General features: G+C 31.8%; 3 protein-coding genes across 3 annotated transcripts; 1 reads left to right on the plus strand and 2 right to left on the minus strand.

Moving 5' to 3' along the window:
• Nucleotides 1-20,308: 20,308 nt before the first annotated feature.
• LOC133190629 (uncharacterized) lies at nucleotides 20,309-26,863 on the minus strand. Its single transcript, XM_061326320.1, has 4 exons — nucleotides 26,762-26,863; nucleotides 24,211-24,577; nucleotides 21,946-22,080; nucleotides 20,309-20,433 (listed from the first exon to the last, which is right to left on the minus strand). Exons 2-4 carry the CDS (start codon nucleotides 24,566-24,568, stop codon nucleotides 20,309-20,311), a joined length of 618 nt encoding a protein of 205 aa, XP_061182304.1. The 5' UTR covers nucleotides 24,569-24,577; nucleotides 26,762-26,863.
• Nucleotides 26,864-38,739: 11,876 nt separating this feature from the next.
• On the plus strand, nucleotides 38,740-40,054 carry LOC133190787 (interleukin 17-like protein). Its single transcript, XM_061326475.1, has 2 exons — nucleotides 38,740-38,853; nucleotides 39,371-40,054. Exons 1-2 carry the CDS (start codon nucleotides 38,821-38,823, stop codon nucleotides 39,932-39,934), a joined length of 597 nt encoding a protein of 198 aa, XP_061182459.1. The 5' UTR covers nucleotides 38,740-38,820; the 3' UTR covers nucleotides 39,935-40,054.
• A 12,371-nt stretch (nucleotides 40,055-52,425) lies between these two features.
• Nucleotides 52,426-60,645, minus strand: LOC133190630 (receptor-type tyrosine-protein phosphatase kappa-like). Its single transcript, XM_061326321.1, has 11 exons — nucleotides 60,640-60,645; nucleotides 58,911-59,059; nucleotides 58,674-58,809; nucleotides 58,351-58,500; nucleotides 58,161-58,260; nucleotides 56,255-56,325; nucleotides 55,627-55,773; nucleotides 54,811-54,948; nucleotides 54,419-54,567; nucleotides 53,978-54,113; nucleotides 52,426-52,515 (listed from the first exon to the last, which is right to left on the minus strand). Exons 1-11 carry the CDS (start codon nucleotides 60,643-60,645, stop codon nucleotides 52,441-52,443), a joined length of 1,257 nt encoding a protein of 418 aa, XP_061182305.1. The 3' UTR covers nucleotides 52,426-52,440.
• Nucleotides 60,646-72,089: the final 11,444 nt, after the last annotated feature.

The following is a 72,089-nucleotide window of genomic DNA, read 5'->3' on the forward strand; positions in this document are numbered from 1 at the left end:
GTCACCATAAGGATATTAAAATATACATAAAGGTACAAACGTCTCTAAATTAAAAGTTTGTATTGTGTAAAAATAGATACATGTAATTGGGTTTTAATACCTTAGATATGTACGACAACTAAGTAAACTTAAAAATAATGTAAATTATTTGTCATTAGTAGGGTGCAAATAAAAGAAAATTTCGAGCTATAAAAATTGATAAAACTTGATTTAAATCAGAGTGTTTAAACAATTCCAGCACATGGAAAAAAGATCAGATTCGTATGACATTGAGATACCTATACCTCTAAGGAGAAATACCATTAAATAAACATCCCATCGGTATTCCCATTTCTATGCAAAAATTTAATTCTTTTATTCATATATTCAAAACGTGTATACAATTACTTGCAGCTGTAAGCTAAAATGATGATATTATAGATATAAATATGCACACAAGGATTTGTACAATGCAAGATACGTTGTGTAATTATATAGCTATACAATGTACAGGTGTATTTTAAATTCAAATGAAGTGTAGAGTCCTTGAAATTCTAGACACTTCCTTGTTCCGACGGAAGATAATGATTTTAGAGTTTACTTTGCGGATCTATAAAGTGACGTTTCATATCAGTGCATGTCTTACAACTTTAAAAGGATTAAGTCTACAAGATTCCCCATATTAAGCCATTTTGAAAATGTATGCATTCAATAGCTCATAAACATCTCTGTTGGCTAGTTACAGGGTAACATGTCATTAAAGAACTCACTAAAAGGGGGAAAAAAGTGTTTATTGTGTACAATGAAGCCAAAAAAATGGTACTAAGGTATTACAAAAGAGAGAGAGAGAAAAAAGAGAATTTGGAGGACGTACACATCTTATTAGGGCAAGTTTATAGTTCAAATAATTTGGAAATTGGATTTTTTGTTGAAGATTTGCACAAATACGGGTAATCATTGTTTGAATTTAAACTGTCAGTCAATCAAAGGAATCAACCATTCCACAAGGACATCTTTTATTGGTTATGAAACTCTGTGTCGTGTTTTAAAGTATTTTTTCTTACAAATACTTTCTTATATACATGTATTATAGCTGATTGACTTTTCTAATTCACTTACAGAAAAGATACGCAGCTAAAATATGCTGTCAAACTTATTTCTGTAAGGCTTTCGCCTCTGTCTTATTTGTTTATAGCAGCTTATAATTAAATTCTTTTGTGTTGGGTTATAAAAATAAAAGAGGAAAATATGCCATGTTTTAAATAAAGAGTGTTTTCACTTTTTTCCTGCCACACTAAAGTCAGATTTTATAAGCATGCATAAACATCTCTGTTGGCCAGTTACTGGGTAGCATGTCATCTTAACTTTTTTTCAAACAACAGAAATTTTAACTTTTATTACACTTTTACAGTGATTAAGTGTACTTTATCCATTGAATAAAATTGATATTTCATATTGTTATTTTAACAGTGTGATAACTCTCTTCACGGAAATGTTAAAACAAATGCACCCTAGAGAAAGTGAAAGTGAATAAAACCTTCCGACACTGACTATTTTAAAATAACCACAAAAATTTATCCAAATCCAGGTTTACAATTTTCAATCTCTCACAACCTCTGACATATGAGTTTACAGTCTATGTCACCGCAAAAGGGCTGGTAATACAGTAAGCGACAGGGGAAAAGAAAAAGAAAAAAAAATCAAGAAAATTAGTAAGCAGAAAAATCAATGATTTATAGTTGGAATTAACTTTACTCGAGACAGAGACATAAACACTCTATGCGTGAGACAAGATTAAAGAAATATTTTCACTCTTGCTTCGCACTCGCAAAAATATCAAATACATGCGTCTTCTCCCACTCGTAAAATAAATTCCATATCCTGTGAAATCACTTAATTTCGTGGGATAAAATGCTTATTGTGGGGATTTGATTTTGTGGTTTAAAAAACTTGAGTTGTATTTGAAGTTTTACATTTCGAGGAGGACATGAATTCGTGGGTCACTTCATTCCACGAAAACAATAAAATTTAACCTCCACGAAATTTTTAATTTAAAGTATCCTCTATATAGATATACATACTGTAGCTACCATTGAAGATCCAGGTAAATGGTCAAGTCCCTACTACGGAAACTGACAAAGTTTACAGATGACATTAACTAGCATTTAATTATTTCATTTTAGGTGGAAGTAGGATCACGTTTCTTTCTATGTGTCAGTTGTAGCTCATTATTACAGACTGGTTATGGCAAAGTATAAACTAGTTTTTCTAAGGTTCACTGAAGTTTAAGGTCCTAAATATACTTATCTTTATAACTTTTAAATAACTGTAAATTTTTAAATAAATATTTTTTAAGTTGGAAATCTACACTTGTTTTTCATCACAGGAATCGCGAGAAAAATTAACCTGTGAATGTATTTTTGCAATCATGTTCTTTTAAAATCTTGAAAATGCACAAATATAGATAGAGGAAATATTCAAACTGCAGAAGATGAAATGGTAAAAAAAGGTGATCGAGTTCAAAATCCAATAGACCTGAGAGCAGGGCAAACACAGACCTACGAAAATATCATAGATGGAACAGATGCCTTGAAGGAGGAAGCATCCCCTGTTGACCAGACAAAACCAACGTTAACTTTTGATGAGGAGAATGTAGAAAAAAATCAATATGAAAACAATGGCCAAAAATTGTATACGAGAACTTCAATCAGCATGCACCACAACGTCAGATTGAATTTGCAATAAAGGTCATTATAACAAACAATAAAGGTCATTATAACAAACATAGGATTTGCAAAAGAAATTGAATATAGGGCCTGACGCATTTTATCAAAAGTTTGACTGAATGAAGAAAAATATACGTTGATTTGGTCTTTAGTATGACGGAGAGTAAAAGAGCGCATGTATTTACTTGGAATGAAAGTAGAGAAGCCAATCAGATACGTGCACGTTGAATAGTACCGCGCGAAACACGACCGTATAATGTTATAAAAAGGCGTGAAGGAAGATATTCATTGGTTAACAGATTTAGGCCAAAATTGCATTAAACATGTACATGTATTGATTTATCTCTTACAAAATCAGCCATTCTATCTAACTATTCCCGAGGTTAAGTTTACGGTAATGTGGATATATGTGCCGTTTAAAAAACAAAGTGCAGATGAACTCTACATCTGCCAATTTGTTCAAGTATTTTTGAATTTATCAAATTCAACATGTATACATTAGAAAACTTAAAAATCAAATTTTAATAAAAAAATAAATAAATATAAACCCAATATACTATAAGGTCATTCATGTAATTGTTTTTTTTAAAGTGTTGATTATGTACATCATCAAAAATCGGATAATAAGGTATTACATGTATTAAAAATGGATAAGAGATCTAAACATTTGTACTTTGCAAACGGAAATCACCAATACTAGTGATAGAATATTGAAATAAAGAAGTACTCAAACGAGAACCATCTTTATAGGAAACTGTGTTGAAACTGAGTAATATACTTTGAAGGACTTGAGAGACAAAATGCGGCTGGTGCTCAGAAACAAGACAGCCATTTGGAACACATTATAAAATGGCGTTAAATTGAAAATTGCCCCTGAAGTCTATGTTTTAAAAATGTTTGATCTATAAGAATTAATAAATGATTCAGCTGTATGTAAACTTTCATATTGATGAAATTGTATGGTTATGTTTTCCTTTCATAAACTACATAACCTTTTTTTTAATGGAAACTGCAAAGTCGGATCATGTTCGCTGAAACACCCTGGTGACATGCCCATTATCATGTTTTTTCCTGATGCTTGAGGTAGATTGCGTTAGAAAATACAATCTTTGTAAGTGACTTCCAAACATGCCAGTCCTATTCAGCAATGTCTTCTCGCGCGGGCCACGGTCAAGAATTTAACGGGGAGGGGGGGGGGGGGCACTTGATCCTCAGATTTAAGATTCAACATACTCATTTACAAAATCAGCATTCCATATCAACATTAAGTGGTGGCCTTTCCATATGAGTGAAAAATTCTCGAGAGGGACGTTAAACAAACAAACAAACAATACCGATAAAGTTGTTAAAATATATTGTATTCTAAATTCCTAGGTCACCATAAGGATATTATAACATACAAAAAATTAATGTACATATGTCTTTAATTTAAAAGTTTGTATTGCAAAAAAAGAGATAACTGGTTTTTTTTTTCTCTCAGATATGTACTATAACTAACTTAAAATCAATTTATATCATTTGTCGTTCAGTAGGGTGCAAATTAAAAAAAAAGATTTCGTGCTTTAAAAACTAATAATGCTTGATTTAAACATTATTCCAGCACATGGAAAGGGGATCAGATTCGTGTGACATGGAGATACCCCTGTAAGGAGAAATACGATTAAGTAAATATTCCAACGGTATTCCCATTTCAGGACTAAAATTAAATTCTTTGATTCATAAATTCAAACGTGTAACAATTACTTACAGCTTTTAGGAAAAAAACGATGATTATTACAAATATATATAAGTACAAGGATGTGAACAATGCAAGGTACGTTGTGTAATAGCTATACAATGTACATGTGTTTTTTTTTAAATTCAAGGTAAATTGAAGTGTAGAGTCCCTGAAATTCGAGACACTTCCTTATTCCGACGGAAGATAATGATTTAAGAGTTTTACTTCGCGGATCTTTAAAGTGACGTTTCATATCAGCGTATTACTACTTCAAAAGGATTGTGTCTACAAGATTCCCAAAGTAAAGCCATTTTGAAAATGTATGCATAAAAAAAAAAATAAAAAAAATCAATGATTATCTTTGATCTTTAAATTCAAATCTGACGAAAAACATCGTGTATTAAGTCCTGGTCCTAATTTTGAACCTTATAAAATCAACATAGCTATAGATGTTTCAAAGAACTCACTAAAAGGGGAAAATAAACAAGAATTTAAGTGTTTATTTGTTCACAATTAAGCAAATAAATGGAACTAAGTTATTACAAACAAGAAAAAAAGAGAATTAGAACTTAAAAATCTTATTAGGGCTAGTTGATAGTTCAGATAATTTGGAAATTGGATTCTTTTTGAAGATTTACACACGTTTGAAATTTTCAGTCAATTAAAGGAAACTCAAACATTACTTCAGTAATTCCACAAAGACAAATATATTTTTTTGGTTATGAAACTCTGTCCCGTGTTTTTCAGCATTTTTTCTTACAAATGTACTTTCTCGATATCATATGTAGGTGGCCGACTTTTCTAATTAACTTACAGAAAAGATATTCAGCTAAGATAAATTGTCAAAACATTTCTTTAACGACTAACACCTCGGTTAATTTTTTTAAATAATACCTTATGTTTAAATTGATTGATTTTTTTAAATAAAAGAAAGGAATATATGCCATGTTTTAAATGAGAGTGTTTTCCTTTTTTTCCTGTCCACACTAAAGTCAGATTTTACAAAGCATGCATAAAGCTCTCTGTTGGCCAGATACAGGGTAATATATCGTCGTAATTTTTTTAACAACAGCAATATAGACTTTTATTACATTTTCACAGTGATGATCCGTATTTTATCCATTGAATAAAATTGATATATATTGTATAATAATCTAATTTTAATAATGTGAAAAAAAACAAGACTGCGTTGAAAACTCTATTCATGAAAATTGATAAAGAACATATTCACTAGATTCTAGAACATATTCTCTAGAGATAGTTAGAGTGAATAAAACATTCTGACAATGACTAAAAAGCTACAAAGTTTTATCCAAATCCATGTTTACCATGTTAAAATCCATGTTTACATTTTCAATCTCACACAACCACAGCCATATGATTTCACAGCTTACAGTCACTGTAAGAGGACATTAATATTGTCCTCTACAAAACTTTAGAATTTTTCAATTTAAATTTGTATATGACAATTAATTGTCATATATAAATTTAAATTGAAAATTTCTATTTTTTGTAGAGGACAGTACTAAGCGATAAGGTCAAAAGGATATGAAATTTATTTTACTCATAAGCAGAGACATAATAACATTTATATTTAATTCTCTCGTGAGATAATATTTAAAAAATACTTTCGCTTTTTCTTCGCAGTCTTGAAAATATCAAGTATTATGTCCCAATCGTAACAGAAATTCCATATCAAACCATAAAACATTGAATATTCTCTATATAGATATAGCTATCAATCCATGTTAATGATCAGGCCTCAACCACAGAAACGGACAAATGAAATTTTACAAATGAAATTTTACAAACTAGCATTTTTGTCAATCTTTTCCTCTGAATGATTCTGCTCCGTTTCATTTTTAACTCATTAAACTCAAACACACATTAGAATCGAAAATGGTCATTTATTAGCAAAATGTCAACTTTTTCATATACACAACATATGTACAATATGAAAAATAATAACAAAACATGCTGAATATCAAAGGTGAGTTTATGTCATTTTCTACAGTACACAAAAATAAAAAAAAAATCCTTAATATGCTTATCTTTATAATTTTTAAATGACTATAAATAGGTATAGAGAAAATATTCAGACAACAGATGATGAAATGGTAGAATAAAAACAGTGATCAATCTCCGAATCCAATAAAACTGAGAACAGGGCAAACACAGACCTACGAAAACATCAAAGGTGGATCAGGTGGCTTGGAGGAGTAAGCATCTCCTGTTGACCAAACAAAATTAGCATAAACACTTTGTTTTGATCAGATGAATGGAGTAATCCATAGAAAAAAAAATTAATCTGAAAATAATTGCGAAACAATTTGTATGAAAAACTTCAGTCAGCATACAACCCAATGACAGGTTGACTTTGCAAAGTCATTTAAACATGCACAACCAAAGAATTTGCGAAAGAAATTGAATAAAACTATTGAAAGATACATTTTATCAATAGTTTGACTGAATGAAGAAAAATATATGTTGATTTGGCTTCTACTTTGACGGGGTGTAAGACAATACAAGTATTTACTGGATATGGAAGTAAACAAACCAACCAGATTCGTGCACGTTAAACAGAACCGCGAGGAACACGACCGTATAATGTTATAAAAAGGCATAAAAAAGACGTTTATTGGTCAACAGATTTAGGTCAAAATTGCATTAAACATGTACATGTATTGATTTTTCTCTGACAGCATTCTATCTAACAATTCTCAAGGTTAAGTTTACGGATATGTGGATATATGTGTCATTTAAAAATCCAATGGTGAAGATAAGCTCTTCTCTGCCAATTTATTAAAAGTATTTTCGATATTATCGAATTCAGAATATATACCTTTGAAAAATTCAGAAATCTAATTGAAATGAAAAAAAAAACTACTAGTAAATGATATCCAATGTTACCAAACATAAATCTGTAAAAAAAAAAAAAAAAAAAAAAAAAAAAAAGGTTATTTGATATATACTCAGTTCTGAAGAGAATATAATTCAGTGCTGGTGAGAGATATCCAAATTTAAACGAGCTTTTTCATCTTAAAAAAAATCATATAAGTAAAAAAAAAAGTGATGGTAAAAATTAAAAAAAATTAAAGTAATATATTTTTTCATGTGTCATAAGAATTGGAATATTTATTAAAGCGCGGAAAATCTCTATGATTTTCAACAGACTAAATAAAATGTGTACGAATTTTTGGTAAAGATAACGAAGAATTCAGATTAGTAAATTCATCCTGCAGTCTCCTTAACAGGCAGTGGGTAGAGCCAGGGTTGAATTAAAATTGACAAACTTTCAATTCCTTTCATCTGCGGTACGTTAGAAAGATATTCATTTTGTAATAATGAAATGCATGTTTATTGTTAGGCGCATTTAAAATCTGGTATATAGAATCATGAAAAGAAGAATTACTAGTATTTAAGATGTTTTCCTGGGGAATGATAGCACATTAAGCATTATGAATTCGCCACGATATCAAACTTCGCCTAGAAGATAAAATAATTCTAAAATTAGACGTACTATCCATGTTAATGTGTAATACTAAAAAAGAAAGTACAAAGCAATGTGTAAACACGGAATTTTAAATGCAGGTAAAATGAACTAAGTGGGGTCCAAAATTCTTACAATTTCCTTGTTCCGACTAAAATATTGATAAAAAATTTATCTTTGCGGAATAATTATGACTTACACCACTTTTTTTTATTGCTAAATTAAAAAAAAAATCAAATTTTAAAATGATACCGAAGGTTTCAAATTAATACCTGCGCATTAAAGTGAGCAGTTATTAATCAATATTTATTAAGCGTCACTATGGACCATTACAAAAAATTCCCCGCTAAACACCTCTAACTTGCAGAATATATTATAAACCAGTATCATAATCTTTCAATATTGTGGTTTTCAACAAATAAAAAAGGGAAATACATTGTAAAATGTTAAAGGGATAATTTCTATATTTTGCATAACTGTATATGCATTTAACTTCAAGTTTAAAATTTGCGTACATGAAATTAAAAATACAAATAAATAGGATAGTTTTTTTGTACAATGCGTAATAATAATGGAATTTGTTTTCATTTATTTGGTTTCAATTACTCTATAATTGCAGTATTGTTATAAAAAGTTTTACACAATTCATTGTATCAATACTTCATTTGAAACCTACGTAAAAAGAAACAAATGCTTGTTCCCATACATCATTCCCGGAAGATACTAAAGGATTCTTGTTTTCCAAATAATGTAGTAAAACAAAATCCCATAAACTACAACTTGGTTGAGTTAAACGCTTACTCTGATAAAGGTTTATAAAACTACTGTGTCAGAAAAACTTTTGTTTGGGTCTCGTTTACTCCTGATTCATGTTTGAAAATAGGATATATATCTTTAAAAATATACCAAGATTACACCAAAATTATCTCTCTCTCTTTTCAGGGATCAGTACATTAAATGGCTTGACTTTGTGTCTTATTACACAGAAAAATACATGGGTTCAGAAATGAAATCCTGAACCTAGAACTGCAGAAAGAAAACACAAAGGAAGTCAAATGTATTGATTGTTAGATTCAGTGATTTCATAACTTTTCTCTTTTTTTTTCGGTCAAGCGGGTGCAATTTTTGAGTGGGCGATGTGTCGGTTTTTCTTTCATTTTAACTCCTGTTCATGTTTTTTCTCTTAATGTATTATCTATAAAGGGGATAATGTGAAAGGGAATTTGGTTTTAGTTTAGAACATTCATATCATGTTCAATAAAAAAAACTTGTGAAATATTGTGAAATAGGTATATTTGTGTGACAATTCAGAGAGGGAAATATTATCTGGTATGTTCTGAACCTCAAATGGGCATACAGCTAGGAGTTTCCTTACTAGTATAATACCCAATTTTAATGATTAAATTAGAGTTATTTTTCTCATCTTAATATTGTTAGGGAATGAAATATTTGTTAAATATCGAGAATAATTGAATGAGAGCAATTTAAAAAAAAATGGAGAACCGCATTCTGAATGGATTTTTTTTCGATGATACATGTAAGAAATAAACATTTGTAAACCCCCTTTTTCAAATTAAAAGATAAGAATTATTAATTTGTGCTTTATGAAAGTAATCAAAATCCTCTATCAGGATTAAATTTACACCTTTAAAAATATTTTACGCTGAAATAAATTGATTGACTGCATAAAAGATACTATCCATACCTACTGAATACCACTTTATATACTGGATATTAGTCATAAAATATTGTTTTCGTATTCTCCACTTTATACTCCAATGCCTTGTGATAAAATATAAACAAAATAATACGTGTTTATAAACATTGAAAATAGAAAGAATACCAAATAAAAAAAATTCATAAAAGTTCAGAATCTCCCTTCAAAACATCAGTGTATTGAAATGTTCTAAGTTTTGACTTTATTTGCGTGAGTGTAAAAAAAAAAAGAACATTACTGCTAATATTCTTCTTCTTTTTTATGTATTCACACCAACCCAGGTGAATTCAAAAATTGAGAACATGACAGTAAAATCAAACATTTTTTATGAAATGGAGCTTTTTCAAAAAGAAATACTTTTTGCAAAGTCCTGTTAATTTTTCATTTTTCAAATAAGGAAGTCAAAATCTTTGATTTATTTTATTTTATTTTTTTATTTTTTTTTTATCAGCTGGAAGATATTGAACTTATATTTTGATATAATCACAATCAGTACATTGTAATTAATTCACTCAATGGCCGTAAGTGCCGAGTATAGGACAAAATTTGCAGCTCTCCACCGACAAGTGGTGGCGTCTCCATATGAGTGAAAAATTCTCGAGAGGGACGTTAAACCGCATACAAACAAACATACTGAAGGTTAAGGAATGGAGGATTAATGGGAATCAAACAACTTGGAAAAGGATTTTGACATTATCAGTAATAAATTTAAAATTTCTGAAGCAATACTAATTCATCTTTATCATGAAATACTTATAAATCACTATTGAAGCAGGTACTCCAAAGTTGAAAAAATATATACAAGTATAATAATTTTTTTTCGATAATCAGTACATTTTTTTTTCGATATTGTACACTGTCATTACGCGGTAATACCGTAACATGCTTAACAATCGCGTCATATTAAACAGTCAGATAGTGAGTTATTCTGAATTTTTGTATCATGCAGAGCATGTCTTAGCATTGAAATACATGTAGCATAGAAATTACTTATATTAAATATTAATTGTTTGCAATGCATTCAAGTTCAGAAGTGTCGATGAAACGTCTTACCATAAACATTCAAATTATAATAATTGTTTGGTTGATGTCTGGTAAAAAAATTAAATATTTTTTGAATTTTTGATCATGTTACAAGAAAATCTTGATTTATGCTGTTAAAACAATTAGAAAAATTAAACACATAAACCAAGACCTTAATTAGGAACTTTATGTCATTTACCAAGTTTTTATTTAAGATAATTAAAGATTGCGGTTCTCTCTTAAACATCTCTCGCAAGGTAAACGTTCCAAAAGTTGTATAATTGCTCTTTCGGTCAAGGTCTATTCAAACTATACATTTTACATTCCTTTTTGGAGTTGTTTTCTTTTTTAAAAAAATCTTAATAAATGCTTATTAAATCATGATATAAGTGATGTATGAATAAATAAATTGAAATAAAATTTTTAAAAAATGAAGGAAAATAGCTTCTACTTTCTGTTAGAGTTTTCTTATATAATATTGTATGTATGTTTTATAAGTTACGAAACGTATTTAATTTAATTTCCTCATGATTATGACAAAGCCTGAATGTTTTATTCAACACAATGAAACTCAACGTCAATTGTTCTAGAGTAAAAAAAAAAAAAGAAATATTTGATCATGATTCGTTGTAGTTTTATTTATTTACTTACTTATTTGACAGGTTGTCCTTAAGTTGCCTATAAAACTGAGATTAATATTTATTGTTGTTATTATTTCAGGACCCATTACTCCACCTTGTCCAAGGGAATGTCCCATACGAACCGACTAACTTTGACATCATCAACTATGTTTCACGTCATCTGGCTACTGGGTCATAAAACTTAGTCGAGCTCGCTTTTGATCTCAGATTTACAAAAAGAATTTATGGTGAAAAAGTAAGACTGAAATCGAAAATGAGTTAATCCAGCATTTTTGGCCCCAGGACCTGGTTCTGATATAAATAATAAAAAAAAAATATCTTAGCATATTTAGGATCTATATAGTGGATTGTTGATTTATCAATTTTAACGATTGTATTTTTATTTCTTTATTTCACTCATGATGCAAGATTTAATAACATTTTCACTCTTGCTTCACACTCAATAAAATATGAAATATCCTATCCCTCGTGAAATAAATTCCATATTCAATCACAAAGCATTGAATATGCTCCATACAGATACATATAGATATAGCTACCAATGGAAATCCATGTTAATTTTCAAGCCTCGACAACAGAAACGGACAAATTCTACAAATGACATCAACTACAATATATAGTTTCTTTCAATGATGTAAGTTATGGCACATTACCAACTGATTACGGAAAAGTATAAACCAGGAAATTTTTTTTTGATATAATGCAGCATGAAATCTTTAATATACTAATCTTATAACTTTAGATATAATTTAAATTGAATAGTTGAATAGTCGTCTGCGTGGCACAGTGGTTAGAGTGTGTGGGGTTGACTGGTCCTTCGGATGAGACCGTATAAACTGAGGTCCCATGTCGCAGTAGTTGCTGGCACGAAAAAGATCCCTCACTTCTCAAAGGCAGGGAGTGCTGAGTTGCAGCATTCCATTGGCAAGTGGTAGCGTCTAATATGAGTGAGAAATTCTCGCAGGGATGTTAAACAAACAAAACAAACAAACAAAAATGAATATTTGGTAAAAAAAAAAAAGAAATCAGACTTAACTGTTTTTAAAACAAGAATCGATAGGGGGTATTAAAGTTTTGATGTATTTCTACATCTTGTCGCCCGCGTGGCGCAATGGTTAGAGTGTTTGCTCTAGAGTAGCAGTGTAAGGAGTTGATCCTTCGGTCGCGGGTTTGAATGCCTCCACTAGACGTGGAGGCTGGTCCTTCGGATGAAGCTGTATAAACCGAGGTCCCTTGTCGCAGTAGGTGCTGGCTCAAAAAAGATTTGTTCTCACTGCTCAATGGTCCTGAGTGTCAAGTATAGGTCAAAATTTGCAGCCCTCCACCGGCAAGTGGTGGCGTCTCCATATGAGTGGAAAAATTCTCGAGAGCGAAGCTAAACAACAAACAAACCATCCGTCTTTTTAAAAACTGGAAAAACAAACATGAGAAAATGATTAAATAACAAACAGTGATTAAGCTAAAAAAAACAACAACAACGAAACAGTAAGATTGAGAGCAAACAGGGACTTTGAAAATTGTCAAAGATGGATTAGGTGCTGAAGACAATCTCCTGTTGGCAAGACAAACCCATCTTTAACACTTTTCTTGATCAGGTAAACGGAATAATCCGTAGATAAATCAGTATGAAAACAATTGCCAAGCAATTTGTATATATAAAAGAATTACAACATACGACCGACGACAGACTGAATTTGCACTAACTTTGCTCCTTCATTAACCGACTTGTTTTAATATTCCTATGAAGCAGAATTTATTCAAAACCTTCTACAAGAGTAGAAAACACTTGCTGTGGCCTTCAACTCGACATTCAGATATATCGCCGTTTTATCGATTAACAATAGTTAGTTCATATATATATATATATATATATATATATATATATATATATATATATATATATATATATATATATATATATATATATATATATATATATATATATATATATATATATATAGTCCAGTTAACTTGAAATAAAAGGCATCACAGAGTTGCAACGTCTTTTTTCATAATTGGATGTTTTACTGACTATTGATAACTAACAACTAAATTGTATTACAAAAAGATGACTTAAATGTTTTCCATCGTTAGATTTCCTTTTTTATGTAGCAATTTTCCGCTATCACCCGTATATGCTATTTATGTTTTCCAACTTATTCGATACTCTAAAAGAGCGTGCTCCGAGTACGATAATTTTTACCCGAGGCAGACTACTGACGGATAAGTTGATGTTTCAGGGATTTCAACAACCTCGTTTAAAGTCATCATTTCTAAATTCTATGGTCCTTATTATGGCTATATTAAAAATGAAACCTATCATTGAGTCGTTTTCGGCTGACATGTCTCATACCAATAGTTAGGCCTTGTACCAATAGATAGGCCTTAGTTTTTGTACTAAACTAAATTTGACCACGGAATGTTCCATCTGCTTTATCAATAAATTGGACTCACGGCGGATGTGACCGGTCAATAGGGATGCTTACTCCTCCTAGGCACCTGATCCCACCTCTGGAATTTCCGCGCTTCTGTATTTAATGCCCTTTGCAGAGATTTGTTTGTAGATTTTTTTTTTTAGATTAATCGCTGTTCGTTATCGTCACCTTTTTCATACGGAAGAAGAGAAACCAATCAGATTCGTGCACGTTAAATAGTACCGCGCGGAACACAACCGCATAATGTTTAAAAAAGCATAAACAAAGAGGTTCATTGGTTCAAAGATTTAGGGCCAAATTGCATTAAATACATGTATTGATTTATCTCTAACAAAATCAGCTTTCTATCTAACTATTCCCAAGGTTAAGTTTATCATTTTGTTGATATACATGTATGTGCCATTTAAAAATTATTAGTTTGAATGCTCTGATGAAGATGAACTGTATGTCTGCCAATTAAAATTCACCATGTATACCCTTAGAAACTTTAAATATTCTAATTCAAATGAAAATACAAATGCAAATTATAGTCAACATACAGGTTACAGAGAAAAAAAAATAAAGAATAAGGGTTATTCGATATGCAGTGAATCAAGTGTATATCAATGATTGATAAATATTACGATAAACTGATTTCCAGTCATATAAGGGATTAATTAACCGAGCTTTTTCATCTTGAAAAAGAATCATAAAAGCAGAAAAGATGATGAATATTTAAGAAAAAAATTTAAAGAAATGTTTTTTCATGGTGTCATCAGAAAAAGAACAATTTTTATGCGCAAAACATATCTTCCATTTTCAACATACTAAATAGAATGTAAACATGTAGTACACATAATTTTAGTCCAAGACAACGAATAGATAATGGGTAGAACCAAGGTGAATTGAAATTAATTTTTTTAATTCCATCCCATCTGAGGTACGTTAGAAATTTTTTCATTCTGAGAATAATATCCGGAAATAATGAAATGCTTGGGATAGGTGCTCAAGGCATTTCATGAAAAGAAACATTATTTAAAATGTTTTCTTGTTGAATAATAACACGGTAAGCATTTTGAATTCGTCATGATATCAGACCATATCAAGGCTTAACACTTCAAAAAATATTGTTTTTTGTCAATTCATACAGACGGAATTTGAAATTCAGGTAGAAGAACTTTATAGGGAGCTATTTTCCATTTCCTTGTTTCGATGAAAAATAATGATAAAGAATTTGCCTTTATGAACCAAATTTTTTATTACTAAATATAAAACGACTTCAACAATAAATAAACAAGATAAGTCCTTTATTAGATCAAATTGTAGGTTATACGCCTGCATTAAAAGTGAACTGTTATTAATCAATCTATATTAAAGGTCACTATTAGCCATAACAAGAAATTCCCCTTTTGAACCCCTAAAAAGTGCAGAAAATATTACATATCAAAATTATTAACTTTCAATATTGTGGTTTTAAACAAAGTAAGAATAATGAAGTGGCATTATAAATGATTCAAGGAATTATTTACGTTGTATTTCACATAACTGATAGAACGAACGATTCTATCGTTTGTATGCATTTAACGCCAAGCTTCATGGCTGTATTATCTAACTACTAGAGTATATTGTAATATTAAAAAAAATTAAAAAATATTTACAAATAAATAGGTTAGAATGTTTTTTGACAGTGAGTCACAAAAAAGTAATTGCAAATTTACAAAACTTTTTATTCACTATTACGTTTTAAACGTATTCGGAAAGAAGAAGATGCGTATTCCCACAGATCACTCCAGGAAAAAAATTCCAGAAGCATAATTGTTTTCAAGATGATGTGGAAAAACAAAATCCTATTTACTACAACTGGGTAAATTAGTAAAAGCATAGACTGATTAAGTTTAATTGTATGAAATTATTATAGGTGGAAAAAAAATTGTATGGATTTTGTTTTCTTCAAGAATGAAATCCTCAATCAAAAACTGCAGAATGAAACACAAGAGGAAGTCAAATGCATCGACTGTTAAATTCAATATCCTCATGACCTTTCTTATTTTCGGTCGAGCGGGTGCAAATTATGAGTGGGTGAATTTTTCTGTCATTTTAAACTCCTTTCATGTTTTTTTCTCTCCCAGTCTATAAAGAGGATAAATATTTAGCTTTAGACATTAATAATATGATCTTTAATAAAATCATGAAATAGGTAAAACTGTGTGACAAAAGACAACAGTTAATTCATATACTCTGTCATATTCTAACCCTCAATTGGGTAGAGCTAGGAGTTTCCTCATGACTATAATTATCCAACTTTAAATCGAAAATAATTGCGTTGTCCTGAGAGTAAATAAAAAATTGTCGCACTCTGTAGATACTTTTTTGATGATAAGAAATAAATGAACATAACCCTTCATGTTAAAAATAAGAATTGGTAATATTTGTTTTATGAAATTAATCTAAATCTCCATATCAGGAATGAATTTACATCTTCCAAAATAATTACGTTGAAATAAATTTGTTGACTTCATAAAATATACTTTCTAAGTCAAATGTGAATATTTTATACACTTTGATATTGTAGATTTTTATTACGCGGTGTAATACATAAGAATCGCCTCATATCAAACGATCAGATGCTTTAGCAATGAAATACATGTAGTATGGAAAATTGTATATTAGACATTAAATTGTTGAGGAAGTTAGAATTACGTAATCTTGTTATTTGCAATGTTTTAAAGTAAAAAAAAAAAATTAAAATCATCTTATTCATAAATAACAATAATTCTTTAGTTAATGCCATGTACAAAAAAAATCTTCCTATTAAATTTAGAACAAAAAATCAATAGTATTAAAAAGCGATAATTTTCATCTTTCTAAAGTCGTCTTTTGTATAACAGGGATCTTTTTCTTCTCTGGTTGTATGACACTTTCTATCAATCGATATCAAATACTCACTGGATTTTCGAGTAACAAGAAAATCTTGATTTATTCCTTTAAACCCAATTTTTCTTAGTTGGCTTTAACGCATATATAAAGACCTTAATTAGGAACTCTATGTCATTTGCTAGTTTTAAATACGATAATTAAAGACTGTGGTTCTCTCATAAAATCTCTTGCAAGGTAAACTGTCCAAATGTTGTGCAATAAGCTCGTTTGGTCAAGGTCAATTCAAACTTTATTCCTCTACTTCCTTTTTCTGACAGGAAGAGCCCAACGTCCATTTTAGTGACTGTTGATTTAAATAAAGTATTAATCAATCATGTTTAAAAATGCAAAAATTAAAGAAAATGAAATTGAATAAAAATAGAATAGCTTCTATCCCATAGTTAAGTCTTCTTTATATAATATGATATGTAGGTCTTATTAGTTACGAAACGTATTAATTTCCTCGTTTTTATAACAAAGTCAAATGTTTTATTTAAACACAATGAAACTCAACGTCAATTATTCCAGGAAAAAAACACAACTACAAATTAGTGAGTTTGTTGTAGTTTTATTTTGATTACTTATTTGACAGATTGTTCTTAAAACGCCTATAAAACTGAGATTAATATTCGAAGTTTTAATTATTTCAGGACCCATTACTCAGCCTTGTCCAAGGGAATGTCCCATAGGAATTGACAAAGTGTGACATCAGAAATGAAGCCTCATCAACTATGTTTCACGTCATCTGTTTCTGCTAAAATAAAAAAAAAACTTTTTAGCATATTTGAAATCTGTTAAAGGATTTGTTTATTTATCAACAGCATTTTCACTTGCGTTATAATGCGAAGTAAATTGTCAATTTTGTTTACGTATAATTTGTTTCAATGCCTACTAAATGACAATGAAGCACTGATCTCAATTTCTTAATTTGCATAGTTTTTACCGTTTCCAAATCAAATCAGCACACAATTTTCATGATCTTTATAACTTTAATATTCTTTATAATATTATCATATTCTCATTTGGAAATGCAGCAATGTCCAATTATCATATGAATATTAGACTAAATACAAAAATGTTTTCCTTTCTAATGTTTTTTTTTCTGGCATGTTTTACACAATTATATAAGTTGTAAGATTAATAAGAAGCTAGGTACAATTTTTTTCTATTAAGAATGCCGGTTGCTAAAAAATTTCAATTTTTTGTTTTCTTTAACATATTGTTCGCATTAGCAACCACATAACCACAGGAGGACCTAATAAAACAGACAGAAATATTACATATAACTTGACATAAATCAATGTTTAAAGTTTGATTTTATCTAAAGTATCAAAATAAAGTATCAAAAGAAAAATCTTTAATTGTACCCGATGAAAAATTTAAATGATTTCAAACCAGAAGAGTTTCCCTGGAACATTATCCAATAAAGAAAGAAAGGGTGAAAGTAAGGTGATTTATAGAAAATAGTAAAAAAAAAACCCCAAAATTTTGATGATTTTTCTTTATTAAGACGGTCATTTGTTTGTTTGTTTTACGCCATTTCGAGTATTTTTCACTTATATTTAGACGCCACCACTTGCCGGTGTAGGGCTGCAAATTGAGCCCTGCACTCTGCACATACGGCCTCTGAGCAGTGAGGGATCTTTTTTGTGCCAGCACCTACTACGACACGGAACCTTTACTTATGCATCTCATCAGAAGGACCGGTCACCGTGTCACACAGTGGATACTGTATGTGTGCTTAAAATAGCGGACTTCATATTTTAGCGGCTTTGCCGCGGACAACGATGCGCTAATTCATGAATACCGCTAATAAATCATTTATAAATAAAAATTTGGCACGTTTGTGTGTAGCGCTAATTCATGAATACGCTAACAACTCAATACTAAGTGATTGTTCTAAATTTAAATACGCCAATTTATGTGTACGTACAGTAGTGATGGGACATTGGTTAATTTTCATAATCGATCATCGGTTGGAATCGGTTACTGCTTCCGATGCGATTTTACCGATTATAATCGGATGTCATATTTTTGCATATAAAAAGCAGGCTATTACAATTATCTCATATTATTTCTTTAACATAAATATACAAAACATATAATATATTATTTTCGATTCTTAATCACCTCTGCTTCGTGCTAGTTGGCTAGTATCAGATGCAGACACCATTTTCTTTCATCATGAAGAAATAAATTTTAAATCAGAAATGGATAATTCTGGAATGTGTTGTATGGGAAGTATGTTTCCGATGATCGGTTATGAAAAATTATAATCGATCATCGGTAGCAGTTTTTCGTCGACAATCGATATTTTCTGATTATCGGTACAACACAAAAGTAGAGTATATGTATAATATATATATATATATATATATATATTTATGTTCCTTAGTTTGTATAACCTTGCCAAGTAGACTGAGCTCGTTTTTTGCTCAAAGCAGGCGAAATGAGAACACATGTATTAGAATGAATAATGTCATTTATTTTGTAAATGACGAAAAGATATATACAACACAGGGGGTCATACATAAACATGTAACTATAGTAATAACACATGTGGTGGTGAACACAATCATGACCCCCTATAATACTACATATGATAATAAATATCTACACAAAACAACAGATAGGGGGCCAAAGGACTAGAGATATTATGCAACACATGTACAAAAAATACATGACAGACCCCCTACTGTAAACACATATGTAAAAAAATAGTAGCATCAATAAACTGCCTGCCCACAAAAAAGGTGGGTAGCCTCAAAAACTTAGGCCAACACATATTTAAAAAATAGTAGCATCAATATACTGCCTACCCACAAAAAAGGTGGGTAGCCTCTAAACTTAGGACATGACAGAAACTGCCTGCCCACAAAAAAGGTGGGTAGCCAAAAACTGATATCTTTGGAGGTAGAAGGGGTGGACGGTGGGTACAAATTTCACTGCACAGAAATAGCGTGGCTTCTTGTCCAAAATAAACAGATCAATAAATGTCACGTGACAAATTGACCGCTTATGATTGGCTAAAATGCCCAAGTTAAGGGTCAGGTTAAACATAGGCCACAAAAAGTTTACATAATCTAAGTAAGGAATAGGGTAAAGTCAGTGAAACAAATATAAACACTGCACATGTCACATAAAAGTTATTATTTACAATAATTACTTATTTATGTTCCTTAGTTTGTATAACCTTGCCAAGTAGACTGAGCTCGTTTTTTGCTCAAAGCAGGCGAAATGAGAACACATGTATTAGAATGAATAATGTCATTTATTTTGTAAATGACGAAAAGATATATACAACACAGGGGGTCATACATAAACATGTAACTATAGTAATAACACATGTGGTGGTGAACACAATCATGACCCCCTATAATACTACATATGATAATAAATATCTACACAAAACAACAGATAGGGGGCCAAAGGACTAGAGATATTATGCAACACATGTACAAAAAATACATGACAGACCCCCTACTGTAAACACATATGTAAAAAAATAGTAGCATCAATAAACTGCCTGCCCACAAAAAAGGTGGGTAGCCTCAAAAACTTAGGCCACAAATCCAATTAGGAATTGGATCCACCCACCCAAAGGCTGCTTGGCAAGGATTATGACTTTAAAGAAAAAGTGACATGTAAAAAGGTTAACATTATATACATAAAATACAAGCGCAGATCATAACATTTTAGTAATAGATGAAAGCAGGGACTTACAAACAATTAAAGGACATACAAACAATATGGCCTTCTTGTAGAACAACTTCTGTTCTCTGAAACAAGTGACAGCAGACAAATTCTGACCTGTCAGACATACAAAAATTTTAAAATAATCAAATACACATAAGGTGAGAACAAAATAATACTTTATTTAATCACAGCAGCAAAAGTTCTGCCCAGAAAAACTATGCCAACTAAAGACATTCCTTGCAGACCTAAGGTAAGCTACTGTGGTTCGCATTAGTGTCATACATAACATCAAAGGACTTTACATAATTATACACATAACATGAAAGCCCAAACAAAATTTTGTGGTGTTTCTTACACCAAAGAACAATGTCTTATGACAGCAGACAATTTCTGACCTGTCAATCACATCCGGTAAACCAGCAAGGTCATATACATCACACAAATAGATATTTCACTAAAATGAAAAAAGGGTACATTCTATCATCAGGAACAAGAGCAAGCCATTGCTCCAGAAATGGCAACATGACTGCTTTTTAAAATATGGTTAACTGGTAATGGGAGGAGAATAAACCACTGCATGAATATTACAAAAATTGTACATAAATTAATTACAGAATGATATTCACAGCAGACAATTTCTGACCTGTGAACTTAATGACAGCAGACAACTTCTGACCTGTCTTTCATATTCCCCCTTGACATATTCCAGATAAATTGGCAGCAGCCAAATGCTGACCTGCCACATGTAATTAGTGAAGGTAGCTTAAGGGGGTCACCTTGTTACTTAAAAACGGAAGGAGTCGATACGTATATACCTGCGAAAGGCATCAGAGTTCCATCGACCTAACTTTTGAATGAGGTTTTCAGAATAGCCCAAGGAAGCTGCATATGTGGCTGCACCTATTCTGAAACTATGACCCTTAAAATTGTTTGGATTAAGCCCAATAAACTCTACTGCAGATTTTAAATGAGTAGTAACTTTTGCATATGAAATTGGGAGAGCATCATTTGTTTGAAATAATGGGCCAGATGTGTGTTTTGAATATTGCAAATATTCAAAAAGGGCATGTACCGGACAAAACGGTGAACCCTGAATAGCTTGAAGGGAAAATACCAAAGGGGTATGCTGCTTATTTGTTTTGAACTCACGCATTATGATTTGAACTGCTGACAATGTAGACCCTATATAGTCAAAAGTGACATCTGAACGCTGTAAAACGTGTTTGCTGTTGTGCAGTGTTTTTACAGCAACTTCTCCTAATCTCAAAAAAGCATGAAAAGCTAACAAAAATAGAGCACGGAGTAGGATGCGAAGTGAGTACTGAGGGACAGTGTGAGCTAGGGCATTTAATAATTTCCGTAAAATGTCAGGAGTGATAGGTAGACGGGTATCTTTTGTTGGAACTGAAGACTGACAACCTTTTAAAATTTTTCTAGTAATGAAAGCCTGTGTTGGGTCATGCATATCCAAAATTTTGTGAACATAACTAATTGCAGATATGTGAGATGCTATGCTGCTTGGTGAGTAGTTGACTGAAAACAAATGACCAATAAAGTTACACACATCTACAACTGAAACAGGGAGAGCTAAAGTGGGCTTCCAAGTTCTAAACATTTCCCATGTACGTCTGTAAGCTTGAGCCGATGACGGAGACAAGGCAGAAGCTAGCAGCTGTTGGCAAACAGTACTCAAATTTTCAAAAGTTCTACTGGAATTGCAGTCTGGTCTGCATTCAAGTGAGGAGCTATTTTGAAGGCCTCCTGAAATTGAAATCGAGAGAGTTTATCTGCTAATACATTTTTCTTGCCTGCAATATGCTTTGCTTTAAAGAATATATTGTATGAAAGAGATGTAAGCACAAGTCGTCTAATAAGCCTCATAAGAGTTTTTTCTTTGCAAGATTGTTTGTTGACTGCATGCACAACAGCCTCATTATCTGACATAAACAATATTTTCTTATTAGCAAGACTTGGTCCCCAGATTTCAAGAGCTATGACAATAGGGAATAACTCCTTTATAGCTATCTGATGGTGTTCTAAATCTGTTACCACATCCCAGCCAAGAGCGAACCATTCCCTACCAAGAACTCCTGCAAAACCTATAGAACCGGAAGCATCTGTATATAACAGTGCTTTATCTGAAGATGTGAAAACATCTGGTAGAATTACAGACTTCCCATTATAATTTTCGATAAAATGAGACCACATTTGTAGGTCAGCCCTTGTTTCACATGTAAGTCTGATAAAATGAGAGGGATTAGACACACCACAAGTGAGATCTATAATGCGCCTAAGAAAAGCCCTGCCAGGTACAACTACTAAACAGGCAAAGTTTAATAAACCTATCAGGGACTGTAGCTCTTTAAGGGTAATTTTTTTCCTATGCTTTACTTCTTGCAGCTTATTTCGTATCTTGACAAGCTTTGGCTCAGGCAACCGACATTCTAGAACCTTTGAATCAACTTCAATGCCATAAATTGTTAATATGGTTGTTGGGAAATGGGTTTTTTCTTTTTTAATTGGAATACCTGCTTCATTGCATATTGCCAAAAACTGTTGTAAATCTAAAACACACTTATCTGAATCTTTTGGACCTATAAAGAAAAAATCATCCAGCATGTGAGACATGCCTGCAGCATCAAATTTTGTACACATAGCCCATTGTAAACCTTTACTAAGGGATTCAAAGATCTGACAAGAACTGCTAGCTCCCATGGGTAGACATTTATCATAGTAATAAAGACCTTGCCATGAAAAACCAAGAAGTTTGTAATCTTGGGGGTGTATAGGTACAATGCGGAATGCATCTTGAATATCTGTTTTTGCCATGAGAGAGTCCTTACCAAATTGCCTTAACAGGGCTGTAACATTGTCAATTGAATCGTACTGAACCGTGGCATGCTCTTGAGGGATTTGACTGTTAACAGAATTGTGTTTTGGAAATGATAAATCATGTATTACCCTAAATTTTCCTGCCTCAGATTTTGGTACAACCCCCAAAGGGGATGAAACAAAAAATTCGAAAGGTTGGGATTTGAAAGGACCAGCAATTCTACCCTTCTGTAAGCCTTGTTCTATAAAGTCATCTATAACTGATGGATAATCTGTTGTACTTTTATGATTTTTTGAAATTGTTGGAGTGGGTAGACCTACACAACCTAGTTTAAAACCTTGACTAAAACCATCTATCAGAAATCTAAGTTTCTGTGGGTCATAACCCTCCAAGACTCTATTCAGATTTTTTGCTTTGACGGGCGTTGGGAGGTTTTGTGAAACTTGATTTTGGGGTATCTGGGCATCTTGATTTGGGGTGGTTTGATTTGCACCGCATACAGATGTGTTTGAAGGGGCAAGGGTTTCTACTGCAACGTTCACCCCTGTTGAATTGAAAACAGAATCTCGTACGAAAGGGCTGATTCTGTTGCGGCTTTTGAACTTGAAATTTTGATGTTGCAGCTTTAAGGCGCAACTCCTGAATTGGGTTTTGCCATGGGACATTCATTGATTCCCTAAGTTTCCTAAACTGTTCGTCGTACAATCTGAATGCATGATCACCATGTAAATACTGCACTTCACGTATCATGTGGCAGTATTTAAGAAGGTTAGGGGCCTCATTGGGGAATTTCTCAATATAAATAGCTGAAAAAATGAGGAACGCATCAGTCCACTGACCAAGAGTTATAGGGATTTTGGACTTTTGGCCCTGATGCAAGTTAATCACCCCTGTCGAGATGGTTACAGAAAGAGGTTCCTCTTTCGTACTAAGCAATGATTTTAAGTCAATAAACTCATTGTTCCAAATCTTTTGTTTCAGTTTAATAGATACTGAGGCACCCAATGGGATACCATCTTTTATGTCCACACTAAGTGTGGATGACCTTGCTGGCTCACCTAAAAACACCTGGTCCAAAATGGCCCCAATGCCAGATGTACTGGCACCTTGATCTGTAGGAGACAACTGAGGCTGTGTTGAAACTGCAGTGGTTTGCTGCTCCTGTTGGGGTCCAATTGTTTCCGAATCTGTTGATGGCTTGTTTGCCGATTGTTTCATTATGGCAGCTGCCAACTTGTCATAATCGATAGCGGGGGCGGTGGTAGACTGTCCGGTAAGAACACTTGAGTCAGCATTGATCGGATTTGCGTCAGTAATCATGGTAATGTCATTATCACTAGTGTTCACAGGGTTTCTCTTTTTCTGGGTTTTTGATGATTTTCCTGATCCTCCGTCTAGTTTTCGCTTTGGAGGCATGGTGGTGACCTAAGAAAATTAGTTTATTAGAGAAAATTCTGTAATCATCATAATTAAGTATGTGATATACACATGTTATGCATACAAAGCTCAGTCAGTGAAGCACCATTGTATGCATTAAGAAAAGTAATTTCAACACATAATGAAATCAATTCACAGACAGAATACCAGTTCTGTTGATCTGAATATGTGTGGTACTTGTTTTTCATGAAAGAAATGACATACTTTGCCTGTCCACACATACATTAATTTTACTCTCAGTGTTCACAATTCCCAATACAAGCCCCTGGACAAAATGCCAGGCACTTTTTGTGTAAACTAAACATATAACTTTGATATTAGCAAGCTCTTTCAAGAGCCAGTCTGCATGACATTCTTCTGTTAAGAATGTAATAGCTATGCCATAATGCATATAAAGCAGAATAAATTATGGATATGCGTATGGTCCCGCATATAATTTAAAACAAGATATGATAAAGTGAACATAATCTGTTAATGCACTGTTCATATTGTAAAATGCGTATGGTCCCGCATATAATTTAAACAAGATATGATAAAATGAACATAATCTGTTAATGCACTGTTCATATTGTAAAATGCGTATGGTCCCGCATAAAATTTAGAACAAATTCTGGCAAATGAACTGAAACTGTTAGTGCATTATTTATGATGTGACATGCGTATGGTCCCGCATAGAATTTAGAACAAACTATGTACATAAGGTAAAATGCGTATGGTCCCGCATAATTATTGCAGATGAACATGAACTGTTCATACTATAAAATGCGTATGGTCCCGCATAGAATTTAGAACAAATTATGGCAGATGAACATGAACTGTTCATGCACTGCTCATATTATAAAATGCATATGGTCCCGCATAATATTTAGGACAAATTATGATAAATGAGCATGATCTGTTTATGTACTGTTTATAATGTAAAATGCGTATGGTCCCGCATTGAATTTAGAACAAATTATGACAAATGAACATAATCTGATAATGCACTGTTCATAATATTAAATGTACTGTTCATAAAGATGAAATTGGTCCCAAATACAATTTAGAACAAATGGTGTATGGCTCTGCATACCTACTGAAGTAATCACCTTCTTACTATATTGTATAATGCGTATGGCCCCGCATAGTTGAATAGCATATAGTACTTGTAGCAAAATCTTATGAACAGTATAATTCATACTTCATTATGTGTATGGTCCCACATAACTACTAAAAGAAGCCACAGCAACAAAAATTGTTTACTGAATTTTTGTTTGTTTTTAACTACATTAGGGAAAATGAAAGCAAAAACTCTACATATGGTCTTGCATTGTCACATGACTAATATACTGATAAATGTGTATGGTCCCACAGATACCAAGTATTTCATTTCCATACATTTTCCCTTATTAAAAGTACAAGCACAAACAAAATTAAACAGAAGCCAGTCTACAAGTATGTAAAATTATCAGAGAAGTTTTCAAATTATACTGGCCTTAATAATGCTTTGAAGTGAAGTATTGCTGAACGAATGCTGCGCCAATATCGGTGCATAGGAGAGGATGACACAACATGGACTGATGATCTTGGGCATTGCAGGTGAACCCCATCATGGCAGAGGAAATTCAAATCGCTCCAAAAGCCTCTGTGGTGCCAAAAATAAATCCCCTCTCGGTCGGAACACCCTGCCTTAAGAAGATTGTTCGTGGCAACGATTTTCCCATTAAAGTCACTGGAGGACGCCCAAGGTTGGCGACGCAATAGTTGTCCCACAATCACGATTGGAATACCCATCCCCTCATGTAAATACCTTGCTACTGAAAGGATATCTGTTGCCAGTTTGTTCACATCATAGCGCGAAATGTCATTTTCACCGATCTGAATAAAGCACATATGCGGTTTGCTGTGAAAAGTAATGAAGTTCGATAACTGGGACACTCTTAATCCTCCTCGTGCACAAACTGACACATTAAAATTGTCTGAACCCAAATTTAAATTCATTAGCTTTGAATTTGACTCCATATAACGTTGAAGACGTGAAACAAATGAATGTCCTATCAAACAAACACTGAGACAATTCGCATCGTCCATGTTGTGGTCCATCTCCGTAACCGGTTCTAACCGGATTGCGCACTGAACAGGCGAACCGAGCAAAACAAAACAGTAAGTGCAAGAGAATACGCTAACACTCACCGTTCTCTGCCAAACAATGTTAGATAAACATTATAATGTAACTACAAGTTCCTTGTACACGGAGAACGTAAATACATCCGTAAACTTTGCAAAACTTTACAAATTTCACTGCACAGAAATAGCGTGGCTTCTTGTCCAAAATAAACAGATCAATAAATGTCACGTGACAAATTGACCGCTTATGATTGGCTAAAATGCCCAAGTTAAGGGTCAGGTTAAACATAGGCCACAAAAAGTTTACATAATCTAAGTAAGGAATAGGGTAAAGTCAGTGAAACAAATATAAACACTGCACATGTCACATAAAAGTTATTATTTACAATAATTACTTATATATATATATAGAAAGCACAAAGAAATTCACTTTTTATAAGGATAACCACTTCCGCCCCAGCCCGGGGTTGAACTCTCGACCAACGGAACCTGTCTCCTAGCAGTACAGGGACAGCGCTCTAGACCGCTCGGCTATCTAGGCAAGTTAAAAAAAAAACTTGCTTTCGATGCCGATGGAATTCTCGCGGCGCTGCCCTACACTACACGGTCGTTGAGAATGGAAGTGAGATACAGTTATTTGGGCATTAGTTTTATTAGAGGATCGTTACCAATACACGCTGTAATGAAATTAATTTTTATTTATATAGCACATTTTACAGCTCTTAAACTAAGAATTGCCTACATAGCCGAGCGGTCTAGCGCGCTGTCCCTGTACTGCTGGGAGACAGGTTCCGTTGGTCGAAAGTTCAACCCCGGGCTGGGGCGGAAGTGGGTATCCTTATAAAAAGTGAATTTCTTTGTGCTTTCTATATTAATAATTCTTCACTTAGGGCAGCTATGTTAGTTTAAGAGTTGTTGTAAAATGTGCTTTATAAATAAAAATTAATTTCATTATTTTTTATTCAGGAACTACAAAAAAAAATTGTAATCACATTAATGTAGCATATCTGGTTGCAATTTGTTGGTATATAAAATTTAATCATTAGGTCTATAGTTATTAATTATAATCTTTAAGCAATGAGGTGATGTACCGGTATACTCAGTCGAGTATAAAGGGATTACCACTTAGGTTTTCAATGACAAAATTACACTGAGATTTTTTAAGATGATTACCGTAGATTAAATATTAATATAATTAAAATATAGGTAGTATGTTATTAAAGAGTTGCATGTCAAAACATGCATAATACAATATCATTTATAAAGCAATTTCATCCAACCGCCCTGGTTCTGAAGCAGAATAATTACGTTAACTTCTCCAAACTAGATCTTCTTAGAATATCAAATTTTCAATATGTTACTACACTAATTAGATAAAAATGTGTTAAATTGTCGGCCGCGTGGCGCAGTGGTTAGAGCGTCTAATCTAGAGTCGCGAGGTAAGGAGCTGATCCTTACGTCGTGGGTTCGAATCCACTGAAGGACGTGGAGACCGGTCCTTCGGATGAGACCGTATAAACCAAGGTCCCGTGTCGCAGTAGGTTTTGGCACGAAAAAGATATCTCACTGCTCAATGACCTTGAGTGCCGAGTATATGTATAAATTTGCAGCCCTCCACCGGCAAATGGTGGCGTCTCCATATGAGTGAAAAATTCTCGAGAGGGACGTTAAACAACAAACAAACAAACAGGAAATTGTGTTTGCCCTCCTAAATGTTCTTAAGGATTTAAGTATAAATATCTACAGTCTAATACAAATAATCTCCCATCTTCACATTATTGTTTACATGATATATATTTTCCTTTAATGTTGCCTTTTTCCTACTTTCTACTTTCGAAGCGATATTCTAAAGATTCTCTTCAAAACTAGAAATTTTTTCTGATAGCACGATTTTCAAATAATTTCATGCTCTACCACAGATTGTAAATTTACATTCCCTCTAAGTTCTCAAGTTTTACCTGTAGGTATTGACAATATCATTAAACGTTTCAAAGTGAAGCGTTCAAACGTATTTGGTTAATACTCATTAACAAAAGTATAATGAGACAGTTACGTCGACAAAACACACAATCTGTATGATTAAGTTTTCTGTTGATTGAAAAAAAAACATTGGCAAATGAAGTTGTTTTCAATGTAAACGTCAGTCGTATTGCAGAATTTGTTTGATTTGAACATATTTTATTGTAATAATACATACAAAAGGATTGGATACAAGTTCTTTCAACTTAATAAATCCTCTCCTTATTATACAAACAGTGAATACAATATATGATTGTCATAATAAGTAAATTGAGATAATTTACGAAATTTTATGTTGTACATGTAATATATATGAAAAATTATAAAGACACATACTCAGAGTAATCTACAAGAGCTCTAATGTTACATATACACTGATTACAATGTTTATTGAACAAGAAGCTTTCATATTTGATAAAACATTTAAAATTTTCATACTGCATATACATATTGAAATCAAAGACACTGTTTTGAATTAGAATCTATCTGATTCTCGAATAAATTTCTGGACACTACAGAAAATTTTAATATTTACATCGGTAGACAAAGATTCGTTTCCGCACAATAAAAAATGAGTATCTATTATATTTTGCTGTTTAAGTTGAATAATAGTGTTTATTAAGTCATTTCTTGGACGTTCATATTTCTTGCATACAAAGAAAAAATAATAAATGTCTTCAGTTTGGCCGCAAGTACATTTGGGGGAAGAAATTATATTTCTCCGATACAAGTCGCTATTTAAGATACAGTTGTGTCTTAATTTAGTGTGAATTATATTCCAAAAACGTTTTCCAGAATTTGTGCAGATCTCTTTTGAAATGACGTTAGTGTTTCCTTCCTTTAAGAACAATGAAAATAATAACAAGAAGAAGTCTATAAGGAGAATGTAGCTCAACTGTTTGCACTTACAGCAAAAGAAAAGAAAATTAGGAATTGGGCTTGAACTCATGACAATAACCAATAGAGTTATGATCCCTGCTCAATTCTCTTTTTATGGAACAATTTATTGAAATTGAGCATAAACTGTATGGGGGAATAATGTTAGAAAAAAATTGGCTTATTTATGTTGGTGAAACTAAGGGTTTACTTAATAAGAGAATATCAGGGCATATATTTCAGACTAACAAGGGGGGCCAGCAGCTTCTATACAAGCATTTAATTTACCTGATCATTCTATTTTGTCAACGAAAGTTAGAATTCTAGAAAAAATGTACCATCATACTATTACTCCATCACTGAGTACACCTTTCCGTAGACAACGAGAAGAATACCGGATTAGAAAACTAGGCAAGGTCTTTCCATATGGTAGCATGACAATGTCGATAGTGTTGGGAATCGTTCAAGTCCACAGTGTAGCAATGTGAATGTGATGGGGCTTTTTAACAGTATACAGATACGTAAGCGTAGTAATGGAGATCGGCCTTACAATAAACCTATTATACACGATGTCTCCTTTGATTCACATCTACCTTATTTAAATAAACAGTAAAGCCTACATCACATTCGAACCAAACTTTACTTTGTTCCTTTGAAAGTTTTGAAAAGTCTACTTGTAAAAGTCAAGGAAAGTCCAGATTTGGATTCTTTGACTCCAGAATACAGACTCGGAACTGTTATGGATATTGCAAATCATAGGGTCTTTAAACCACCATGTTTTGCGGAAGAGAATACCGCTCAAACAACCCATTTGTTCCTTAAATTTCAATATACCAACAAAGGATTTGGCGCAGTTAATATAAGTAATATTCTTAATCACAAAAAGTTCCATTCTTGTATTCCATCATATTTCAAGTTGAAGTCCACACCTTGTATTTCTTACAAATATACATCAATAATTGCTCCCAAACTTTTTAATAATAAAAAAAAAACTCTACAATGTCTAAATATCAAGCATCTGAAACATAATCCTCCAATGTGTTCATGATCTTCTTCACTCTACAACTATAGTCATGCTGGACACGTCCTTACTGGTGACGTAAATATAGTTAATAATGAGGACCTTTGATAACTTATTACATGTATAAGAGGGTCAAAGTTCAGGGAACCCCTATCTTTCAACTGGCGTCACAATTTTATAAATATTATGAATTCAGTCGAACATTACGCCAGACGATGGGCAAAATATGAAAAAGAAGACATTGAAACTATGTCAGAATAGATTAAATGTATCAGATGGATATTGAAATCGCGCATTAATCAATTGAGGGGCAATATGAAAACAATCTTTCCTTCTGTCTTCCACAATGCAGAAGTGAAACAGAAAATATAATTGATGGATGCTGCAGATATTTTTAATAAGAAATAAATATGTAGATTGATTTGTACATATCTTTATGCCCCCCTCCCCTCCCCTCCACCCACCCCCCCTCCCCGTAAAAAAGGTGCATAACGGGTTTGCAGCAGTCGGTAGACAAAGTGTTGTTCGATCAATTTCTAAGAACCTTTTGCTTGACATACCGGTATATCAAATATGGTTCACTGGTAGTCCCTAAAAAGTAGATACCGCTGTTCATTTTGTGTCAAAATCTAAATCAAGGTTCAATCTACTCTGGAAATAAAAAAAAATGACCACTCAGTATATTGAGAATCCTATGCTCGAAAAACATGAAACATGGTACACTGATAAAGTTCAAACTAAGTATAGAGATTTATCTCTACAATTAGATACAAGTACGCTCTTTTTTCCTCTATCATTACAAATATTTTAAATTTCAAATTGTCCCTTTTCAATTTTGCCATATGGGGGCGTATGTGTTTCTCAAATATTTCTTGTTACTATTCCATGTATATCTTTGCTGTCATAAAAATTAGCTGAAGGCTTGATATAAGTTCTTACTCTTGACTAAGGACAACGGTTATGTCTTTAATATTTATAAAACAAAAAATTCCACTTTTCGTTTTACCTTCATATGTTTCATCATCGTGATCTCATGACTACACTTACAGAATGGTTACAGGATTTAACTGTACACGTAAATAATGTGGCCAAATTTTTCTTTGAGATATGATGCTAAAAATTGAATAATCTGGATATAAGATTGATTGCATGTTGTTTTACGTCCCATTCGAGAATTTTTCACTCATAAAGAGACGTCACCATATACCGGTGAAGGGTTTCAAATTTAAACCTTTACTCGGCACTTAGGGCAGTTGAGCAGTGAGGGATCTTTATTGTTCCAACATCTGCCATGACACGGTACCTCGGTTTTTAAGGTCTCATCCGAACGACCCGCAACTTTCACTTCAAAGTGCCCGAGCGCACAGAACAGTTGCTACCTATTTTTTTTATCGCCTTATGTCAGTCGCAGCTAAGATACGAACTCACGACCTTCCGATCACTTCTGGATAGGACGAGAGTATGTTTGCATTAGTTACATCAAATTGTGCATTTATTAGAACACAATAAAAATGTCTCCCACAACCGAAAGACGGAACTTGCGTTATTTTGCTGATTATTATTGAATAGAATTCAGATATTGTTGATATGAAAACGTTTTGTATTTGAATTTTCATGTCGTGTAATCTACCAATTATTTTGTCTTCGGGAAGAATTAGGTTTTATTAAGTTCCAAGGTACGTAATATATATCATTTATTCAACATGCTGCATGCTCTGAAACTAAACTTTTTAAAACAGACCCTCCCTTTTCAAATATGATTCTCCTGACAGGCGCTTACCGCACTAGGCCTTAAAACTGTGTAATGAAATAATAACTAATTAGGTATTCAATTAAGTGCTGTTCTCTGGAAACTTTTTTATAATATTGCAGAATAATTAAGTTGATAATCAAAACATAAGGCATTCCAGAAGAGGTAAACGTCAATTTAAATTTTATATTTATTGATTTAATTCTTACGGTGGTAATTTTAGCTTTTAAAACAGCGCATACTTAAATAAGGGAATATCCCACATAAATGGTCTGGGTATAATTATGTCTTTAGATAAGAATCCTGGTATTCTTTCCGGTTTACCTTTTTGTATGAAATTTGTTCTAATTATATCTTTTGTTGAGAACTTAAAAAGATAATTATAATCTATATCAGAAAAAATGATCTTAAGTTTAATAGGTTTTGAAAATTTAGTTCTATGATAATATGTATATTTCTTAAAAGTTTTAATAACCGATTTTTGTTATCATGCATTGAACATAGCTATAGGTGTGCAATCATCTTTAAACTAGAACGTTTCAAGGAACGCATGTGTCGCCTGCTTTATCACATCATTAAAGATATAGATAAATATAAATAAATATAAAAATGGTCAGCTATTTATTTGCCACCAGTATTGAGTTTATGTATTTGCCTTATTCTTAATATGTCTAGTTAATTCGTTCACAACATTTATCATAATCGATAAGAGGAATTTTTTCTCTAATAAATTAAGAATAAAAAGATTCATCGATGTTTTATATATAAAATCAAATTTGATTTTCAAAAATAATAATTATTATTATTTACATTATCTAGCTTTTAATATTTTCTATGCTGTGTCTTTTAAAAAAAAAGAATTACATTTTGGTTAGCAAAAATTCAGGAGATATTTGGATGTGGAGTATATATTGTATGATTTAGTTAGTTTCTCTTTGTGAAACACAATTTTGCTGACAGTATCGAACCTACTATCCGGATATCTGTTAAGTATATATACATTAGTAACTGAAAGTGTGCAATTTATTCTGTAATCTTGAATTGGTTATTATATTATTTTAGGAAAACACACCTTTGTAAGATATACAATGTATATCATACAGATGCTCCTTGTTGCATTTCAATATGAATAAAACTTTTTCGATCAAAATTTAAAAAAAAAAAAAACACAAGTTTACGAATATAATAAACAGCTTTTTCGAATATAGATCACAAGATTAAGAATATGAATCACAAATCTCCGGCTACGAATAACAAAGTCGCCCGCGTGGCGCAGTGGTTAGAGCGTTTACTCTAGAGTCGCGATGTAAGGAGTTGGTCCTTACGTCGCGGGTTTGAATCCACTGTGGGACGTGGAGACCGGTCCTTCAGTTGAGACCGTATAAACCGAGGTCCCGTGTCGCAGTAGGTGCTGGCAGAAAAAGATTCTTCACTGCTCAATGGCCCCGAGTCAAAATTTATCATATAGGTCAAAATTTGCAGCTCTCCACCGGCGGCGTCACCATATGAGTGAAGAATTCTCGAGAGGGACGTTAAACAACAAACAAAACACAACAAAAAAAAAATCAAAAGTGAAAAGTATCATATAAACAAACAAGCGTAAACAGAACAGGTTTATTATACATGAGCGTCTTTCATAATTTAAAAAAAGACGACTATATACTCAGGCCTCATGAATGTATTTGTACAAACTTTGTACAATCTTTAAAATTATATCACATTTTTTTCTCTTTACAAGAAAAGTAAGTAAAATTGCTTTTTATCTTACCTATAACTTGCATTGAATTAACACTGTCCATTGTTTTTAGAACTGTATAATGCTGTGTTGATTTCCAAAAAAAGAATTTTGTATTTTGGTTTGATAAAATAAAATACCCATGTACTAGCTATTCAGATAATAGGAAAATAATGACCTTCAGTAAAAACAACCATTTCTCTTTGTTGCCTCTCGGAATAAAGTCACTGTCTTGAAAATTGGTTTGAAATTGACAATAAACATTCTTCGTCTTATTTCATTGTTAGAAAAATTAGTTTAAAAAAATCTCGATAAGCAATGAAAAATATATTTAAAAAATAATGAGTTAATTACAGTTCATTTAGTCTTTTCCTTACTTGTATAAAATTTACACAAATACAGAATTAAGTAAAGAACAAAATCTGTGTGCACCTTAATCACAGGAAAATTATCAATAATGGTAAATTATTTTTACTTTAATTTATTTATTTTTAATTTGGTTACTTTTAAACAGAATGCTTTAAAATCAGTTCTAAAAATAGTATACTGTGCGGCTAGACGGGTTTTTGTCCAAGATATAGATCATATCACTGAACCATTTACCTTCAAATATACAAACATTTATATATAAAAAATTAATGATTTCGATGTTAGTGGCAAATTTTAGCAAGTATAATGTATTAATAATTAGCCCAAAGGGCAGAATACCTTAACCGGATCCTTCCGCTCTGAAGCGCATTTAGTTGTACTAAAAAAGTCTTAACCTTTGTGACGTACTATTACCAGAAGAAAATGAACACTATATTACCTTGAACTCTTCATTAATTAATTCTCTTAATTAATTAGATGACCTATGTTTAATAACTCGCCTAAGGTTGTATCTGTTAATAGAGTTTGTAATTTGTACGTCATCGTGAATCTGCACAATGTTTTTTTTCCTGCGACATAAAGAGTATGAATTTAATAAATGATCATCTTCCTTAAGGTAAAATTATATCTGTGATTTTAAACGTTAATTAATTCAAGGAACCTTTGAAGTGTCTTTAAATATATTAAAATGAAGTCAAAAGTTTTCGGTATATTCTGTACGGTAGGGAGTGATGAAAGTTTGTTTTGCAATTTTATAATGTGTACACATAAAGGAAATGCACATCTGATCGAAAAGGGAATTGAAAAAAGATGCCGAGGTAGTACTCCTGCCTTTAGAGGGTACTGACCAAGGCCTTTAAAGTCTATGATATGACATCTGTGCATTTTAAATCATATTTCAATGTAAAATAAGAGATATTGGCCATCTAATACCATATGTCATATGTAATTCAGAACATTTTTTTTAAATTTTAAACAGGACAAGACAGTCAACATCCCCGCCGCCCCCTCAAGAAAAACAACAACAAAAATAAAACAAAATTATATATATAATTATATATTATGTAATTACGAATAAAAAGTTATCATTAAACCATTTCAATTAAATTAAATTAACTGACGAAAAGAATTTTCAAAATATATTTCTAAGGTTTAATATAATGTTTGGTTACAAAAGATCAACAAGAAAGTTCATGAATTACCAATCATATGGAAAATAAATGGAGAAGAACATATATACCCGTGTACTGAATCAGAAATATTTCCCTTTTTTGTAATAATGTACATAATAAAAGACGTTAAAACCTGACGGGATTTTAGAGATTACAAATTTCCCTTGTTTGTAGCTATAATCGCTGACAGAACAATGAATGAAGGGGTAGATCTATCCTATTCCGGAAGTGTACGCTTTCTAAAGAAACTTCCCCCAAGAGTTAAAAAAGGATAAGAAATACAATAAGTCATTAAAACACGTGTTCAAATCATGGTTATTCAACAACAAAAAATTAATTCTACAGTGACTTAGTGTCTAGAATATCTGTCAAGTATATCACACGGTGGAGCTTTGACACATTTAAAGATTACGTTGCTCTGTTTAGACTGTAATGAGGTCAAGGTCACATATACAGATTTCGTTGTTACTTCCGCATTCCAAATAAAGATAGTCTATAAGTTGTGCTAAAGGCATTTAAATTTGTCAGTTAAAAAAGGTATATATCTTTAAACACGATGTTGCAGTAATAGAATTGGCATAGAATCCGGCATTTTCCCCACCTTTCTAAGCAATTGATTTTGAAATACTTTAAGGATTTATATTTAAAAAAAAAAAGCTCAGGTTTAATTGTTTTACATTTTTAAAGTAAAACGAACACTGTTTCAAGGGGGATATCCCAAATATTCCATTATCAATTTCCCACTTGTACTAGAGCTGGTCAGTATTAACAGGAAATAAAATCAAATGGCTCAAATTTTAGCTGAATATGTATTCCAAACTGTACACATGAAAAAATGTGAAAAAAATGTAAACAAATGAATTTCGAAAGATACATGTAGGAAAGAAATAATAAGTTTAGTTTAGATACAATATGAATTCATCGGTTGACTTTAGAAGCTTTCTATATCAAAACATAAATATGCCATATGTTTCCTTGTATTTTTATAAAACGAAACAGAAGCATGTGAATAATAAAACGTGTGCCTTAAGAGTTGAAAGTCTGTGTATGCATGATTATTAAGCTAATATTCTCCACTATGAATATAACAAGGTGAATGAATCGCGAAAACATTGAAAACATCCACACTCGCCTTTACCAATATCAACTAAACGTTGTCCTATCAACATTTTTTTTTTTTAAAAAGAAGAATATATAATTTGTTTTGACGATATTTTAAGATGACTCTCTTGGAAGTCGGATACTAGGTCACGGATTTGAAGAGAAAATAAATTCAAGAGTATACTACTTGTGGCTACTAGTGTGACTTACATTTTATTTGATCATTACTCAAGACCTAAGCTTGATTATGGACGAATTAAAACAATCTTGAATCATGTGATGGGTTAGTGAAGTGGCATCTCGGCTTCTGAATGAATGAACAGTTTAGAAGAGACGGGGAAAATAGATACAGTAAAAGCCACTTTTGCGACATCCGAAAGGAAACGTTGTCTTATCTCAGTCACGTGTGGGAAACGAACACTTCACCACTCGTTCTCCTGTAAATGAAGGCGAGAAACTCAAGGAGTTGCATTTGAAGAACGCTTATCTGATGCATTACTGAGAAATTATGAATATGAGGGACTGGATGCAGAAAGAAATGTAAAAACTTTTCAATCATGGGGATTTTGAAACAATTCTAATCGATGCTACCAAACAAATTATATTAGTTTATTATGAATAATATTAGAAAACCTTATTAAAAATAATATTAGAAAACCTTATTAACTTTTGTAAGTTTTACATAGGTAATAACATTCTGTTTAAGATGGGTAATATCATTTTGTATAAGATGTCATCTCTCTAGACGATGTCGCTGAAACAGGGAAAAACAACAGAAGTTGACTGTACATAAAAGTATTAGATTATTTCTTACTGGACCATAACTAAGGGGGACACCTGTACCACCTACAACTTAATATTTAGAGGAAAAATCCGTAACCTCATCACACAATAATGAATACACGTATTATAAATCAGGGTACTAATTTGTAAACTTGAGACCAAATCCTGAAATGTAAATTTTACGAATTTTGTTTCAAAAGGAAATAATAATCCAAAACAAACTCTATTTGTAATATTGACATAAGTACTAAACTCACATTTCAGGATATTCGTTTGTGGATTCATAATAAGTGAATATTCTTTTTTTCCGTCTGCATTCCAGCACCTGTTCAAATCTGTCTGTATTCAGCTGTGAGAGAGATGGAAATGAATTTTCTTCCGGGTAAAGATACTGTTCCCAGAATACAAAGTTTTGAAATCATATACATTTCATACTTATTTCGGAATTTTATGCTAGCTCGTTAAAGGGATTTTTGTTTTATGGGATAATGCCTATATTTAAAAATTAAGGTATGTTAGAATTCTAACAGATTATATTGATAGAGAACTTGTGACCTTGATACATTGTCAGCTTTGAAACTTTTCATTTAATTTAAAATGACTTTACAAGACTGTAAGAAATGCAAAATTAGTAAATGACGATACAGGAAAGCTAACGTAGAATAAGAAAAGAATTAATTTCATTCTAGGTTTTACAAAGTCAGATTGAATTGATAAACGACTTTATACATTGTTATGCATAGATGTGGTTTCATATCAAAATATATAAGGAGAATAAAATAAATGAACAACCCTAAATAATGAATTTTACTATACGTACAAAACCTACAACTTCCCGTGTAGCAGTCTACTAGTACTTTCTTTAAATGAAAGATAATGGGAAGTAAAATTAAAGACATAAGGATAATAACAAACTGATCTTGCTGAAGTAGCAACCAATGATTTATTTATGACAGAAAATTAGCTATGGGTATTGTAGAGACAGTAGCCCGGAACGGTCGCTTTAACCCGTTTAAAAGTATTACTTTTACAGAGCCAATCGTTAAAGGGGGATCCTTCGTATTTGTGATCTAAAAATAGAGCGACGAAAAAGCCAACCAGGAAAGGGGGTGTTCCTTCCGCTAGACGCATGCTCAACAACACCGTCTGTTTTAGGAAGAGTCTTGAGTTAAAAATATTCCCCAAGTTGTCCAAAATTTTTCTGTAGACTCTATTTAATGGACACCATGTTACTGAATCGGCATTCTACCACAAACAACTCGGCTATCAGAAAGTCGTAAAATAAGAAATACATTTAAAATGGGCATCTCTTTTCTAATGTCATTCAAATTGGTAAGTGTATGATAATCTAGGATCCATCTATTTTTTTTTCTTTTTCATTCTTATGCTATCACTATATAATGACGAGTTTTCTCTGAAATGAATCATTTTGAATTTAGAACAATATATGCTTTCAAATTTTTTTAAGTAAGAATTTTTGTAATTGGAAATATTTTTCATCAAGATTTTTGGCTTCTAAAACATTTATAGTATTTTAAGGGATAGCTATACACGAAAATACGAGCGATTAGAAATAAATACCTTATAAAAAGAAACCTGACAAAAATGAAAAATCAAAACAATGATTGTATTCTTAACTGGGTGTGTTTGTTTACTTTGTAGTATTTGATTTATTGTTCCATTAATACAAACGGTTTCACGATGATACAACTTTAACTTAATTGATCCAAATGATTAATCTTAAATTCGATCTTCATTTAAATTTTATTTCGATATTAATTATAAAAGTAAAAAAAAAAAATCAAAAACAAAAAACAACCATTGGACTCATTCATTATTTTAATTCTAGGTGATGTGCAGTGCATTTTTCCTCTTGGCTGGTCAAGTTCAATCAGCAGTGATATGTTCAGAGCCAACAAACCTTGCTGAACAGTACGCTCAATATTTGTCCCAAGAATCGGGGTCAAGTATAGATGAATTACTGGGTTCATATTCAGCAAACAACACGCGTCCGGATGAAGAAGAACAACTTATCTTCGGTAACAAAGTCTGTCCTTCAAGCCTGAGAGTCATTACATCTGATCCAAAAAGCAAAGTCCACGAAAGAACCACTTGTCCATATTTCCTCGTGGCTTCCCATCTTTCCACACGGTACCCAAAGATCATAACAGAGGCTCGATGCAAATGCCAAGCTTGTCTGGAAGAAAATGGTCCCAGTACCGCCACTCGATGCGAGCCCGTATACAGACCAGTGAGAATTCTTACTAGGAAATCAGTCTGTGTTGATGGGGTTTATCAGTATTCAGAACAAACATATATGAAACAAGAGGGATGTACTTGTGCCAAAAAAACCGAAGCAGTATCAGGCTCAGGGTCAAATACAAGCTCCGGTAGTGACCCTGCTACAATGTGAAAAACAATAGGCAGCGTTTACCACAGTCTTTCAAAGGCATCCCTGAAAACGATACTCAGTTCTGAAAATGTTGTGTACCCCTGCTATAATCGTAATTTATTGTGTGCCTGTCTCATGTACATTGTGTGTGTCTGTGTATTTTAATTTGTCTCATTTTTTTGCATTTTATTCATTGTGCTTTTTGCTCACTATGATGTCAACTATTTTACTAATTTTTACACGTTTATTTTTTTATATTTTGAATTTTAGAAGTTATTTTGCAATTATATATACAAAGGTTGTTCAATAAAAAAATTTACAATTTCAAAAATGTTGAATTTCTCCATTATATTTCTTCCTATGCCTAAGCTAACCAAACGGTTTCTCTCAAAGGATTCAGACAGACATTCTCTTATCTTCATTAAAATGAGACTGTGTACTTGCAGTGACTCTTGAAACAAACCAATAAATATTTTCCGTATCTTTAATTTCTTAAACAAATATCGAAAACTGGCCCTCAAACATTTATCTTGTCAAGAAAATACTTTTTTCTATTTGGTAGACCATGTGATGGTAAATTTCCAGAATTTTGTTAAGACTCATTACAAATCAAATTTTCCAGACATTCATGATCACATTTTTCTATAAAGATTTGTTCATACAACTCAGTGCTTCACCAAAATACAGAACAATGAAAAATTCCTGATTGTCTCCGAGAGCTTTTAGAATAAAACGGATTTGAAATGTAATTGGAAATGATTTACAAACACATTAAATGTATAGAGAAACTTTAATGTATATGATACTATTTGAGATGGTACTTAGTTTCCGCAAACTTTGCATTTGTACAAAAACATCCTGTGCAAGCACAATTCTCCTAGAACCACTTGAAATACAATACAGTGATCGAACACTAACATTAACTGTCACCAATTCGTAGGGAATGTCATTCAAACATATGTAGTGAACGGATTATTGTTTTCACATTCGTTGTTAACCTGTGTCACCCACAGGGAAATTCTGAATTTGATCTTTATTTTGTTTGAAAAGTTTGAAATCAAAATGGAGGTCTGTAAGAGGATAATGGGATTGATCTGTTTTGCAAGACAAACCGAACATATCTACCTTATATAATACCACTAAATGATCTAAAATAACATTGAAAATATCTTTCACAATTATTTGATTCCTAATGGCACCTTTGGGAGAAAATTTAGTCGATTAAATGATATATGTTACAATTCCAATTAATCTCTACAAAAGGAGGAAGGTCATTTCATAACTATGGGCTTTATGGTAAAGTTTAGTAAATAATATATTATGATAAAGTATACATTACGCAGTATTTTCAACATTCACAATAGCGAGTGATTTTATTTCAAAAATCTGATCAATATTCCACCATAACTTCACTAATTGTTGTTCTTCGAAATAATTTTATTGAAATTGAATTCAGATTTGGACACAAGTCTCAAGCAGAGATTTACATTTTACCTCCTTAAGAACAAACTTTTGGTTTTCATAACTACACTCTTTATTGACATTATTGAGGAGAGTATGTTTAAAACATGGACAGTTTTTTTTTTCAGATTAAAAAAAGAACTATTCAAAATTATGTTCGAAGTGAAACATGGTCACAGTTTTCCTGGACAGACATTCATGGATCAAAATGATTTTTGTTAATATATTCCCCTGGATATAGAGAAAATTTTTTAAAACAATGGTAAAGAGTTGCAATGTTATTTTGATAATACATTTTTTTCTCAGTTTCTAGAAGTTTATGGTTAGAACTAGTACTGTTGTCGAATAATTTATACATCGTTTTTGAAATAAAGTAATTGGTGATAACTAATTAATACCAAAGCTAGTATACTTATTTAAAAATATCTAAGTTTCAAGCTAAAATTTTCATGTATGTATATATATATATATTTCAATTTCAAACGAGCAAGAAATACATACCTTTTTCTTTCCTTGTTCAAGTGACAACGAGGTCATTGGACCGGAATTAAAATGAGATTCTTCAGATATGGACTAAGCGAGACCACTACACGAAAACATGAATCTCGGTAACTGTAGATTATGGTTATCATGATGGACTATTTCGAGATACACTCTGTACAAACACCATAGAGGATTAAATACTATTTATTAGACCTACTAGTTATAGACAATGAAGTATATTATCTTGCTAATAAAATGAAAAGTGATTGGATTAAATACTATTTTGAAAGATACATGTACTCGTACATACATGTATATGGATTTCTTTGTATTTACTTTATAATGTTTATTATAAGAAATTTATCATTCAACTCGATCCAAATAATAAATGATCAAAACTGACAAAACTTAAAAAAATGTTTGCTCCATATGTGAAAATAGAATATCCTTTACTGTGAAATGATTTGATTTCTTAAATTATCACCATAGAATATCACAGTCTGCATAATATTCTAAGAAAGGAAATTCTTAACTAAAATAGAATGAAATGATTCTTTTCCGGATTTTAAGACAAAAATAATTACTAAATTCTTAGAACTGTGAAGACAATTTAAAAAAGAAATGCATTACAAAGTAACTGTTTGAAGGTTAATATTAGCACATGGTAGCTACAGAAATAACAGATTAAAATTTACATGTATAATATTAATTTGCCATTAAAAGTTAATGTAAAAGGAGGGAAACTGTATCACGCAGTAACTTTCTTAACTCTATCATTAGCACATGGTGGATGATGGATACATAATCCAGATTATCAAAAATGCAGTCTCTCTCAAAGTATGAGGAAAAAAATGTAATATTTGATAGAAAAGTGTTCATATTATTATTATTACTTTTGACTCAGAAAATTTAAAACTATGCGTGTAAACATGTCTTTGATGTAGCACGTGGTCCTGTCATCGTAAGTTACATCTGTATTCATACTATTAGCTGGAGGGCTTCCTGCTTCTGTGTATAAATATAAACACAAACAAACAGATTCAATTGTTTAATATTCTTTGTGACACACAAGTACTCTCCTTCGGCGGGGGAGGAGAGGACTCCGGAAATAATTTACACACGCACTTAAATCATCATTAACTACCCTACAGGACTTATCTGACAAAGATATTGGATGTTTGAAACTCACTACTTAAAAATAAAGGAAGCCTATCTGTGCGTTACTCTGTGACTGACTACTTACAACGACCTAAAAATTTAAGTACTAGTATAGGTCTCATCTCTAGAAAGCTATATAATTTAAGCAAAGGTTATAAAAAAAATCCAGTTGCGCCTTTTCAATTAAGCACATATAGCCAAATCAAAAAAATAATAAGAAAGCAAACATATTCTACGATTAATTTTACTTATAACAAATGCAATGGAGCAAAACAGTCACACAGTCAAACGAATGAAATATGGAGATAATGAACAGTATTCAAGCCCAAAGTCCGTTAAATCAATGCAAATCGGGAGAAGAGGAAACACTGACCTCCAAAAACATCAGAGGTGGGATCAGGTACAATGAAGGAGTGAGCATCCCCTGTCGTGTGTTATCATGATCGGGAAATAACGGAAAAATCCATCGACAGTTCAGTGTGTAAATAATGGCCTACCAATTAGTATGAAAAACGTCAGTCAGCATGTGACTTAATGATAGATTGTATTTGCTGACAAGGTTATTGTATCGACCATAGAACTTACGAAATGATGACTTTAAAGTCTGACGACACAATGCTCTAATATCTGGTTTGTACCTCTTCATAATATACAAAAAATTTATCATAATTATCATTATTTTTTGATTTTTACACTGTTTTCAAAATGTCTAAGTAGATAAAGACAAAAAAATGTGATATGGGCAATGTTAGAGATTTCCAAAAAGGATTATATAGTAAATAACATCCTCTGGTATCTTGCACAAATGCCTGGTAAAGTACCTTAATTTTTTGTGAGGAAACTCGTTAATGTAGCAATACTCCAATGACAAATTCTTGGAAAAAAATGAAATATTATTGAGGAACGTGTCGTCTGACCTTAAACGACATTGTTGATATTCTTCTTTCATCAACTTGTTGGTCAAAAAACTTACCTCGTTTTAGAAATTGTTCATACGTAGAGCATGCTCTTGCTCTTGCAACTGATAGATAAATATACATCCTGTATGCAGGTAATAAGGGTATATTGCTGCATATATAAGTATGGGAAGCTGACGATTGAAAAGTTAAAGTCATCACGTTTATCATAAAGCTTTGTTCTTAGATTATCATTAAAGTATTTTTCTTATAAAATATCCAGATATGAAACAGATGTGTCAGACTCGGTGGTATCTTTTATTTCAAGCTCTCTGGGATATATCGTGTTAACATATGAATGGAATCAACTATTGTTAATTGATATTACGTCGTCGATATATCTAAATATCGAGTTGAAGGCCATAGCAATAAATTTCTTTTTCTCATGTATAAGATTTTGAATAAATTCTACTTCATATGAATACAAAAATAGGTCTGCTAATAACGGGGCGCAGTAAGTACCCATTGAAATTCCAACAGATTGTCAGAAGACCTGGTCTCCAAAAACCACATATATATTGTTAATTAAAACTCAAGCATCTCTTTCATATCAACTTCACAGTACTTGGGTGTACAATCAGAATGTTTTTAACCAAATAATTTTGTAAATGACTAATGAAAAGATACGTAAAGTTACGAGTTCCATTTTTGTTGAAAAAAGCAGCCGTCAATGATGTCAAAAAGCCTGGACTTTAATTTTTCGCGGGGAATGGCTGTATACAGAGTTGAAAAGTCATACGTTTTTATATGTTATTGATTTCGGTAAAATTTTGTGAGGCGTAAAGAAAGAGACTTGGTAGAACTTTTACTGGAACCCGTTATGTATCTTTGTTTGTAAGGATTTTTATGAAATTTCGGAATCCAATATAAACATGGTAATTCAAATTCATTTTGGCTGTTAGGGAAAATAAAAATATTCAAAACTGACATATGATTTTGAAGATTTCCTCCTTAGAAAGGGAACTATAGGTATAAATTAAATTACCACCTGTGGAAATATATCCCAGTTCTTCTAAAATACAATTCAAATAATGAGCCTTACAAACAAAGACAATGTTGTTACCCGCTTTGTCAGCTAGGACCAGTATATACTGATCGTGTAGTCTATCTAATTCTTTTTCACTTCTGAATTATTGAACACAGAAGGATAGATGGTTTTCATAATGCCCCTCAATCGCTTATAATTAATGCGAGATTTTAACAGATATCTAATATATTTAATCCATTTTGACAAAGTGTCAAGGTCTTTTTTTCATTTCTGACCCATCACCTGGTAATCTTCCACAGAATTCATAATATATATGAAATTATGACGCCAGTTGAATGATCGGGGTTTCCTAAATTTTGGTCCTTTTAAAATAAGTGATTTAAGGTCCCCATTATTAACTATATTTATGCCACCAGTAATAACGTGTCCTGCAGGACTATAGTTGTAAGGTGAAGAAGAACATGAACACGATGGAGAATGATGTTTGAGATGCTCAATATCAAGGCTCTGTAAAGTCTATTGTAATTACAAAGTTTGGAAGCAATAGTCGATGTATATTTGTAGAAAATACAGGGTGTAATCTTCAATCTAAAATATGGCGGAATACAAGACTGGACTCTTTGTGATTAAGAATATTACTTATATTAACCGCGTCAATTTCTTTGTTGGCATATTGAAGTTAAAGGAAAAAACGGGTAGTTTTAGCTACATTTTCTTCCGTAAAACGTGACGTTTTAAAAAGCCTATAATTTGCAGTATCGATAACCACAGGTCCGAGCCTGTATTCTGGTGTCGACGAATCCAAATATGGACATTTCTTGAGTTTTACAAATAGACTATTCAAAACTTTCAAATGGACAAAGTTGTGTTTTTATCATTAAGTTTCTGTGTACGCTTACTGAAAGACGAATAACATTAGAAAGATTTTTTTTCTTAATTAAGACTACAGAAAAAAATCAGAGAACTTTCGGTTGATATGTTTGCATATTTATTTAGTAGAAGAAAACATCAAATTTTGGATTTGGTTTGTATTCAACCAAATTGACTGATATCTGCTTTTTGAGATAGGTAAAGCATATCCATTTATGTCCTCAGTGTAATTTACAACTTAGCATTGTAAGATTGCATCTCAATTATCATCAGAACATTCATCTTTGTGCTTCATTAATTGAATTAGGAGGGTTGATCCTAAAATAATGTCATAACTCCTATGAAATCTTTAATAATCGAAAGTTTTCATCAGACCTAAAATACTAATACCTATATCTTTTTTTTAATTTTTGCCCTAAAATTTCATTCAGATATATGCAAAACTTTATAGTAAATTAAAATAACAGAACTTTGGGTCTCGTCTATCGGCGATATATGGACAAGGTTTAAATAATTTTATGTCTCTGTTTTAAGTCATGCGGATGTACTAAATGTTGTAATGAGTGCCGAAAAGTAACGCCATAACGACGTCGGTAACTGCGGCGATAGACAAAACCTAACGTTGTGTTTATCTTAATATTTTAAAAAGTATTTCAAATAATGAAATGAAATTTTCAGGCAAAGATTTAAATAGATAGGGGTATATGTTGATAAAATTAATTATTAAAGATTTTATAGCAGTTTTGACATTCCTTTTAGATCAGCCCTCGTACTAAAAGATAGAAAACTTTTCTGAAACGATGTAAAACTGTACGTTTTTCAATTACTTAGGAAATTGGTTGTTATTACATCTTATTCGATATTGCTCAGGGATCGTTTACCTAAACTACTTCTAAACGGACTTTTCTAAACTATTGCTAGATTGTTATAGAATAAACAAGATGCATTTGTGAAAAAAAAAAAAACTGGTGACCCTGTATGACAGCTCAAGGTCAAGGTTTAAGTGGTTTTTTAATGTAGGTCAAACTTGGTACCCAGAGAAAGGTCTTGTCACAAGAAATAAACAAGTGAAGCATAAAAGCCCTGGCACCAATTATTCAAAAAAAAAAAAAAAATGGCCAGGGTTAAAGTTTTGACTTCATGGTCATGAGTTCAAAAATATTTGTTCCAAAAGAAATGACTTGTCACAAGAAATACGAAAGTTAAATATAAACGCCCTAGCACAAACCGCTAAAACAGTTATAGGCAAGGTTAAAAGTTTTTTTTTCAAATGTAGGTCAAACTCAAAGGTCAAGGTTCATGATGTCAAAAATTCTGGAACTTAAAGATCTTGTCATAAGAATACACATGTGATATATGAAAGTCTTAGCAATAACCTTTCAAAAATTATGGTCAAGGTTAAAGTTTATCAAAAGTAGGTCAAACTCAAAGATAAAAAAATGTTGTTACACAAAGAAGTCTCGTCACTAGAAATACTCACCTGAAATATAAAAGCTCTGCCAACAACCGTTCAAATGTAATGGCCAAGGGTAAAGTTTGGTAAAATCTTGCAAAAGTAGATCATACTCGAAGCTCAAGGCCCAGAGGTCAAACATGTTGGTACCAAAAGAAAGGTCCTGTCATAAGAAATACATATGTGAAATATGAAAGCCCTAGCGCCAACCATTCGCAAATTATGGGCAACGTTAACGTTTTTGAGGACAAACAGTCAAATAAATGAACAGACAGCTAGTCGAATGGATGGACGGACGGACAGACAGACAGACCAAAAACTATATGCCTCGAATCTTTGCTTACAGGAGAATAGAAAGTCGCATGACATTTCTTGACTATTGCAATCTCACCTGAACCAGAAACAAATTCACTGTTTCAATCGCCCAGATTGACTATTTTATGTATCAATGGACTCTTTCCTTTTAAACATTTAGGATATCTCCCGGTTCATGATATTATTTCAACAAATAATCGTCCTTGACCTGCAAGACCTCTCTCAGGTTCAACATGTACAATTAGGTTTTTAGCAATCACGTACTAATATCTGTATATAATTTATTGAAATAGAGGGTCACAATGTTATAAATAAGATTTTATATGGTGGACTGATGAGTAAACTTGCTATTTGAATTGTGCTCGAGAAACAAGTCTGCTCTAGATATATTATTAAAAGATAGTCTTTAAGATTATGATCTCGAATTTATACTCATATGGTATACGTGAAAGCGTTCGGAAGAAAGTCAAAATATCATTGGCAAACAGCATGCAAATTTCAAAAGTAGAAGCAATATTTATTCGCAAATAGCCATATTTTGTATTATTTATATAAAACGCTTTATATTGCTTTTAATTTGAAGCAAACTTTTTTTCTGTATTCAATAAAAATTAATGTCATTTTGAATTCATAAACATATTGTGTATGTGCATGTTGTGTTAAAAATAAAATAAAAGTTGAGCAAATCCAATAACCTAAAGCAGTATTAGGTACAATTACCATAAAGCAATATTACATACAATTACCCTAAAACAATATTAGCTACAATTACCCTAAAGTAACAGAATCTCGGACCATTTTAAAATGATTGTTATCAGATCTTCATTTTTCAACCACATATATATATATATATATATATATATATATATATATATATATATATATATATATATATATATATATATATATATATATATATATATATATATATATATATATATATATATATATATATATATATATATATATATATTCCCAGTTGTGATGTATATGGCATGTCAAACGTTGAAATATTCGATCTTTTCCATTTGTATTGTAAAATTTTCCATTTGTATTGTATAATTTTTATTTGTATTCTATAATTTTCCATTTTTGTTGTACAATTTTTCATTTGTATTGTATATTTTTCATTTGTATTGTATAATTCTTATTTGTATTGTATAATTTTCCATTTGTATTGTAAAAAATTCATTTGAATTGTATAACTTTTCATTTGCATTCTATATTTTCCATTTGCATTGTATAATTTCTTATTTGTATTGTAAAATTTCTTATTTGTATTGTAAAATTTCTTATTTGTATTCGATAATTTTTCATTTGTATTGTATCCGAGGATTGTTTATTTATCATTTAAATATTATTTATTTATTATACTTAGGAAGGACTTCATTGGTCAAGATTTAGCCCATCGCCTCAAGCCTCGGTCCGGAGTTCGCAATAGGTCTCTCCCAGTATGGGAGAGGATCGTACATTTTGGCCGCGGTTTGCAACGATGGATTTAGCCTGTATTGCGTTGAAAAGCAAACTGATGTATTTACGTAACATGTTAGAGGACAGCCGTTTAGATGAAAAGCTAGCGCTGGCAGATTGCAAATAAATAATCTGTCCTTAGAAATGTTGTCTGAGAAAACAAATAATTAATAATTAGATCTTGACCTCAGCCAGACCCCCTCAATCCCCCCCCCCCTACGAAATGGAGTTAGTTTTCGGGTTTGGGCAGATTTTCTTCTTCTTTTCTTGTTTCTGGTCATCTTGGACACAAATATTCTCTCCTGCAAGAGCATGGAAATAAATAATCTAATTCGACTAAATTTGCCAGACCATTCCACCCCCGAAAAGTACACTCCCGCCCCCCGAAAAAATACATGTATAGGAGTCCAGTTCACTCGAAAACATATCTCACTTGTTTGAACACTATACAACAATAAAGATTTAAACTTGACCAATGAAATCCTTCGTAACGAAAAAAATATAATCTCTCGGCGGATACAATACAAATGAAAAAAATATCGAATATAAATAAGAAATTATCGAATACAATTAAGAAATTATACAATACAAATAAGAAATTATACAATGCAAATGGAAAATATAGAATGCAAATGGAAAATTATACAATTCAAATAAAAATATTTATACAATACAAATGAAAAATTATACAATACAAATGAAAAATTATACAATACAAATGAAAAATTATAGAATACAAATAAAAATTATACAATACAAATGGAAAATTTTACAATACAAATGGAAAAGATCGAATATTGCAACGTTTGACATGCCATAGATGTATCCATGAGGACTACGACTGTTAAAAAGAACAAGAACGTACAAAGAAATTTTGTTTTAGATGGCAAAAGTTTCGGCAAAGTTTATAATCAACAGGTTTTAGATGCAACATTCGTGGAATGTCTGTAGGATATACTGGGTTATTCGATATAAGTATATAAGCTGATAAATGATATTAAAAGATAATATACAGACAAGTTGAAAGGAAAATCTTTTGAAAACTGATTGTTCGAGGGAGATGAATAGGAAAATAAATAAATAAGGTTTGGGTTTAAGAATGTCAAATATTTCAACATAGACATTGATTACAGAAGCGTGAATTAAGCTTAGATGGCCTACAAATTGTAAAACCCTGACAGATATATACTAAGCATTTTTCATTTTTTGTTGTTATTGATGTTTAACACTAATCCATGGATAGAACAAACCCGGGTTGATGAATTCATTTATAATAATCTAAGTTTTAACTGCATAATTTATTATCTAAGAACTATTTTCCGAGTTTTGTGTTTGAAGAAACCCTTTTATCAATATACTTTTTTAACAATAGATTCGCACTTCAATTCTGTCAATAACAATTTGAAGTGATAAGATAAAGAATATGTGAACCTAGGGGTATAAATATAATACTTTAATTTGTATACTACGTACCTTATACTTTTTAATAGTCAAACGTATACGTTTTCTCAAATCACTTGATATCACAGGTTTTGTTTTGTCATTTGAAATATTCTTTTGCAAAAATTATAATGAAAATTGCATTTAATTATTCTGGAATGGTGATAATTTATGTATGTTTAAACTCGTTTTGAATTCTAAAGCATATATTGTAGCAGCACTGAAATATATGGCCCAGGCTTCTTGAATTATAAAGTCCAGGCTTTTTGACATCATTGATAGCTGCTTTTTCAATAAAATGGAACTCGTAAATTTACTCACCTTGTCATTGGTTATTTGCAAAATTATTTGGTTAAAAAACATTCTGATCGTACAAACAAGTACTCAAAAGTTGATATCAAAAAGGTGCTTGAGTTTTTGATTGGCAATATCTATGTAGGTTTTTGGAGACCAGGTCGTCCAACAATCTGTTGGAATTCCCATGGGTACCAATTGCACACCGTTATTAGCAGACTTATTTTTGTATTCATATGAAGAAGACTTTATTCAAAAGCCTATACACAAGAAGAAGGAAACACTTGCTGTGGCCTTCAACTCTTAATTTAGATAAAAAGACGGCATATTTTCAATTAACAATAGTTATTTCCATTTACATGTCGACACGATATATCCCAGTGAGCTTAAAATGAAAGATACAATAGAGCCTTACAAATCATATTTGGATAATTTAATAGAAATAACCTAACAACTTAGCTTTGTGATAAACGTGATGACTTCAATTTTTCATCCGTCAACTTCCCTTACTTATGCAGCAATATACCGTCATCACCTGTATACGGAGTTTATATCTCTCAGTTGATTCGATATGCAAGAGCATGCTCTAAGTATGAACAATTTACAAACCGAGAAAGTTATTGACAAACGAGTTGATGAAACAAGAATATCAACGGTCCCATTTGAAGTCTTTATTTCGTAAGTTCTATGGTCGATACAATAACCTTGTCAGGAAATACAATCTATCATTAAGTCAAATGCTGAATGACGTTTATCATACTAATTATTAGGCCATTATTTACACACTGAATTGTCGTCGGATTTTTCCGTTATTTTCCGATCATGACAAGGACCACACACCGGGTGTGACCGGTCTTCAGGGGATGCTAACTCTTGAATGGCACCTGATCCCACCTCTGATGTTTTAGAGGTCCCTGTTTGCTCTGCTTCTGATTTGTATTGTTTAAATGGACTTCTGAGCTTTTCGTTATCTCCATATATTTTATAAAAAAGAAACAAATACTAATAGAATTAAGATAAAATACAGCATCCGGTTAAAAAAATTTCATGCATAGTTTCTCCATATTTTAAGATATAGCTCGTTGAAGACGATTAAAAACAAACATATGTCAAAAAGTAAGAGAAAGTCTTAGTTCAGGTTAAATTCATTTTATTCTAAATATTTGGATTGGAAATAATCAAAATATCCCGCAAATCAATACATAATTATAACAAATTGTATATTTAAAAAAAATACTTGAAAAAAATCTTACAATCTTACAATCTTGTGCATTCTTAAAGATGACGGTTTGTTTTCCGAGGAGAAAAACAATAGATTAAGTATGCTTTTCACTGAACAAATACTTCACTACAGCGTTTCTGTTTATATCATTCGGGTATTTCAGTTTCAGGGAGAAAAAAAGAAAAAAAATATCTTTCAAAAATGTCAGTACAATCCAAAAAATAATTAAGAAAAATAGTAATAAAACAAAAAAATCTTAAAAAAACTGACGAATCTTTAAACTAAAGAATTTCACTATACGTTAATTACAAGCTTATAATTACAATGAAAATGAATACAGATAACCAACTTTTTTTAATAAAGCAGTACTTAAACAATGTTATATTCCACTTCTTGGAAAAAAATAAGGAAATTTTCTCATTGGAAATTGGAATAGGTTTCATATTGCTTGATGAATTCCATAACAGCATCATAACAAAACTGAAACTGTTCCTGAAAATACAAACATTGTAGTCCACATTATATGAGAATTATCAATTATATCACTTGTTTTACTGATCAGTATACGAAAATACGTAAAATCCATTTCGTTTATTAAATAATTGTAATGTGTTTAGGCAAGAGATTTTTTTTCCTAAGTTCTTCATAAAAAATGGTGCATGCTTCCAACCCAAAAAGAGATTGTCATAGAAGTAAATTTGCACACAAAATCCAATACAAAATAAGATTTATTTTAAAATAAAGTTTCTTATAAAAAATTCTGTAATATTATTATATGTTGACGTAACATAAGAATGTAATGTATTTTTTGATATTGTACAAAAACATTTTTTATAAAACAAAAATAAAATGTCCCTTTACATCTTTTCTAACTATGATCCCTTTTCTGTATCAAAATCCTAATCTGTCTCTCAGCCAATTAGATTACAACGCAAGGCACCACCTGATTTACATAATTTCTTTTGTTTACTGAAAAAGAGCAACCTTCACCTCTCCACCACACTGTTAATTTAAGAATTTTGCGATTTTTTAAAAACAAATTTTGTATGCAAACATTTTTAATCACCATGTTTGTTTCAAATATATAAAAATAGATGTATTCTATGGCATTACTACATTTTTGTTTTGTAACAATATTGTCACTGAAAGACCACTGTTGTGTAATAATTTACTGACTTGCAATTCTAGTCAAGAATCAGTTTATATGTCAACAATCTTTCCTCGATTCATTTGTATTTATGTTATAGATTACACTTTTTTCGTCATATAAATAAATGATAACAAGATGTTTACACTTCAACACGTTTTCTGTTATATATATTTTTTAAATAAACAGAGCTGTTATGTAGTCTTAGAGTACCAGTCAGGTTTTAATGTATAAAAAAACAATATACATTTATTGACTGGGTTCGAGGGCAACATGCATTTTGTCGGACCCAAGAACCAAACTGTTTGCCTGAGGCCGTTAGGAAACAGTTTGATTCGAGGGTCGACAAAACGCATTTTGCCCGAGAACACAGTCAATAAATGTTTTGTTATACCTTTTATTTTATTTACATATACATGTATCTTGCACTGGTTTCCATGATGTAAATTTCCTTTACCCGCCCACATTGTGACGTAGCGGTCCAATATCTCGTCGATAGGTCCAATATTTTACTCAGCGGTCAAACATCGATTTTCAATGGACCGCTCAGCAAAACATTGACAATGTCAGACTTTTTAAAGTATAGATTTATATAGGAAACAATTTTTAAAGGTATAACAACGTCTAATGTTCAAGTAAGAAAGCAATGCCTATCACACACATTTATATACTTTGTGTAATTTGTCAGAATATGCTGTATCATACTCTAGAAGAAGGAAGGACAATAAAATACCAAAAACTTCTCAGTCTAAATGACATATTTTCAATCTTACACAGCGACAAACTGTAAAGAAATTGACACATTACCACATTTGAAATTATGCTGGGTCTAATGCTTCGCATGTGCTGAATAACTTGATGGATGGCTACATCTTGTTCTATTTTCATTCTTTCCAACACGACTTGCAAGACACAAAACAAGCCGCTTTTCTCAGCCCCATTTCTGTAGAATAAACCATTTAATCACTAGCTACTACTTGCTTTGAAAATACTGAATATTCGACAAATTAATTGCATGCTTTTCAATTTTAAGAACACAAGAGGACACTAATTTTAACTATGCGTACTCCCCAAATACCTATGTCTTTAATTCATTGGCAATTATTTTCAAATCATGTGAAATTTTAATTTTCAACCCCTAAGAAAGACATTTATTCATATAATAAACTATGTAAAATGTTTCAGATTTATGTCGAATATCATATATTAAAAATAAGAATCCTTGTTCTAAGAGGTTACAAATCTTACCTGCACTGGACAACGATAGGGCCTGTATTGTTCTTAGTATGATGCATTTCTACGTCATTTATCAACTTCAAAATTGGTGAGATTGACGAGGGAATTGTCTCGCATTCTCTCCAGAAATTGCACTTGAATATTTTGACCATCCTTTCTTCCTATTAAATGATAGATGATATATAGTAAACTTGCATAAAGAAACAAAATATGTTTTTGCAAAGTTTAAAATGTGAATGAGAATGAAAATTCAAGACAAATTTACTTAAGCAGAAACCCTATTTAATCAATGGGTACTTTTTTTTTTTAATTTGTTGATCAACGTTTAAAAAAATCCACTGTAGACAAAAGGAATTTTGATAATTGAAAATGTTTTCTATATACATCACTAAAAAGTATTTTACCCCTTTCTTTAAACTGTAGATAAGTTTAATAACACTGTAATTCTCATCTTCATCTGTTGAGCTGGAGATTTCTCTGGTTACGGTAATAGGCCCATATTTCATGCTACCAGTGACCTCTGGCCAATACTGTCCTACATTCTAAAATTTATATGCATCCTTATATATATATATATATATATATATATATATATATATATATATATATATATATATATATATATATATATATATATATATATATATATATATATATATATGAAATCATTAAAGCAGGTCACAACATCTCCTTCATGTCCTTGTGCGAGCATCGAAAAAGGTGAAATAAATAAATAGCCATGCAGTCAACAATTCATACCCGGATCTAGAGGGGGAAAGGTCGGGACCCCTTCCCCTCCCTCCGTTTTGAACGTTTAAGTTATGAAATGTACATAGTAAATTAAATAAAAAAATATCTTTGGCCCTCCCCCTTAAAAAAAGGACCCCTTTTAACTTCGTAGGAGGAGCCATACATATGAAGCTTAAGGACTGAAGGTAAGGAAATGGTTAACCCCTTCCCACCCACACACGAAATATGTTTTTCATGTTTGGAAAAGATTTTAAATGTTTCTTTTTTGTTTTCCGCTTGTCAATAAGTTTCTAGCCTATATGTGTTCGAAGAAGATTAACTTAATGTCAGGCAGTGTTCTAGTTATTGCTGCTTTTGAAAAGTAATACTTGAAACTTATCTTTAAGAAATTTGTGACATTTTGAAAATTGTACTTTTAATATGTTTCATAAATACAAAAAGTAATTTTGAGGGAAAAAAGAAAGAAGAACCTGTTTCAATTCAGACGTATGTTTTTCTACTTCACCGAGGAGGACGATAGTAGAAACGCGATGCTGGTAAACCAGTCTCCAAAAGTCAACAACGGTTTCTCTGAGAGGCATTTGTGTCACTATGAATGATTGCCTATTTTTGTAGGCCTGAAACATACATTCAAAATATTTCTAAATTACACCCTAATAGATTATTGTTTATACAAAGGTCTATATTACATACATGATATCTATATTCAAAATATATTTAAATCATTATCATTCTGTCCGTTCTGTTCCCTGAAAAACATTTGAAATATTCTGGATAAAATGATATAAAATTTAAACCAAGATTTTCAAAAAAGCCTGACGACAAAATAATATTAAATAAAGCTTTATATCATGAGTGATCAATAAATTCTGCGATAAGAGTGAATTGTTTAATGTTAGATAGGATAGCGTTAAGTAAACAGATGTATTGCTTCAAGAATAATTAAATTTTTAAATTAAATGTTTGCATATTCAGTTTCTTTTCAAGTGTAAAGAAGTACTTATTTTGAGTTTCCTCTGTCTCATTGGTGATTAATTTTGTTAATGCACTAACATTTTGTAGAAAGATGCATTTGTGAGAAGTAAACACATGTATTACCGGCAGGAAAACGGCGTTGATATAGAGGGTTTTGCATTTTTCATCCCAAATCTGTGGCATTGCGGTGTCTACTAAAACAGTATACATACTTGCATTAATATCATCTTCATTCTGTTTATCATTGTACTAAAGTTGTTCAAAGGGAAACGGGAATTTATTCCCAAAAACTAGATTAGACACCAATAAATGAACAAGGCGATTGTTGAAAGTAGTGTTCAACAGATGTAAATGTAGTTCTTGAAAAAGTAGGTATTACAGCTTTTCCTGATAAGAGAAAATTAATGTTTTCCTTCATTATATAGCTAATAAATAGCATATAATGAAAAACTAATAAAAGTCAAGAGAATTTTAGCGTCAATATGTTGGCCTTTTATTGAGCACTGAGTTTGCAATATAATAAGAGTATAAGAGTATATGCCCGAAACATTCTGAATGCGATCGTTCAATATCGAACGCCCCGTTGTAAGCAACAAAAATGACGTCTGTCGACAGCTCAACAGCAATATTTATGATGGGTAGTCGCAGTTAGGTAAGATGTACCTATTTCACACAAAGTTAAAATATCAATAAATGTTTAGTTCTTATAAGCCTCAATACAAAACACCAGTAAGCAAATCATAACGCTTGGTAGGGTCATTGGAATGATGTAATATTGAACCCTTTCAGGACAGACGCTGATATTGCTCAGTTTTAATTTATAATTAAATACCGATACTGAAAAGTCCTCATTAATTTAAGTTATTTGATTAAAATAATTAATATACATCAATTGGAAAATGTTTAACATAGAGAACAAAAGGGTTATTGAATTTATATTGATGAATATTGGCACTCATTGGCTGTACATGTAAATGCACTCGCAAGCACGTGCATTTATAAAGCTACTCGTATCAAATTATTCACCAATGTAAGTTCAATAACCCTATAATATATTTTGAAATAAAATGAAGACAACCTAGGCCCTATGTTTGTAAGTTGTTAACAAATGCTATTGCATGATCCATACTTTCTTGGTCCAAATCACAAACATGTCATTAAAAAACCAAACTACTATTTGATTCAAACAATATATATATATATATATATATATATATATATATATATATATATATATATATATATATATATATATATATATATATATATATATATATATATATATATATATATATATATATATATATATATATATATATATAATGAAAATGCATTATTGATATGTATGTCATGGTATATTTCATTGATGGAAGAGCAGCTGCACAAGTAATCTACACAGGAGACTTGCTTAGCGGCCTTTACTGATTGATAAACAAACGTGGTTTTCATGAGAAATAACGGAGATAATATACATGTACAGTGATTCTAAATATTAAGTAATTAAAAATAATCCTGATCACTTTTGTAAAAGCTATCGGTTGACGTACATGTAAATGACAGTGAAATTATTTAAGTAAGCATAAATCGTCAACTAAACAAACTAATTATTAGTCATATTTTCCACCTAGTTATTTGCCCATTCCTGCCTAGACCCCAGCCCCAGATTACAGGCTATGATATCAGCAAGCTAATACAATTTACATGCTTGTCTGGAAGCTTTCACATTATAACTTATGCCTTACATGTATCTGGAAAATGGTTCTTGAGAAGATTTTTAATTGCCGCCCAAACACACAGAAAGACCACATTCCTTTTTTCTCCGATAGTCAGAATGTTCTCTCAGTTAAATGAACTTGAATTCTCTTTATTTCAGCATGTGCTGTAAATGGTTAAATTGAAATATGCCTAGTAACTTGCATACAAGCATTCATTCATGTACATACGCATGTGCGTACAGACGGACACCAGACAACCTTATCAAAGAAGCTTACTTGAACTTATGATTGAAACTTTGTTAATTTTAAAATACTTGGTAAAATATTGCTGTATCTGTTTTTTCTTCTGTTTTCCTGTTTTTTAGCAAAGTCGTAGGCGGCTTGAGGAACTTCATTACAACCATTACAGAGGTTCTACAAAATTCAATTGTGAAACCATTTTGATACCAATGAATTTAACATGAAGTAAAGGAGCTTTATTGATCAAAAATGAAAATGTTTTACTTCAAAATATTGGTCGACATTCCTTTTGCCACTCTTTTGGTCTACTTTCATCAGATCTTGATAAATCTGATAAAACTCAGTTGTGGAGGGATCAGAGGATTTACACATTAATGCTTCCACCAAGGCATCGTGAAGAAATATATACTGCTCCTTTTTACAGAAATGTAAAACGATTTTTAATTCATTACAAAGTAAATTGTAGCAAAACGTCCCTAAAACAAGTATTTAATTTAGATGCAAAGGATTTATCACTACGAGTAAAAAAGCAAAACAAAGTAAAAAGAATTTAAAGAATATGTATTTAAGCTATTCAACACGCGTACCAAAGTCTGGACCATGTGGACACGTTGTCGTCTCAATGTTTCCACACACCTAAACACGTCTATAAAGCCAGATTCTTTGGCCTGCTGAATCAGGAAGTCTAAGGCTATAAACGTACCCGTTCTACCAATCCCAGCACTAAATGGTCAAAAGGATGTTCAAGAAGGTTTACGGAGTGCAAAATACACCCGAAAATAACAGTTCTTTGAGAAAACTTTTTAAAGAATGAAAAGAAAAACCTGCAATGTACAATCAAAGGTCCCTTGGCCTGAGCTGAGGTGTTTTTGACTTTGGAGTGAAAATGAACTAACGATGAGGCGTAAAGAGGCACCCCTTTGTCTGGCCAAGCCGTGAAGTGAAAATGTCGGATGATTCTCTGTTCATTTTGCTAATGTAACATATATGAAATAAAGAAATACACTGAATTATTACTGCAATAATATGCCAAGGACTCGATTAAAGATGAATTAAAATAAAATGAAACCTTTTTAAGGCAAAATGTTCGAATTGTGAAGTCTGCAAACTTTTCCATATCTACAAATTCTACGATAAGATTCCCTTTCTTAATTAGATCTTTCTCAGGCCAATACTGGATGCATTTTACCTAAAACAACATGTACATATTTATCAAAGTATTCATCAATTGCAAACTATGGATGTGAGCTCTACTTGTTTAATTCTAAATACTACACCTAGCTGCCTTTGATGTTTGTGTTAAGTCATTGGCAAGATTGTTCAACAAGTCATCAAGAACGAGTGGGGGCTTAGACGACAGCAAAAATCTTACCCTATTCTAACATTATGTGAAAGTTGTACTACAAACCTTAACAAGTAAGAATAGCGGTTTGAAATATAAATATTTGAGATCATTCTTTGTATGCAATCTCTAGAGAGATTTAATAGTCTAAATTTAATTGTCACCCTTTCCAACAACGTTGCTCACTATAGTATTTTAAGAAAAGCTTAGTACCAAATGATTTTAACATGCACATGTATATTGAAACATATAACAAGTACTTGCTGAAATATTTTTATGACAAGGAATAATCAGAGAATCCACAAGTAATAAGTACATGACTATAGAACAGTTTTCTAAGAAAAATAGATGGTTACGATGAATCTTATTTCACTCTACCTTTTCCAAATTCGTTCCGATCAGTGGTCAAAATAACTATTGTTTGTACAATGTCTTAATGAAATTTCGTAAAGTGCATGTTCATGTCTAGTTTCCAATGATGTCAAGCATCAATACTCTATTTCCATAAGAATTCTACATGTTTAACAGTGAAACTTTTTTCAATATGACAAGATTTGGATATCATCATCTGCAGCATGTAAATGGAAACATATATTTATGCTTATTTAATAGGTCAGTATGATGTAAAGAAAATTCAGATCTAAAAATAGGAATCCTTAATGGATATACACTACGGTATTTATGTTTTAATAATAAATTTAACCCATTAAACTTAATTCCACATATCAAAATGAAATAACTATCATTTGTACATGCATCTGTAGTCTGGTCTGGTCTGGTTGTCAATGCATCTAGTCCACTTCACGTATTTTACGGTATTAATCAGCTGTCTGGTATTAGTATGCTACTGAATTATATGAAGATCAAACTTTTCTTTACAAAATTATTTTTTTATGGATATTGGAAATTTACATGAAAGTACTTAAGAACAAAACTTCTTAAAAACTACCTTCAAAATGAATAATGCATAAACATATCTGAATGGGGTATACGCGTTTCATAAACTTGAACTTTTTAAAAATCTATTTATATTACCTTGTTATTCTCAAATAAGTTTGTAAGCATCACAATTTTTCCACAATTCTCATTCCATACCATCGACCAAAAATCATCAATGGTATCCAATAAAGGTCCTTGAATGAAAAAAAAAAATGAATACAAAATGTAAGCTCTTTCTCTCATTATTAAAACCCCCAATAGTATTATCATACCTTCATACTTTAATTGAGCATTGAAATGTAGGTAGCAATAAAACATAAATAAGATTACTAAGAGTGCATATAATACTTTTTTGTGCGTTAAAGAATTAGTCTTTTATTTTTACCTTTTCCTTTTAGAGCTGTACGGAATTTGAATTGAATGAGGCTAGATACTGTATGATATGCAACCTACCTTGTGCAGCAATATATGCTTTTACTTTTCCATATCCCTGAACAAAATTTAAATCAATTATATTTATAACAAATAATTTTAAAGACATTTTGTCATAAATGAAAAAGGTAAGGATAAAAAACAGTGATAAAAAAAAATACAAATATATAAGCAGGGCATAAAAACGCCCCCCCCCCCCCAATCCAGAGGTTGCATCAGATGTCTACGAGGAGTAAACATAAAATTACATTTCTGATAATTCTATGATTTTAGTATGAAATATACATGTACTAATATACATACGTGTATAAAAGAAGCATTGATGAAGTCAGATTTAGCAGGTTCATTTTCCGTGTTCAGTTTAACACGTGTCTCATCGTCTACATCATTAAATCAAAAATAAAAATGATTCAAAAGTTAAGAAAAGCTTATTTATGGCAAGTCAAACGTTAAAATATTCGATCTTTTCCATTTGCATTGTAAAATTTTCCATTTGTATTGTATAATTTTCAATTTGCATTGTATAATTTTTATTTATTCGAGTTGAATAATTTTTCATTTGTATCGTATAATTCCTATTGGTATTCTATAATTTTCCATTTGTATTCTGTATTTTTTCATTTGATTTGTATATTTTTTTTTATTTGTATTCTATATTTTTCATTTGTATCGTAAAAAAAAAAAATCATATAAATGGTATAATTTTTTTCATTTGCATTCTATATTTTTCATTTGCATCGTGTAATTTCCTAATTTGTACTCGATAATTTCTCATTTGTATTGTATCGGAGGATTGTTTATTTATTTCATTACGAAGGACTTCTTCATTAGTCAAGATTTAGCCCTAAGCAAACTGGGCTCCTATTTGTATTTGCGTGCATGCTAGAGCCATTAAATAAGAGTCACATCATGAAGATAAAATTCTGAATTAAATCTTACACGGGTATATGGTTTTGTATTTGTTTTTTGACTTATTGCCTGACGCAACAGCAGCCGTGACCGGAAACTGAAGACCTGTGTAAAATTTCTGAAATGAAAAAAAAAACAAACATGCAATACAATGATTTTAATAGGATTGAACGAAGGCTTTGGTTTGATGCAATTTAATAAATCTCTCTCTTTGACAAAGAAACGCCACTTCTCTATAAAATAAAAAAGGTAGCAGGTTCAAGCAAGCTGTCTTTGACGATATTTTATCAACTTCAGCAATATAGAATATTACATCTGTACTTTCTAAAGAAAGTTTGGGTATATTGAAATCCTGGACGGTCCGTCCGTCACACTTTCTTTTGCCTAACTCCTCTTTTATTTTAAGAACTAAGTAATTAATCTTTCGGAATATTAGAGCCCTGTAGTTGAGGGATAAGGTTTTTGAATTTTCAAATTTTTTACCCTTGGGACAAAACGGGGTTAAAAACACGGTTTTCCCCCCAAAAGCGAGGTTCTTAGTACCCCTCTTACATTTTACGTAGTAGCCTTTTAAATTGCTGGTGTACTGTAATAATGTGCCTGAATCTTCGTGTTCAACCTGGGGCCACGTAGGGGTCAAAAATGACTTTTTTTTCTACACAAACGTAGTTCCCAAAACTCTTACATTTTACGCTGTACCTAAATTATCTTTTGGACAATGGTTGGCGTTGTGTAGATTTGCAGGAAGGTTTTGGAATTTTCAACATGGGGTCAAATAGGGGTAGAAAAAAGACGTCTTTTCCTACAAGAAAAAATCGTTCCCAGAACACATTTTACACAATAGCCAGATCATCCTTTGATTAGATAGATTGATTGAATGTTGTTTTACGTCTCGTTTGAGAATTTTTTCACTCATAAAGAGACCTCACCATATACCGGTGAAGGGCTTCAAATTTATACCTTTTCTTGGCACTCAGGACCATTGAGCAGTGAGGGTTCTTTAAGGCCTATCGTGACACGGGGCCTCGGTTTTTAAGGTCTCATCCGAATGACCCGATATTTTCACTTCAAAGTGCCGAGCGCTTGGCGAATGAACAGTTGCTACATATTTTTTTTTTATCGATTTAGTCAGTCGCAACCGTGATTCGAACACACAACCTTCCGATCACGGAGCGAGCGCTCTACCGACTCAGCTACCGTGACGGTCTTTTGATAGATAATGCTGCTGTCCTGTAGATGTTCAATAAAATTTCAGTATTTTCATTTTCAACCTGAAGGCCAGATTGGGAGGCCAAAAACGATGCCTTTTTATTGTCTTAAACAACAAAACAAATCAAACTGCTCCTCCAAAAAAAAAAAAAAAAACCTTTAAGAAGAAAGATTCCACCAAAAACAAACTACTTGAGCAATAGGACTTCCATATGAAATTTGTAACAAATCATGAGAAATGACTTCTGGCTGTATCCTTTTGAAATAACATGTACATGTATATGTAAATCGAAGACAATATGGTGCGTAAACTTATTCAATCAATTAAAAAAAACTCAAAATTCTATTTTCATTTTTGGCCAAAGTAGATGTCAGACAGAGAGAAAGAGAGGAGGAGACAAATCAAGCTATAATATCCGTGTAGCTTGGCCTAATGCAATTGCACAGCATAAAATAGAGATTGTGCAGGATCTGCTTAATTCTTAATATTCTCAAAATATTTATATCACCATTCGTGACTTAAGGGAGGGCTAGGAATATGACCGAAAAGTCCATGATCTATGGACTAAAACATGCATATATCTTGTGAGGTAGAGTAGGAAATGAATGATGACAAGTGAGGTTACTTTTCACAAATAGTTTTCAACATTTGAAACCACGCAGAGATATCTCCTTCCCCTCCCCAGACCCCTCCCCCCCCCCCCGTTGTTCATGTATACAAACCAAAACTTTGTTTTGACATTTGACATAAAAAATGTGAATATATACAAAATATACACAAAGTTTAGTGGTGGGAATCTAAATATGATATGTCAAGTGGGCTGATTCATTTTTGACGCGTCATATTGTTATAATTTTCAGGGGGTCATAATCCTTGTACCTTTAATGCATAAAGACCAAAGAACAAGATTATGATGGTTAAGGAGAAAAGTTTTAACCGTTTTTAAGATATATTTGATCATGATATAGTTCAGTGAGGATGACTTCCGGTCGGGGGGGGGGGCGTGGACTCATTTAAAGTGCCATAATACAAAGATTACTTTAGGGCTTTTGATTTTAATTAAAGCTATTTGATTGTTTCCGGTTCCAGGGAGTAGAAATGACCCCTGGGACTTGCTTCAATGTATAACTTACGTGTGGCATCCAATGACCTTTGAGCCTTTGTAAGCTGAATGTATAGGATCCTAACTCTCTGCATTTCAGAAAATGTTTTATCCCGTTCTATACCTTATCTTTTAGTGGCACACAATACTTATAATGCACCTAACGCAAGTTATAGGTACTGTTAACTTCATAAAACAATAGTCCATTAAAACACTATGAATTCCTACTGATAATCACTTTCACAACAAACAATCAAATAATGATAAGATAAAACTAGTACTGGTAATGTGAGGCAAGTCCAACGCCAGACACGGTCTAGAAATTTTTTTAAAGAGTTGTACATGTATGAAATTTATATTATAATTAAAAATGATGTTTTTTTTTTTTTTTATTTTTTTTTAAACATAAATTTGTTTTATTTATTTCAAATATGGCAGGAAAACAGGTGAATTGTAGGGGGATGATTTTGACAGAGTTGATCGGGTAAGGGTTTGAAATGGTTTTTCCTACCCAAATACTGATAAAAGATCATTTTGGCACATAAAATTTTAAAAATGATCAAAATTTCTTTTGCACTACTATTATAATATTTGTTGTTTTCACAATAAATTGGACAGGTTCTAATTATGGGCCGAAACTTTACGTCCACCTTTCCTTAAACAAAAATCTTCTTTAGAAAATTCTCTTTTAAACAGAATTTACATCATTAAATACCGTAATTTCAGACTGGTAATGAATTTAGCATATGAAATACTTACAGAAGAGGCCCATGGGCAATATGATAACACGAACATTTTATGCTCCATTTGACAAAACGTATACATTTTGTGTAAATTATACATTATTGTGGCTTCTTCTCTGATTACCAAAACATGAAGGAGGGTACATTAATATGCAAACACTTAAGGATACACCAAAGGCTTTTTTCAAGATTTTCAACAATTTTGAGATTTTTGGCTAAGAAAAAGAAGTTAATCACTGCTTGATAATGCATGTAAAATTCTTGGTAATTATGAAATGGTTTTCTAGTTATTTAACAATAATGAAACATAAACACTACCACATGTGAATGTTCCGTTATTGAAGCTTCTGATTTGATCTGTGACTGCCTGCTCATGAAAGACGCAATAAATCACTGTGACCACTTGGGGAATTCTTCAATAGCCACACAGAGGTTATCAGTAATTAAACTACAGGGACTCTAGATTTAGAGAAAGAGATCTAACAGATCACTGATGACCATAAAATAGGAGGTGGAGCTTAGCTCTTGCCATTTTGCCGGAAAATCTTTCAGATTCAGAATTTAACCTATTTTGCTTAATTAAAAGCATCAAAATACAGAAAAGAACCTCCCATTCTTGTGAATATGCATAGGAAATATGGCTAAGTGACAGGTATCCAAAGCTGAATCTCCAAGGTGTCATGTATTCCTAGCTTTGGCAGATTTTGTTGTGTAATGGGTTTTTGCCCTCTACTGTAAAGTAAGATCAGACAGTTTGTGGTATTATTTCAAAGGATTCAGCTCCCTTATTTATTGACCAAATTCTCTGAAAATTGGATGGGTTGCTTCTCAAATGTGTGTTCACAAAACCGTATCTCAGATTTTTGATATCTAGCTTAGTTTTGGAATTATTGGGGGAAATGTTAAATTACGCTAATAAATTGGTAGCATTGAAGTACAAATGGTTGTAACTTTTGAATTAGAAGATTTATAAAAAATCTGAGATACAGTTTTAAAGTTCAATCTTTAATCTATCTTGAGGCAAAATGACCACTTTGAGGGGTTAAATACAAAAAAGTTGATTTATAAAATATATATGCACTAAAATCTACATTAATATTTAAACAATTTTTAAATAATTTATTAATTAAAGTTTTAATTAGGATAATTAAATAGTGAATTTAACAAGCTTTCAAATGATATATACTTTTATTATGTTATCTTTGATAATGAAAGAATTACATGCAAATTAAATTCTGGCATTTGGAAACCTTTGGTGTATCCTTAAGTGCGGGTATTACTGTCCTACTACAACATCTAGTTTTGATTGAAATCTAATGTAAAGTAAAAGAGTGGCATTTTCAGATAACAACTATTCTAGTTTTGTTTTTCATCTTGAGCAACAGGAAAGTTAATTAACAATATGTCATCATCAAGCATAGAATAGTGTACTTATATTATGCGTATGTCAGTCATCTCTGTTTATCATTGCTTAACTTAATATACATGTATCGTATCTGACAAGTAAAAGTGAAATAAAGAATTTTTAGAATTTGATGTCTTATCATTAAATACACAACCTTGAACTGATAGCTGAAAAAATTGTTTTCCCTTTTCTTGCTCTCGACATGGTCCTTAAACAGGGATAGTTTGATAGCAGTGTCCGATGGCTTCCATGCTGGTGAAAACACATAGTAAACGTTCTGGCTTGGCATATCCCAATTACCCTTATCAATGTTTTTCAAATTGTAATGCATTTGTGAGCCATCATAACTTTCTAAAAGAAAATGTAAATGATTCCATATAATATTGCATGGGACATTGATAGAATAAAATCGTCAGTTATGATTATTTAAATTGATTCTTCCCTAACAAAAAATATTATAGTTAACTATAGTTTACTATAGTGATAACTTTGACACTTTGATTAACTATAGTAATAACTATGAAAACTTTGATTTACCATAGTGATAACTTTGACACTATGAAAACTTTGATTTACCATAGTGATAACTTTGACACTATGAAAACTTTGATTTACCATAGTGATAACTTTGACACTATGAAAACTTTGATTTACCATAGTGATAACTTTGACACTATGAAAACTTTGATTTACTATAGTGATCACTTTGACACTAATAGTATGAAAACTTTGAAATACTATAGTGTTCACTATGAAAACTTTGATTTAGTAAAGTTATCAATCATATATATACCTGATATAATGTTTTTAAGATTGTAGCTTTATACATCTTCTTTACATACTTGATAACATTAAATTATGTTATTTACTAATATAAAAAAGGCCAATTGAAATGAAATCCAAACAATATCCATTTTAAAAATGCTACCCAGTAGATGTCTTTGAAAAGCATTTTTTTTTCTAAAAATATAGAATTAAAAATAAAATTGAATGCATAAAATAAATTGCATGCAAAGTGCATGGAATTATTTGATTGGTTGATTGTATATTATTTTACGTCCCATTCGAGAACTTTTCACTCATATACCAGTGAAGGGCTTCGAATTTTGACCTTTACTCGGCACTCAGGGCGATTGAGCAGTGAGGGATCTTTATCGTGTCAACGCAAACCGTGACACGGGGCCTCGGTTTTTAAGGTCTCATCCGAAGGAACCCCAACTTTCACTTTAAAGTGCCGAGCGCTTGGCGAAGGAACAGTTGCTACCCATTTTTTATCGACTTAGGTCAGTCGCGGCCGAGATTCGAACTCACGACCTCCCGATCACGGAGCGAGCGCTCTACCGACTGAGCTACCATGAACGATTTGGAATCATTTGAAACAGAAGACATCAATAGATATCTTTTGTAAATTGAGATAATTGGCAAAACTGCAAAATACCAATGTTGTTAAATTTTAAAATTTTACTTCTTCATGTATCACAGAAAATAATATGCTGTAGTAATAAATTAAAAACTTTCATTTTCTAGAGACTTCATGTCGAAAATCTGTATAAACCATAATGTATACTGACTGAAACTTTGATTTAAAATAGTGTAAAAGTTGACACTTTGATTTACCAAAATGATCACTATGAACACTTTGATTTACTATAATAGTGTTCACTATGAAAACTTTGATACACTATAGCGATCACTTTGAAAACTTTGATTTATTATAGTAATAACTTTGACACTATGCAAACTTTGATTTACTATAGTGATAACTTTGACACTATAGTTATAACTTTGGAAACTTTGATTTACTAAAGTGATAACTTTGAAACTTTGATTTACTATATTGACTATAGATGACTATAGTATTCGTTTGTTAGGGTTGTAAGGCGTTAAAATTTTGACGTATCTTTATGACCACATTCATTATTTGATGAAAAGACGTACTTGATTCTAAAGGAAGTAAAACAAGTTTAGGGTTTCCATATTAAAAAGATTTCACTGGTACATAAATTTCTAATTTATTTGAAAAACTTTTTTTCTGAGTGTAACATTTGACTTACCTGTTGTAAATTTTGATGTTGCAGTTCCTATGTTTTTCCTCAAGGGGTTAACATTTGCATATTGATTATCTAGGTCACCTACCCGTAGCATGTGCTCGCTGTCTGGGCTACAGGGGGTAGGCTTTATGTTTGTTGATGTCCTCCTATAGTTGTGATATACATACGGTAACATTAACATTACTCTAGCAATTAAAAAAAATTAAAGATAGGAATATATACAGAAGGGACACTTTGACTACAACTAATTTGTGTTCATCAGACTCAAATTAAACTGAAATTCTTAAAAAATCTGTGTAGAATAAAAATTTGAGCTTATCATAAATATGAAGGTTAAAGTTTACAGTTGGAATGCGGATATTCTATTAAAACGCTCCATTTGTTAAATAAATAAATAAATAAATTACTCATTACAAAATAAAATAGTTTAAAAGATTAGATTCATATAAGGAAAAGAAACACATACGGAAATTTTAATAATTTCAACATAAATAAAGCAGAACAAATGCAATATATACAATGTAGATGTATTCAACAACAATGTAATAATTTATTAAATGTATAATGACGTACCTGAGAAATATCAGTGCGATAATGATAAATAATAATATACCAATTCCACCGAGTATCCCTCCAGACAATACCCCAATAACTGATTCATAACGGTCCACGTTTTCTGTAACAAGAAAAATGTCCTCCTTTTCGCAAAAACCCGGTATGAAGATTCCTTGTAAAGAATTCCACCATGTATTGATAAAATCCCTCAAGACAAAAGTAACTCCAAAAGCGAGAATTTCACGTTTGCAAAGATGTATTTAAAGAATAAATTTGATACAAGCTTTATATACAATGTAATACAAGTTACACATGAAATGTTTGACTTGGTTGCAACAATGATCAGTTAAAAAACAGCGAAGAGGTTTATTTCTTATTGTTTAATTGTCTGTCCTTAATTGTAAAGAATTAAAGAATAGGGTATTTTACCTTCAAAATACTTTCAACATGTAAAAAAAAAAATATAATGTAGCAACACAGGTTATACGATATAAACTTTTTTCTAAATAAAAAAAATGTTGCATTACAAAAAGAATAAAATTAGGAATATGAATAAATATGAAGATAACGTACAGTACTAAATCTCGAAAGTCCAATGAAAGGATACAAATTTGGAGCAGAGCAAACACGGACCTCAAAATTTAGAAGTGAGATCAGGTGCATAGAGAAGTGAGCATCCACTGCCGACGGATCACCCCGCCGTGTGCCCTTTGTCATGTTAAAAAAAACCCCGGAAAATCCGTAGACAGTTCAGTGTATAAATAAAGGCCTAGCAATTAGTATGAAAAACGTCAGTCAGCATTTGACTTGACTCAATGATAGGTTGTATGTGCTGACAAGGTCATTGTATCGACCATAAAACTTGTTATCATGGATAATAATCAATGATAATCTAAGAAAATTGACTTGGAAGGAATATTAAGAGTCTTCATCAGTTCATACCTTATAAATTCAGAATCTTGCGCAATTATTGAATTAAACACGAATACCGAAACCAGATCAGAGGTAGCGTCTTTAAAAATATATCTGCAATAAGTAACTGCATTTTGTCAAGCTTAAATTGTTTTTTTTTTGTCTTCCAGCAAAACTATTTCTTGATGGTGTAAAAGATGAAAAGTAATCAAATCTAATTAAACATCAAAAATTAAGTGCAAACACAGACCATAGAAACATCAGAAGTGAGACCAGGTGCCATGGAGTAGTAGACATCCCCTGTTAACAGGTCACAGCCGCTGTGAGCTGTCTTGGTCGATTGATTGATTGATTGTATGTTGTTTAACGTCCCATTCGAGAATTTTTCACTCATATAGAGACGTCACCATATACCGGTGAAGGGCTTCAAATTTTGACCTTACTCGGCACTCAGGGCGATTGAGCAGTGAGTGATCTTTATCGTGCCAACGCCTGCCGTGACACGGGGCCTCGGTTTTTAAGGTCTCATCCGAAGGAACCCCAACTTTCACTTTAAGTGCCGAGCGCACGCCGAAGGAACAGTTGCTACCCATTTTTTATCGACTTAGGTCAGTCGCGGCCGAGATTCGAACTCACGACCTCCCGATCACGTGTCTTGATCGAGAAACAGAAATAAAATGATGACTTTACATTTTGTGAAAATTATGTACAGGAAAATTCTGGAAAAGACAGGAAAATTCTGTCATTTAAGACCTCCTTTCCAGTTTTCTTCGAAATTCAATATATAGTAAAATAATTTTGGATTCATATTGCCAGAAATTTGTAAATACACGTAGTCTACTTTTTTTCTTTAATTGAAATAATTGGATGTTTTTTTGTTTGTTTGTATGTTGTTTAACGTCCCTCTCGAGAATTTTTCACTCAGATGGGGACGCCACCACTTGCCGGTAGAGAGCTGCAAATTTTGTCCTATACTCGGCAATTACGGCCATTGAGCAGTGAGGGATCTAAAATAATTGGATGAAAAGGGTGAAAATAACGAACAGTGATCGATCTCAAAATTCTTGAAACAATACAAATTTGTGAACTGGGGATAACATACAAACCCCTGAAAACTCAAAAGGTGGAATTAAATCCAACACAAATTATTTTACTTCAGAAAAAAAAATGATTAAAAGCCAAAATTTTATTTCTTGTTTCTGTAATCTATTCTTTAATCTTCCATTGTATCAGTACCGTCACAATTACAATTTGCATGTATTAATATAAAGCTCTTATCTGCTTTAAAAAAAAAAAAAAAGAAAAAAAAAAGATTCATTAAGAAATTACAAGGGTACAAAAAAAAGTACACATTCTATAGTACAATTCGTTTTACGATATCAACTTCTATATCAATCAATGTCAAACATCTGATCATGATCACAGTGTTGCATGCTCATCTCAAACCATATTCCAAAATTTACATGTAGTCACATAAAAAACTTCTGTATTCACAACCCCAAAACCTGTATTCAATCAGATTAAAATCAGATCCTTTGATCCGCTCACATAGATCGCTACCTTGTGTAGCGATTTATGTGAGCGGATCAAAGGCTCTGATTTTAATCAGATTGAACCTATATTATACGTAGAAACACTAATTACTTTTTCTCAACACAACCTGATTTTGACCACCGATAGGATTAGCTACCCTTCAGTGAACAAGACACCTTTGTAGAATGATGTTAACAGCGACACGCCTTATCAAATTTGTTTGATAATTGAGCAAGATACATACCCTGGCAGAATGGTTCGCCAAGCTTAGATGAAAATTCAAAACCATCTTTATTTTTGCACGTTCCTGTCTTTGATCCATTGTTAATAAAGCCCTTTTTGCATTTAAATTCTTTTGTTTGATTGTAGTCATAAATGACTGAAGCATTAATCACAAGATTTTCAATGGCTAAAGCTGACTCGTTGCATTTTATGGCTGTAAAAAGAAAAAAAGAAGAGAAAAATAATTTTAAGAGAAGAGAAAAATATTTATCCATTTGCTACTATTGACTCTTGAATCTTGACAATAAATGTTAATCTATGGTTTATTTTACTGTTATGTAATATTTATCCACGGAGTATTAAACCTAAGCGTTTCTTTTGTTGTGATTCATCCCATGTGGTGTAAAGGAGGGGATTTAAAGATTTTAATCAAAAAACAAGATGAATATATACGTGTATTAATTTAAAAAAAGGATAACGCATGCAGTTTACGTTTTCATTATGTCAATCCAACCTTGGCAATATGGGACGCCATTCTCGGAGGAAAACAGAAACCTGTTTGTGTCTTTACATGTTCCATTTGCTGATCCATATCTGATAAAGCCCTCTGAACAGTCAAATGTTTTTGTTTCGTTGTAGTTGAAATAT

Source organism: Saccostrea echinata, unplaced genomic scaffold (genome assembly GCF_033153115.1).
Source record: "Saccostrea echinata isolate AGI-Se365-2 ecotype Australia unplaced genomic scaffold, CSIRO_AGI_Sech_v1 ptg000022l, whole genome shotgun sequence".
In the NCBI taxonomy this organism is placed as follows: domain Eukaryota; kingdom Metazoa; phylum Mollusca; class Bivalvia; order Ostreida; family Ostreidae; genus Saccostrea; species Saccostrea echinata.

Excerpts from the sequence above, each read along its gene's own strand:
- LOC133190787 (XM_061326475.1), top strand. The coding sequence starts at position 38,821 with ATGGGCATCTCTTTTCTAATGTCATTCAAATTG. Across the intron at positions 38,854-39,370 it reads TTCTAATGTCATTCAAATTG|GTGATGTGCAGTGCATTTTT; the intron begins GTAAGTGTATGA and ends TTTTAATTCTAG.
- LOC133190630 (XM_061326321.1), bottom strand. Across the intron at positions 58,810-58,910 it reads CCTTTGATTGTACATTGCAG|TGCTGGGATTGGTAGAACGG; the intron begins GTTTTTCTTTTC and ends TTGACCATTTAG. Across the intron at positions 58,501-58,673 it reads TCCACATGGTCCAGACTTTG|GAGCAGTATATATTTCTTCA; the intron begins GTACGCGTGTTG and ends TTCTGTAAAAAG.
- LOC133190629 (XM_061326320.1), bottom strand. The coding sequence starts at position 24,568 with ATGCCTCCAAAGCGAAAACTAGACGGAGGATCAGGAAAATCATCAAAA. Across the intron at positions 22,081-24,210 it reads TTTGGACCAGGTGTTTTTAG|GAGGCCTTCAAAATAGCTCC; the intron begins GTGAGCCAGCAA and ends TTTCAATTTCAG. Across the intron at positions 20,434-21,945 it reads ATCGGCTCAAGCTTACAGAC|GTCAGAATTTGTCTGCTGTC; the intron begins GTACATGGGAAA and ends TATGTCTGACAG.